At 42.3% G+C, this 72,089-nt stretch overlaps 2 protein-coding genes and 1 long non-coding RNA gene across 6 annotated transcripts in view; 1 reads left to right on the top strand and 2 right to left on the bottom strand.

Annotated features, from left to right (window-relative positions):
- Positions 1-3,756, bottom strand: part of LOC125011577 — a 5,996-nt gene extending 2,240 nt beyond the window's left edge. Inside the window, exons 1-2 of the long non-coding RNA XR_007113207.1 lie at positions 3,670-3,756; positions 1-2,916 (exon numbers count right to left, since the gene is read on the bottom strand). The exon at positions 1-2,916 is cut by the window's left edge and continues 2,240 nt beyond it. This is a non-coding gene — a long non-coding RNA (uncharacterized LOC125011577). The remainder of the gene's footprint in view (positions 2,917-3,669) is intronic.
- The window catches only part of ak6 (adenylate kinase 6), a 17,435-nt gene extending 9,603 nt beyond the window's left edge, over positions 1-7,832 (top strand). Inside the window, exons 2-5 of the mRNA XM_047590775.1 lie at positions 3,333-3,425; positions 3,722-3,780; positions 4,069-4,214; positions 7,562-7,832. Coding sequence (XP_047446731.1) covers positions 3,333-3,425; positions 3,722-3,780; positions 4,069-4,214; positions 7,562-7,751 — 488 coding nt within the window. The 3' untranslated portion in view covers positions 7,752-7,832. The remainder of the gene's footprint in view (positions 1-3,332; positions 3,426-3,721; positions 3,781-4,068; positions 4,215-7,561) is intronic.
- A 5,504-nt stretch (positions 7,833-13,336) lies between these two features.
- On the bottom strand, positions 13,337-65,699 carry ydjc (YdjC chitooligosaccharide deacetylase homolog). 4 transcript variants are annotated; one of them, XM_047592194.1, is made up of 7 exons: positions 65,580-65,699; positions 47,568-47,745; positions 38,679-38,838; positions 37,134-37,241; positions 28,605-28,704; positions 22,743-22,920; positions 13,337-14,648 (listed from the first exon to the last, which is right to left on the bottom strand). In XM_047592194.1, exons 1-7 carry the CDS (start codon positions 65,611-65,613, stop codon positions 14,324-14,326), a joined length of 1,083 nt encoding a protein of 360 aa, XP_047448150.1. In that variant the 5' UTR covers positions 65,614-65,699; the 3' UTR covers positions 13,337-14,323. The 4 variants fall into 4 exon arrangements, with proteins under 4 accessions (XP_047448150.1, XP_047448153.1, XP_047448152.1 ...); XM_047592197.1 differs by lacking the exon at positions 22,743-22,920; XM_047592196.1 differs by lacking the exon at positions 37,134-37,241 and having other exon boundaries at positions 13,915-14,648.
- Between the last annotated feature and the right edge of the window lie 6,390 nt (positions 65,700-72,089).

Genomic DNA, 72,089 nt, shown 5'->3' with positions numbered 1-72,089 from the left:
CAATATGCAATATTGCACATCTTCTTGTAACCGTTTCAACGTCTACACTCTATAATACAATCATGAACCAATTCAATTGCAAAATTAAACAAAATAATTCATTAAGACCAATAATGCTCACCGATCTCTGTGTTCGGCGGGGCACAGGCACAAAACGGCTCTGGCACCGGTACCGCAACAGGGGTTCTACACAAAAAATAAACTAATAAACAAATGTACTTTTGGTGACATTACAAGAGAATGTCACCATAGTTCTTGGATTGTGCCTTGGGAGCAACAGCACTAGCAGGTGAGCTAACAGTAGTTAAGTGCTAACAGCACTAACGGCCACAAACGTTAGCCGGCGAGTTAACGGTAGGCGAGAGCCAATAGCCGTTACCACATCTACCATATCATTAACTCACTTTCTGTTGCTATTCAATGACAGCTCGCTTTCCTTCAGTAGACTCCATTTTCAGTGAATTGATCTCGTTTTTCTTGCTTTCTTTCACTTTGCTCACTTTAAAATACTCTGCTCTGACTTGATGTTCTCTGTCTCTGAATAGACTGACACTCATTCAAGTAGTGATGTGTCGGTGGCGAACGATCCAGCTCAAAGAGTCGGCTCTTTGAAATGAACGACGGATTTGTTTTTTTTTTTGTTTTTTTTTTTTTGTTTTTTTTCCTTTTTTCTGTTAAAGCCGCACGTGATTGGCCAACATGTGTGGTAAGCAGAAGGGGAAGGGGTTTACAGAAACTTAAAAGTTTTTTGGCTAATTTTTGAATTAATGTAAAAATAATAATGATAATAATAATAATAATAATAACAATAATACTATGAATATTATTATTATTATTATTAATATTGTTATAACCGAAAAAAGGGGACTTACCAGTAATCTCAGTGTTGCAAAGCCGTCTTCGGTCAGCTGACCTTCCTTACAGTTTCAGCCTTTTTACAAATTGGGAGGAGTTTGGACTTTGTTTTGTTGGGTTTTTGGTTGGGTTTTTGGTTGGGTTTTGGTTTGGTCAATAATAATTGACCTTTTTGTTCGATTGAGATGTTTTTTTATTTTATATTCAATTTTTTATTGTATATTTATTTTGTACTTTTTGTAGCACTCTGTTCCGGTTTATTTTGAATTTAGAAATAAAGCCATATAAATAATAAACATTCAATATAATGCATGTTTTTTATACAAGTCATTTTACACATAATTTGATATTATTTTTGATAATGAATTAATTAAATCAACAAAAAAATCTGAGGAGCCACTTGGCAGCCGAAAGAGACGGCTCTTTTTAGTAAGCTGAGCCAAAAGAACCGGCTCTCTAAAAAGAGGTGCCCTTTCACATGGCAAAAGTCTGGGGACCTCCCCCTTTGAGAGCTGCAGCCTGTTTTTTCCTCTCTCATATGTCTCTCATCACGTACATTGCAAATAAAGTTGCAGTTTGTTGATGCCCTGAAGAATGGATCGCTTCTGTCATAATTTTGGTAGCAGCTGACTGATGTCAACGTCTTATCCACAGTATTTTACTAATTTCCCTGGATGTATACATAAATTATAGAGACGTGAACATAAAAAGGTCGAGGAAACGACTCACAAACCGGGAGAGGAGAATTTCCGTCACCACATGAATGCATCACAACGTGCATATGTTTGTAAATATACAGTTTACGAAATCATTCTGTTAACACAAAAAAACCCACAATGGTCAGTGAAATAACTTGAAACTTAGAAAAGCAATAATAAATGAAAATTCACCGAACATGACGTAATGATAATCGGACATTGCATTGTGTGTGGTTCAACAGAATCATTTCAAAAACTAAACAAATCGAACTGACCTGGACAAAAATGATGGTACCTTTAACTTAATATTGTTCCAATCTCAGACGATTTCTGTAACTCTCGATGAGACTTCTGCACTTGTTGACAGGTATTTTTGCCCACTCTTCTTGAGTAACCTGCTCCAGCTGTCTCAGGCTTGAAGGGTGCCTTCTCCACACTGCATGGTTCAGCTCTTTCACCAAATATTCAATATGGTTTAGATTATGGCTCATGGGTCGTGGTCTTATGGCCAATACCTTTAACATACTGGTCTATAAGGATAGCGTAGGGATATGAGATGATTCAGACAAATGAAATCAAGATGACTGGACAATGCTGCATAATACAGATGGGCAGAACACACTACAATAGCCACCAGGTGTTTCTTAGCTTATCATAATTTAACTATTTGTCTTTTTTTTTTTTTAAACATTTATTCACATTAATGTGCTGCCTGTCACTACCAGATCAACTGCTTATTTGTGTATGCATGATGATGACTCTAAGGGTCTACCCCAAATGCATTGCCAGAGACCTCCAGTGTGATTTTATGTGGCAGATGGGCTAAATTTTTTTAATCAGATTAATGAAGATGATGGATTAATCCGAGTTAACGCTGTAATTTTTACAGCCCTACTACTTGGAAAAAAATAAATTAAATTAAATAAAAAAAAAAAAAAAAAAAAAAAAAAACAGGATTTTGAAACCACTTTTTTACCAATAATGACCAATTTATGCTAATTGTTTACTTTTTTTTTAAATGTTTACTTTTTCAAAATGCTGCTTTTTACCTCAAAAATTACGTAATTTGTGTGCTGCGTGCATGCTGCTATAGTTTGCTATCTTCATGCTGCTATAGTTTCTTTTATCCCTTCCGTACCAAACACCTGCCAACTCTATTTTGTTGTTTTCCACCAGACAATGGCGATAAAAAGCTTCATATCGCTCTTCTCTAAGTTATTATTTTGGCACAGTTAAAGTTATTGTCGTGAAGAATTAAAAGAGCAGTTCCGCTTTTAATGAACTAAATAATAACAAATAAATAACAACTAAGACACACAAATAAAATATTCTTATCATCATTGGTTATCTGCCCAATCGGCACCTGAGAAAACAGAAAGGAAACACACTCAAATTAATAAGCACAATCACGAGTGAACAGTTAGCTGAACAGTTAACAGCTGTGGCTCGGTAGGACCCTCTCCAACTTCATCAAATTACAATTTGACTTTAACTACTTTTACATGACATTCAATAGTTTCTTTCTTTATCTGAAAGTGTGCAAGTGCAACCAATTAGATGGAAATTCTCCAGGTTAACTGTAAGAACCCATTAATGGCCGATGTCAGGGAGGGGTTTTCCAGTTTTACATTGATGGATTCTTGTACTTGTCTTTCAGACATGCAGGTGGACTGTTCAGACCCACCCATTTCCTTTCTCCTTTTCATCAAGTGGTTTAATTTTGTTTATCTTGTTGTAGGAATTGAACAAATATAAATCCTACAATCCCCTCTCTTGCAGGAACCCCTGGTGTTGGAAAGACCACTCTGGGAAAGGAGTTGGCCCAGCATACAGGGCTAACATATGTTAACATTGGAGACTTGGCCCAGGAAGGTAAAACAACTTTGTCAGCATATAGATTAGATTATAGAAGACTAAAACTAACTGCCTAACATAAGTGGTCCTAAAAGATGGACCATTTTTGATCTTTCTGTTGAATCATAAAAGACTGGAATCATACTGAAATTATATTTATATCACAGGCCAATGGAAAAATAGTTATTTTATCAGTAGTGTATATACTTTTCATAATAACAGGAGAGGCACTGCCTCACCTGCCTCCCCTGACAGTGTATACCTGATTGGTCCTTCTTTGAGTCTTCACCAAGATTTTGATCCTCTTTCCCCAGGGCAACTTTACGATGGCTATGATGAAGAGTACCAGTGTCCTATTTTGGATGAGGACAGGGTAAGATACATTTCTAATTTGTTTTTCACTAATTTGTAGTGCACAAAGTTGGAAACAATTCAGTGCCTACGACACAATCTTGCCTTACTCGTAGATTGACGATGATTCAGCTCTTCCACCCAGGTTTGCCACTCCTGATAGTGATGTCAATAGTGAAATTACCAGTGAAACTGTAGTCTGAATTTTATAACTTGCAGGTCAGCTTAGTCTTTTTGTAAGTCGAGGAGTCTTTATGGAAATGTTGCCAACAACTCTGAACCAAGTTCTGTTTCTTGTGACATCCTGCAGGTGATAGATGAGCTGGAAGAAAAGATGATAGAAGGTGGAATGGTTGTTGACTATCATGGCTGTGACCTGTTTCCTGAACGCTGGTTCCACATTGTCTTTGTCCTTCGCACTGACAATACTGAGCTGTACACACGGCTAGAGGGCAGGTAACTCCCACTTAATTTTCCTGCATATTGAATTTCAACCATGTGCACCTATTAAATAACTGGTCATTGTTCATTATTATTGTCCACTAAGCACAATGTACTACGATGCATAAGGTAAGATCATCCTTTATTCATCCCACAGTGGGGATATTTTCATTGTGACAGCAGCAGACAGTTTAAGGATAGTGCACACAGGAGATAAAAAAAAAACAAAAAACACACACAAACATTTATTACAGACAATAGAATAATTAAATACAATGGAGGTTGTTCATGTTTATATTATTTATGAGAAAAAAAGAAAGATATGTAAGCAAAAGTAATTGCACAGATATTTCTGATGTTACGGTAGCTTTGCGATTGTCCAGTGTCTGCTCTACTAGGAGCTGGTTGTACAACCTCACAGCAGCAGGAAGGCAATACCTGCAGTAACACTTCATGCAGTGTGGGTAGGCTGCTGAAGGCACTCCCCAGTACTGTTATAGTGCCATGAAGGGGGTGGGACTGGTTTTCAATCAGGGACAACAGCTTTACTATCGTCTTACAATCCCTCACTTCTATAGGCTCAAGAGGGCAATCCTTCTACACCAGTCTGTTCAGTCTCTTTTTGTCTGCTGCTGCTGCTGAGATGCTGTTGCTTCAGCAGACCCCTCCTTATTAGATGGCTGATGCAACCACAGAGTTACAGAACAGCCCAGCCATAGAGCAGCAAGGAGGTATTTGACTGCAGGCATAAAGAGAGCAAAAGAGGCACATGCGCAAAATATGCAAGGTCACTTCTCCAGCAACGACCCTAGGGGCATGGGGAGGGGTCACGCGATCACTACTTTAGACACAATTAGCAATACTAATAAACAAGTTAAATAGTATGGTTATGTGGAATTAAACAAATTAAAAAATGACAAAGTATCTGTGTGATTATCAATAGGCAGAGTTGTACTCAATTTCATATTACTGTAAGTGGTTGACTCTTACACACATTCTGCATCGTGTTGAAAATGATGAATGCAAAGGCTAGGTTATTTGTTGAGCAGGACAGCATACTTACTGACTAGTCACAGTTTGGTTCACCACAGTCAGCTCAAACACAGCACACTCAGGTGCATCTGGCAGTAGAAATACTAAATGATGATCTACATACAGTAGCATGCAGAATTTCTGTTAATGTGCACAATTACACAAGGGGAAGATTAAATGATGAAAAGGCATGGAGTTACAGATGATACATTCCCTTTATATTGTAAACAAAATATTTTTTTTATTTTCATCTTTTACAATTTCAAAATAACAGAACAGGGAAAGGGGTCACAGCAAAAGTTTGGGCACCCTGCGTAGTTACGGTTCAATCCCCAGAATGTGCCACATGCCAAAGTGTCTTTGACAAGAAACTGAACCCCCAATTTCTTCCTTTGTGTGTGTGTGTGTGTGTGTGTGTGTGTGTGTGTGTGTGTGTGTGTGTGTGTGTGTGTGTGTGTGTGTGTGTGTGTGTGTGTGTGTGTGCGCAAATTACTTGCATTTCACTTGGTGAAGAGGGGCACGCCCTTGAACTGCAAATGGCTGCATTAAAGAGCCATCGAAGCATAATCGGAAACCCGTTCTTTGAGGAATTCCATGGATTCCAGACTTCACTTTGTAACTGCATGCAAAGCATTTTCCACACAGAATTTAAAAAAGGAAAATCACACTCACAAATTAATTATGATGAGATTAATTTGTCCAATTACCTTTCAGTCCCTGACATTAGGACTGTGGAAAAAAAGATTAGAATTCCTAAACATTTCAAAGGTAACGTGGATGTTGGAACTGAGCCACCGTCATGCAGATATATGACGCTTGTAAGTGAACATTCCATAATACTCGTACTTGACAGATTTTGCCTCCATAATCTTCAACAACCTTAGATTCTTCCACATTGTCTTTATTGCATAATGTAATGGAAACTTACCAGTAATCTATGTAAACAGTGGTGTGAAAAAGTGACCAAAAGATTCTCAAAAGCTAGACATCATGCCGAGATCCAACGAAATTCAGAAACGGGTGGGAAAGAAAGTAATTGGTATCTATCAGTCTGGAAAAGGTTATGAAGCTATTTCTAAAGCTTTGGAATTCCAGCAAACCACAGTGAACATTCCCAGGAGTGGCCAGCCATCCAAAATTATCTCAAGAGCACAGCGTTGTCTCATCAAAGAGGTCAAAAAAGACCCCATTGCAACTTCCAAAGAACTGCAGGCCTCACTTGCCTCAGTTAAGGTCAGTGTTCATGTATCCACCATAAGAAATAGACTGGGGAAAAATTGTCTGCATGGCAGAGATCCAAGACTAAAACCACTGCTGAGCAAAAGAAAGTTTTGACAGAAAACATCTTGACGATCCCCAAGACTTTTGGGAAAATACTCTGTGAACTGACAAGACAAACTTTTTTTTGGAAGGTGTAGGCCCCATTATGTCTAGTGTAACACTGCATTTTGGGAAAAGAACGTAATACCAGCAGTAAAATATGGTGCTGGTAGTGTGATGGTCTGGGGCTATTTTGCTGCATCAGGACATGGAAGACTTGCTGTAATAAATGGAACCATGAATTCTGCTGTCTACCAAAAAAATCCAGAAGGAGAATGTCTGGCCAACTGTTCGTGACCTCTGATGATCCAAAAAACACATTGCAAGACCACCTCTGAATGGTTGAAAAATCAAAGACTTTGGACTGGCCTAATCAAAGTACTGACTTCTGTTGAAAAAGTACTGAATTCTATTGAGATGCTGTGGCACAACCTTAAAAAGATCGACCGATTCCCAAATGGAAATTAGGTCGTCATAGCAGTCCAGTATCTGAATATAATAAAATACAATAGAATAAAATACTGCAATTGTTGTTATGAGATGTTGTAGGCTAGAGGGACGAGGGGTGAGGCAATGACATCATCGTGTTCGTATCAGGCGTCCACACGAATGGGGGAAAAGAGTAACCACACAGGCTCTGTATTTGTCTTTTTCACCCTGGGACCTGCATTCAAAAAGGTGCGGTTCCAGTGGCTAGAAGATCCGGATCCATCATGACGGTCAGCCTACGGTCAACATACAAGACTTATGCGGTTTCCCCCAAAAATTGCATTTGTATAAACATGCTGGGAGTCTCTTACCATCTCTCCCCTTCTCTCTTCCTGCAGTAAGACCATAAAAGACACTGAAGGCATCCATTTCCTGTGTTTCCAACCATAATCTATCTCTGTACTGAAGGAAGCTGAAGACTTAAGTTTCCACAACAATGACTTAAGCTGCAATGTTTCTTCATTATTATAGGAAAACACTTGCAAGCAATCACGTCAAAATGTCTTTTGTTTTACTAACAGGGGCTACATGGGAAAGAAGCTGCAAGACAATGTACAGTGTGAGATCTTCCAGACCATCTATGAGGAGGCCAGGGAGGCCTACAGTGAGGAGATTGTCCACCAACTACCGAGCAACACCCCAGAGGATCTGGAGCGCAATCTGGAGCAGATAGTTCAGTGGATTGAGCAGTGGATGAAGGACCATAACTAGGAGCTGAACTCTGCTGGATCTAGCTATTTAGACATTTTGAATCTGCGTTTCTCTGAATAAATTGTGCCTTGGTTGAATAAATGCCCATCTCTAGACTTCTTATCATGTTATCATGATGGTGTGAATTGTGCATTGCCTTGTCATTTTGCCATCTTTGGATGGGTATGACTACTGGATATTATTTATGAAGTCATGATTTATAAATAGTCATTCTTCTTAGTATACTTTTAGTTAAGTAATGTGAAGTAGTATCAGGTCACTAAGCCCACCAAATATAAAGTCTACACATCCCTGTTAAAACTGCTGGTTCCTTAGGCCCAAGGCTTTGGGGGGGAGGGACAGGCTGAGGGAAACTTGGAGCGTGCGAATAAGCTTAACACGCTCAACAGGTTTAGCTCTTGGACCCCTGTCTCCTCCTGCACTTGCTCCATTCCTGTTCACGTTATACACCACTGAATTTCAGTATAACTCGGAATCATATTGCATACAGAAATTTTCAATTGATTCTGCAGTTGTAGGGTGTATAAGCAGTGGACGGGACGAGGAGGGGTATAAAGGACTGGTGGACAGATTTGTGGGGTGGGCTGGAAGGAATCCAGATGGTGACTGACTTCAATTCAATTCAGTTTTATTTATTTAGCACCCATAACAATACAAATCGTCTCAAGGCGCTTCACAAAAACCAGCCTGCAACCTCCAGATCAAGCCTGAGGGTGGCAAGGAAAAACTACCTTTTAACAGGAAGAAACCTTGAGCACAACCCAGCTCATATGGAGGAACCCATCTGCCAAAGGCCAGCCAGGTAGAAACAGAGAAGATGGAGAGAGAAGAAGAACAGGAGAAACAAGATAAACAAACTTCTGTTATAGATACATACATCAAGCTGAAGGAAACATGTAGGATCTAGTAATATAACACATAGCTGATGATCTGTGAGACAGTTTGTGAGGATAACAGGAATCATGGGCAGGTTGGTGAATTGTTCATCTAGGTAGGAGTGGATAACTGGAGGATGCCATGACGACAAGGAGTACAAATAGCTGGCATTGACTATCGACAACAGACTGAACTGGAGGACCAACAGTACAACTGTGTACAAGAAGGGCTGCAGCAGACTACTATTTTTATTTTAAAGCATAGGCTAATGACATATATTCCAACCGTTTTAAGAACGACACTACAGTTTACATCGCTCCTTTCTATTGCATGCACGGCTCAGCGGAATATATTCATAATTGATTTTATTTTGTATGTTCTCTAATTTAAATTTGAAGTTTACGAAGCAAGTACTCGATTAAACAAATTAAATCGTTAGTTGTATATCTCCAAGAAACCCATTTACTGCCAGATGAAGTGATTAAGATAAAAAGCAGATGGTCAGGAGAAGTAATTTCAGCCTCCTACTTATCACACAATCGAGGGGTAATGATACTGATTCATAAGTCGGTACCCTTTAAAGTGGACAACATAATACGTGATATTGGGGGTAGGTATCTGATTGTCAAAGGTACATTGATAAATGAAAATATAAACATGATTAATATATATGCCCGGAATGATGACAGTGCCAAATTTTTTGAAAATATATTTTTACTTTTTGCTTCTCTCCCAGGAAAGGCTCTCATAGCAGGTGATTTCAACTGCTCTTTAGACCGATTTAAGTTATACTCGCGTATAGATTATTTTCTGATTTCCTGCTCTATGTTTCCCTCTGTGATAGAATGTAACTATAACAGTATACTACTGTCAGACCACTCACCTACTTCACTTATATATAGAGCCCAGGGGGTAACTAAAGGTACTCCTAGATGGAGATTTCATCCCAGATGACTTTCCGATTTGAATTACCTGCAATTCTTGGAGGCACAAATTAAGACGTTCTTTAATACAAATACGGATGAGACCTCTGCTATTGTCAGACGGGAAGCCTTTAAGGCGTACATTAGAGGCATGATCATATCTTATACCAGTTCAAAAACAAATAAACTCAAGTTGAAAATGAATGAGCTTGACTGCAAAATTAGACAATTGGAAAGAAAGGCCTTTTTGGATGGCTCAACAAAAACAAAACAAGAATTAACGTTAAAGCCCAATATGAGGAATTATCCACATCAAAAGCAGAAAATTGTTTAATCGGGCTCAAACAGAGTTATTAATGATCAAGGTGAAAAACCAGGGAGATTGTTGGCCTGGCAAATAGAGAAATTGGATGCAGACAGGGCAATTACTGCAGTTCAAACTCAGAGTGGAGCAATAACAACAGACCCTAAGGAAATGAATCATACTTTTTTCTATTTACTATAAAATATTATATACTTCTGAATCCTCAGAAATCTTGCAAACACAATCTAAATTCTTGGACAGTCTTTACATACCTTCCATACCAGTCAATTTTAAAGGATATATGGATAGGGAACTAGATGTCTCAGAAATTGCTGACACCATTACCAATATGAGGAGTGGTAAAGCAGGCCCAGATGGCCTTCCGGTTGACATCTATAAGATATTTAAAGATAAATTAACTCAACCTCTTTTAGCTATGTATGAGGAGGCCTTTCATCAGGGTCGTCTTCCAGATTCCCTGTGGATTGTGCTGATAACAGTTATTTTGAAACCCAATAAGTCCTCTACTAATTGCATGTCATATAGTCCTATTTCACTGCTTAACACAGACGCTAAGATTAACGCTAAAGTAATAGCTAGAAGACTGGAACCAGTGCTTCCGACTGTTGTCAGTCTGGATCAGAATGGTTTTGCGAAAAACCATCAAGGCTTTTTATTATTTCAGAAGGGTGTTAAGTACATTCAAGGGAGGAAGCCCTGACACTGCCATTCTATCCCTAGATGCTGAAAAAGCATTCAATAGGGTGGAATGGAGCTATTTATTTTGACTTTGGTAACTACTTTTGAAAATGGATTGAGACACTTTATACTGACCCAGTGGCAGAGGTCTCCACCAACTATTTATTATCATCTCCTTTCAAACTCACAAGAGGTACCCGTCAGGGGTGCCCTCTCTTGCAAATGCTTTTTGTTTTAGCAATGGAAACATTTGCAATGGCAGTGAGATCGCATCCCTCAGTTTCAGGTATAAAAATATCAGACACCGAACATCGCATTGTAGTGATTACTGATGACACCCTTTTACTTCTAACAGATCTAAATAACAAAATTCCTAGTCTGACTAACTTAATTGGCACATTTGGAAATTTTTCAGGCTTTAAAGTAAACAAAATCCTCTATCATGTTTCTGAATAAGCACGAACGAATGAATCCAGTGACAATCCATCCTTTCAATAACGTAGTAAATGGATTTAAATATCTTGGTATCACTATTACCCCAACTATCAAAGATTTAGTACCCTGTAACTACGATCCTACAATTTCCTCAGTAACTGAATCCATGAAAGGTTGGACATCAATTTCAATCTCCCTTTTTTTAGATGTATAAATGTAATCAAGATGAATATACTACCAAAGTTTTTATATTTATTTCAGTCTATCCCTTTACCCCCACCACCACAGTTCTTCTCAAAAATGAAGCAACTGTTTAGAAAGTTTATTTGGAATAACAGAAGGTCAAGGTTGAGACTATCACTGATTTAACTACCATATGAGAGAGGAGGGTTACAATTACCCAACTTACAATGGTATTTCTGGGCTGCTCAAATTAGAGCTGCAATGTACTGGTTTTCGCCTGAACCTTACGTGCCATGGGTACAAATTGAAAGTATATGCACTAAAGGCCTGCGACTTGATACTTATTTACTCTGCACCTGTCAAAAAACTGAAGCGGCTCACTTACAATTAATATCTGGCATAATGTTCAGTCATTTCTTGGTGAATCTGCTCTGTTTTCAGGCTTCTCACCAATAGAGGGGAATGATAGCTACTCTCCTGGTAAAAAGGACCAATGTTTTAAAATGTGGGCAACAAAGGGCATCTGTAAAGTCATGGATATATATAAAGAAAGTAAACTAAGAACTTGAGGTACTTAGAAATCAATATGATATACCTCGAATACACTTGCACATTTACACTCCTATATACAACCCCCTTTGTCCATATATAGAAATACCTAACAGTGAATAAGTGTACTGGTCAGGTCAGATATCTTTACTCTATAACATACTGGTAAAAAATCATAAAGACTCTACTGAGCATAGGAAAGCTCAGTTGTTTGGCGGCATCACCGCCGACAACGATTGGCTAACACCAAAACTTGTCATTAACTATCAATGGGGCACCCTATAGTACGTGTGGATGTCACAAAGTCATTTCAGATACAAACCCATCAAAGCTTTGAGCAAAAAACACGTTTTTCTAATTAAAGCGCCCCCTAGAAGCCAAACAACACCAAATTCATCGTGTCCACTTAAGACTGAGTCAGGACCCATATTCTCAAATGTGATGTCAATATGTCTCATTGTTGCCCAGATATGAGCTCACATTGAAAACGGCACCTTCGCCGCCACATTTGATGGGCTGTGGTGGGCGTACAAATGCGACGCCGAGGACGGCAATTAGTAACTTTTGTGCGGCTTGGTCTAAAGATAGTCTGTGCGGACTTTCGTGACAATCGGACAAAATTTACAACACGTGAAACTTTTTAAAGGTTTTTGACAAAATCCAAGGTGGCGGAAAATTGATCATGACGCATTTTGATGTCATAGGGTAGGCTGAACTCAGCATCATCCAAGGATCACAAAGATACCTTGTTTGAAAATTACGGGCGTACAGTTCAAAAGTTACATGCGCAAATGTACTTCCAACTTTGACCCATTGATGGCGCTAGAGCGTACTTACTGGCAACATGTAACTCAGGCAAATTAAAGATGCTACTGTCCTTAATCAATGTGCAAAATTTCACAACTTTTTACCATACGGTTCTATGGGCTGCCATAGACTCCAATGGCAGAAGACGGAATAATAATAAGAAGAAGAAAACGTAGAAACACAATGGGTTCCAGCAGCAGAGCTTTACATGCATGTGAAAACAAAGGAGTTATTGCCTTAATCAGACTATAACATGTAAACACGTTACTCCGATTAAAATCGGAGTTCTCATTATCTGATTGAGACACCCAGATAATGCGATTGGAATTCGGTTTTCTACGGCATGTATACAGTGAATCCAATTCCATTGGATAATGCGTGTGCGCATGCTCCACAACCGCTGCGCTGGCGTGTGACCCCGCAACAAAAACTTCCAAGAAAGCCGTTGCAGCAGAAGAAGAACCGTATGAGGGATAGCGCATATCTTACATGCACAACTGGGACAAGGACTGTAGTCAGAAAGACGAATTTTAAGCAAAGCTCGATTAAGCTCTGCATGTAAACGCACTGACTGGTGAAGGGAGGTGCCCCCTTACAAACCCCAATGATGTGGTGCATAGTGCTTACTGCTGTTGGCTAGGTTAATTAGCTGGTGTCTTCTTGTTGGTTGCCAGCTGGTAGCTGACTGCTAGCCTGCTGGTCAGTTTTTCAGTTGGACTGGACTTCTAAATGCGTTTTGCCTCAGAGCTTGGCACAAGGGATTGTAACATCTTTTCCTGTGTAATAATGAATGCATAAAACTCTTTTAGTTGTGCTCATTTTGTTTTATTATAATCCCTTAACCTATGTCTTTCAAGTTTTCCCACAAATGTAAATGTTACTCCACAACTGACGGAATGGTTTTAGCAGGCTAGCTAACTAAGTAAATTCATTCATGTAAAATTTAAGAGCTAGTACTAGTTTTCCTTATCAGGTAAGATTAAACCTGCACCAAGTGAAAATAATTAAGATCTAGATTCCATTAAGATGGGACTCTCAAGATCACATTATAATTCAGCTTAAAACAAGAGCATTTTCTTCCATGTAGTTTCATTCATCACTAACATTGGTAATATGTAACATCACTGAAAAGGAAGTCAGGGTGAAAATTGACCAAAAGTACATCTATATTATATAAGAACGGTCTTCACACATTCTCCTGCAAAAGAAAAGACTGTGCACACAGCCAACACCATAGGTCAAATCTGGGAAAAGTAGTGGCTATAAATTCAGATGGATGCTGATAATAATAATTTTACACCTGTAGTAGATGCAGGTAGGGCAATACAATAGTTAGTTTCAAAGAACCATACAGTTGCAGTCAAATGGTGTACATGAGCTTCCATCATTTAGAAATAAACCAATTTCAACATGATTTATTAGTTTTAATTTCAACAAATACAGTTTTAATAAATTTTATTGATGTGGCAGTGAACACTTTTGACTGAGAGTGAAGACAACTCCACACATATTATATGGCTTTTATTAAGTTGCAGACACTTAAATTATGACTGATTTGGACAATGGAAATTATGTTTCAACATCTCCCATGGTAAACTGGTGTAAATATATAACATTTCTTTCATGACATACAGAATGACCCGAATCACATAATATTAACTGAGATAATTATCTAGGTCAGTATAGCCTGTGTACTATTATAATGTGACTCTTGTCATCCCAGAACAGACTGTGGAGAATTGAGCTTCACATGAGCTCTCCACATTAGCTATAAAGAAGTATTTTGAAAGCAGTCGTCATAGGTCTTTGAAGGCACACAGCTGCACTCTCTCTTGGCTGTAGTGGGCCAACAAAGATGGATCTCTGAGCACACTCAACTCATGCTGTCTGTCAGCTGACTGGGAAAAGTCATCAGGGCCCTCTCCACAGCCTCCTTCCTGGGGATGGCTAGGATAACCAGGATGAACCATGAGCTCTGCTGTGACCACAGGCTGGTTCCCTGCACTGCTGCAGGTATCAGCTGTAGTAAATGCAGCCAAGGCGTGACCGAGGGCCATTTGCAACCTCGAAACAGACATGTCTTGGCCCATGGTGGTAAGTCCCAGATATACATCTGGCCACCTGTGGAAAAAATGAAAATTTGTGGTTTTATGTGCTGATGAATCCTTTCATAAACTACAAGGGGATGACAAGCATTATGTTAAAAGGTCTTTCACATAACACATACCAACATTAACACATACTTTCATGTGAAATGATTGTGACATTGTAATTTGTATAAATAGGAATGAATCAAAGAATGTGTCTGAAAACAAAATTATGTAAATAACTATGTGTATATATACACTACCGGTCAAAAGTTTTACAACACCACACTTTTTCCATTATTCACTTTGTGTCATTGCACTCTGAAATAAGCATAGAACAAATAGGCATTAGAGTTGAAAAAGAAATTATGGAATCAATTTATAGACCAAAATGTATTCTAAACTTTTGACTCATCAAAGTAGCCACCTGTGGAGGGAGCATGGTGCATCAGCTGCAGGGGAGAGGTGTGGGGAGGGCTCAAGAGAGCAGTGCAGGCACACCTGTAGCTAGTTGACTAATCACTGTCTCCTTTTAAATGCAGTAGTGTGCTGGACCTGGAGGCACAGTTGAACAGAGATGAGGAAGCTGACACCCAGACGGCAGCCCAGAGAAGAGATAGCCTGCGATCGGCTGAGTGTTCCTCTGAGTTGGAATAAAGAGCCCGCAAACGGCTAAACTGTCTATGTCTGTGTGAAGCTGGGGAATCCACGGTGGTAGCAGATGTGCTACACTGGCGTGCACCCAGTGTGGGGCTCAGCTAAGGTTAAGACACACAGAGCATGACAGAACCACAGCAAGTCCAGCCGGTGACGACGCTGGCGCAGATGTTGGCAGAAATTTCGGCGATGAACCGCGACTAGGGGTTGGCGAACCGGCAACAATTGGTGGCGCTCCGGACACCCAGACGGAGAAGCAGACACAGCTGCTGGAGGCGATGCTGTCGCGGGCTGGAGCTGCATCACCGGCCCCTTCGCTCTCTGGTGTGTCCCTACACCAGATAACCAAGAACAATGATCCCCAGTCGTTCCTCGAAATGTTTGAACTGTGGCGCTGTGTGGTTGGCCAGGGGCAGAGTGGGCTGTGCGCCTGCTGCCCCTATTATCGATTGACGTGCAAACACTTGGTCTGCCTGCCACCTCTCGGAGAGAATATTGTAAATGGTCTTGCTCTTATATAGCGCTTTTCTACCTACTCAAAGGTACTCAAAGCGCTTTTACAGTCAGAGACACATTCACCCATTTGCTCACACAAGCACACACACATTCACACACCAGTGCCAGTTGCATTGAGAGCAAATGGGGGTTCAGTGTCTTGCTCAAGGACACTTGGGCATATGGCACACTCGGGGGATCGAACCGCTAACCGCTTCATGGACAACCCATTCTACCTACTGAGCAAAAGCCGCTGGGGAGATCAAGTGGGCCGTCCTGGACCGATTAGGATACTCAGCCGAGGACCACCTCCGGAGGTTCAGAGTGATCAAGCTGGAGCCCACCGACCGGCCATTCATTTATGCACAGCAGCAGTGGGACGCAGCGAGAAGATGGTTGCAGCCGGGGGAGTCCACGGGTGAGGAGCAGCTGCTGGAGACGATCGTTCTGGAGAAGATCGTGTTGGAACAGTTCGTGGAGGGGCTCCCAGCTGCCACCGACCCGGGGACCTGGTGGCGGCCATTGCCCTCACAGAGAATCACCTAGCCGTCCTTTCCCTCCCGACCAAACTCCAGAGACTCAGCTGCATCTTCCGGCCGTCCAACACCAGCCCCCCACAGGAGGCCCACTCTGGCGCCCGGTCCCTTGCACCATACCCCTAACAGCCCGGTCCCTCATCCGCGCAATGACTCTCCCCTTCTTCTGTTTCACCGCAGGTTCCAGCCGCTATGGGCGCTGCTCTCAACCTACAGGGGGTTTCTCAGGCTTCAGGGCAGGAGTGCTTGAGGTGCGAACAACCCAGACACTTCCACCAGGAGTGCGCGCTTATGGAGGTCGGTCAAGTGGTTCAGATTGTTGGTCCTCCAGCACCCTCCCCCGGTCCAGGAGGGACGTACAGTGTTCTGGTAAGGATTCAGGGGGTGCACATCAGGCAATGGTGGATTTAGGTTGCACGCAGTCCGTAGTTCACCAGAACCTGATTCGACCCGGGGCTTTGTTGGAGGCAGGGTGGGTCGATGGGGATATTCACAGATACCCTGTAGCACCAGTGGAAATTCAATATAAGGGCGATGTAAAGGCAGCGGTTAGTTCCCGCCTGGTGCACCCCTTTATTCTGGGTACTGATTGGCCGGGATTTAATAAACTGGTGGGGCAGTGTGTGGAGGTACGTTCATGGCCGACAGAGATATGTGATATGTACGCTGTGCTCAGTGGTGACGCAAGGTTGTCCGACACTGTGGACGGGTTCCTGTGTTTGACTCCATGGAAAATTTTCCTATGGATTCCTGGTTTCCTCTATGCTTTACCTTTGACCAAGTGATAAAAATTGATGGTCACATGGTGCACCCTGACGCAGCGTTAACATATCCACATTGCACAGGGACAAATTATATCGAGTGAGTCGTGATTACCCAGTTGTTGGTATCAAAAAGCCGCGGGAAATGCTTTTCCAGGCCGCTCATTATAACCCATTGGCTGGACATATGGGGTGTAATAAGACACTGAACCATGTTATGGCCCGATTCTATTGGCCAGGCATCCTTGTAGATGTACGCCACTGGTGTGCGTCCTGCCCTGATTGCCAGTTGGTTAACTAACTAGCCATCACTCTTGTGGATTACGCAACCCGATATCCAGAGGCAGTGCCGCTGTGCACCATCTCTGCAAAGAGTGTAGCGCAGGCACCGTTTCAAGTCATCTCCCGAGTCGGGATCCCGAAAGAGATCTTGACTGATCAAGGCACCCAATTTATGTCGCGAACACCGAGAGAACTATACGGATTATTAGGCATCAAGTCTATTCGAACCAGTGTTTACCACCCCCAAACTGACGGCTTCGTTGAGCGCCTGAATAAAACTTTGAAGTCCATGATCCGTAAGTTTGTGCACGATGATAGTCGTAATTGGGATAAGTGGCTACATCCTCTGTTGTTTGCAGTACGCAAGGTACCCCAGGCCTCCATGGGATTTTCTCCCTTTGAACTGCTGTTTGGCAGGAAACCACGCAGGGTTTTGGACCTGGTTAGAGAAGCTGGGAGGAAGGTCCAAACTCCAGTAAGTTGAATACGTGAGAATTTTTTCCGGGTCCGGGAACGTCAACAGTAGATGTACAACAGAGGATCTAAATTAAGTTTTCCCCGGGAGATAAAGTGCTTGTATTGCTCCCATCTTCATACTCCAAATTACTCGCCTAGTTGCAAGGTCCCTTTGTGGTGACGTGACGTTGATTATGAGCTTGTGTGATCTGACAGGGGAGCGGCTAGACAGATTTATCACCTCAACCTCCTTAAAGCTTGGAGAGAGGCCGAGTCCTCCCTGGTGACGGCGATTGCAGAGAGATATGAGTTCGAAAATCGGCCAATCCTGCCTCGCTCCTTTGTGAAAACCATCTCTCCCCGTCCAAGAGAGCAGATATAGCCAAGTTACAGCAGCGTTATGCTGAGTGTTGGTATTCCTCTGTGTTGGAATAAAGACCTCGCAAATGGCTAAACTGTCTGTGTGTGTGAAACCCACAGTGGTAGCAGATGTGCTACACCACCTTTGGCAGATATAACAGCTGAACACACTCATGGCATTCTTTCTACAATAGAATATTCTTCAGAAATTCCCAAATCTTATTCCCAAATCTGTTGCAGAAGTTCCCATAAATGTGTGGCACTTGTAGGTTGCTTGGCTTTCACTCTTCTGTCCATTTCATCCCAAACCAGCTCAATGGGTCTGGAGACTGTGCTGGCCACTCCATGTTTTCAAGCTTACCATCTTCTTTTTTCCTGAGGTAGTTTTGGCGTAGCTTGGACTTGTGTTTCGGGTCCTTATCTTGCTGTAGGATGAACCTCTGACCAACTAGGCGCATACCAGAGGGTATTGCATGGTGCTGCAGAATGCTGTGGTAGCCATTTTGGTTCAGGGTGCCGCTCACTCTGTACAAGTCACCGAACCTGGATCCAGCAAAACAGCCCCAGACCATCACACTTCCTCCTCCATGTTTGACAGTTGATGTCACACACTGTGGAACCATCCTCTCGCCTACTCGATGGCATACAAAGATCCTGCGTAATGAACTGAATTTCGATTCATCAGTCCAAAATACCTTCTTCCAGTCTCCGGTACTCCAATGGTGGTGTTTCGTGGCCCAGGAGAGCCTCTTTATCTTAAACTTATACATTATTTTTTAGTTTTGGGTAACCAAACCTTTTTTTTTAACCTCTGGCTGTTCAGTACTTGCCGTACCATTTCAAGCTCTTCATTGGGCTTGCATGACTTGAATTGCAATAAATAACTGGAAAAATTAGGGTGTTCTAAAACGGTAGTGTAGGTGTGGACAAAACTGAGAATGCTTTCAAAAATATAAATAATGATTGCCTTCAGCATCAATCTTTATAGGTACACTTGCAGTCAAGGAGTCAGGGATTTTGTAGGATCGTAGATGCAGTGGTCAGCCAAGGAAACTTGGCAGCAGATGAAGAACACATCAAGCTTATTTCCCTCAGAAGAAATCAGAAGGTGTCCAGCAGTGCTGTCAATGATGTCAGCTCAGAACTGGCAGAAACCAGTGGGACCCAGGTACACCCATCTAATATCCGGACAAGTCTGCCCAGAAGTGGTTTTCATGGAAGAGTTGCAAACAAAAATCCATACCTTTGACATGGAAACAAGGCCAAGCGACTCAACTATGCACGAAAACATAGAAACTGGGATGCAGAAGAATGGCAACAGCTGCTCTGGACAGATGAGTCAAAAGTTGAAATATCTGGTTCTAGCAGAAGGGTTGGTAGTGGCACAATAATGATGAGATCCAGGCAGATAATTAGCCATCATGCAATACCATCAGGGAGGTGTATGATTGGCCCCAAATTTATTCTGTATCATGACAAAGCCCCAAGCATACAGTCAAGGTCATTAAGATGTATCTTCAGAGTAAAAAACAAGAAGTCCTGGAAGCGATGGCATGGCCTTCACAGAGTCTAGATGTCAACATTGTTGAGGGTGTCTGGGATTACATGAAGAGACAGAAGGATTTGAGAAAGCCTACACCCACAGAAGATCTGTGGTAAGTTCTCTAAAATGTTTGGAATGACCTACCAGCCGAGTTAATACAAAAACTGTGTGCAAATGTACCTAGAAGAATTGATGCTTCCCGAAGGAAAAGGCTGGTCACACCAAATATTGATTTAATTTAGATCTCCCAAGGCAGACTGGACCTAGGCGAAGGTAACTCAAGTCCTATAGAGGGACTGGACTATCTACTTTGCTGGATTTGCTCCAGTTGAGAGGGCTGGGGTGGGTTTTTTGCTTACCCCCAGACTCTCTGCCTGCATGTTAGAGTTCTTTTTGGAAGTCCTAGGACGGATGCTGGACTGCACCTGACTGGGGACTCCATTTTCCACTGGGGGACTTCAGCAGTCACGTGGGCAATGGCAGCGTGACCTGGAGGGGTGTAAAAGAGCCTGCCTGATCTGAACCTGAGTGTTCAGTTATTGGACTTATGTGCAAGTCACAGTCTGTCCATAGCTAACACCATGTTCAAACATAAGGCACCCTTGGTGCCATGACAGCCTAGGTCACTGGTCGATAATTGACTTTATAGTTGTATCATCTGACCTGCGACCATATGTTCTGGACACTCAGGTGAAGGGAGGAGCAGAGCTGTCAACTGATTCACCCGCTGGTGGTGGGTTGGATCAGATGGTAGGTGAAGATGCCGTGCAGACATGGTAGGCCCAAACAAATAGTGAGGGTCCGCTGGGAATGCCTGGCAGAAGAATCTGTCACAATGATCTTCAACTCCCACCAGAGTTCCCTGAACCAAAGGTGCAGGGAAGCAACACTTTCATCCACCCTGGAGAGCTCCTACATACAGGCAGAGAGTATGGGGGTATGCAAACACCACACTCTGGCCCTCTGCCTCTCACGTGCTGCAACTCCAGCAAAGAAGAGGGTCCAACCTCTCTCAAGGACTCAAGGGGAGATTCCATGTTCCAAGAGCCAGCTTCTATAACCCAGGATCAGATCGCCAAGGCCCCCGCCTTAGTCTGCTGCCCGATCCACAATGCACCAGAACCTTCTGTGTGTTTATCTTTGCTTGCATTTTTATACCTCAGTATTTTATTCTATTGTATTTTATTGTATTCAATTACTGGACTGCTATGACAACCTAATTTCCCTTCGGGGATCGATCGGGCCACTAGTCCATTGCAAGACAAACAATTTAGAATCACCAATCAAACTAGCAAGCATGTCTTTGGAAGGTGAGTGTAAACTGTGGTACCCGGAGGAGAGAAACTTATATAAAAAATAAATAAATAAATAAAAAAAAAATATCCCATTCACTCTTTGAGCTTTGACAAATGGAGTCTCCTAGACTTGGTTTTTATTGGTCATGTATTATTTATGCTTACTATTTAGATAAATGTATTTGGACTTATGTATTTACTTGGGTGTCCTGACAGGCTGCAATTGTGTTTTTAATGTAAGTAGTAGGAAAACAATACTTAAAAGTCTTTATTAAATTGGCATTGATACCAAAAATAAAATAACAGCAACTGGAAGGTCTTCTTAAGGTGTCATGGAAACAGAGTTCACTTATTTTTGTGTCCTGCATTTACTTGTAGCAACAGTTGCTAAATGAAGCTAAATGAACTGCAGTCCCCCTCCTTCCCCAATTTACCCTCTTCTCCAGGGTTGGTTGAGTTGGTTACTGTCATGCCACCTATGTACAAGTCATATTCAAACACAGACCTTTTCACCTAGTGCATTTTCATTGTCAGAGGTTGGCCATTTTTCCACTACATTTTGCAGTAATTGTTTGACCCTGAGTGACAGAGGTGAAAGCATTTCCTTCCACCGTTGCGAGAGTGACACAGGTAAATGATGATAATACAACACTTTTCTCACGATATTAGCTGTTATTACATTATGAATTGTTAATACTTTATTATATTATGCACAAAGCCGTTATCACATTATGCTCTAACGATTATATTACATCATGAGCTAATTATTACAATATGAACTTTTCTTAAATTTAAGTTATTACATTATGAGCTTTTGCTACAGGGTCGTCCAATCACTGGGGCAGAAGTCGCCAAGGTAGTTTAACAACCCCTCTGCAGCAAATGGGGGTAAGCATATTGTAACAAATTTTAGACCTCTGTATTTGTTACCTCAGTTTTCCAAAATACTTGAAAAAGTATTTGTTAACAGACTTGATGCATTCGCTGAAACATAAAGTACTAAGTGACCATCAATATGGGTTTAGGAGCAAGAGATCAACATCTCCAGCTGTCATAGATTTTGTAGAAAATATAACAACAGCAGTAGATAAGAAACAACACTCTACATTTTATTTATTGAGTATTGCGTTTGACAGAATTAATTATTCATTACTTCTGCAGAAACTGGAATGTTATGGAATAAGAGGCGTCACTCTACAGTGTTATTTAGAAAAAAGGTTTCAGTATGTAAAAATTAATATGTTTTTTCAGAAGAGTAACCTGTGGAGTACCACAAGGTTCAGTTTTAGGACCTAAGTATGTAAAATGTATGGTGTTTGGCGGTGTTTGCAATAACTGTGAAATTAAACTTTTTAATTAAGCTTAAATGGGGTTGAAATTGAGAAAGGGTATGAAACTGTTTTGGAAGCATTATTTGCGTATATAAAGCGGAAACTATCCAAATCTGTTGCTATTATTTATAAAACAAGTCATCTGTTAAACAAAAAAATGTCTACACATATTTTTTGCTTATAATGCCATATATGTGCTCTTTTTCCTGTTAAGGCTTACATACAGACACGTTTGTAGGAGTGAGCCAATGACTAAAACCTGTTTTTGGTGTGCAGAGATAATGTGCCTGCCAGTCACTGACATGTGTAAACTAAAATATGTGTGAAGTCACATTCTCCCCGCACACTCTGTTTATGTGGTGATAATTGTATATGCATGCCATTTGAATAGTGAAGATTCATCAAAACAGACCTTATTCCATAACGTTTGAAGATAGGGATAGAATCTTTAGCGTCCTTTTCCACCTGTGTGTAGAAACTTTGGAGATGTGCTGGCAGCCAGGGGCAGTTGTGTAAACCTGGCTCCACTGGAAGACGAGTGTATGGAATCCTGAGATCTGACAGGACCTGTGCAAACACCTTGCACACCTCTGCAGAGTATACACACAGTACAATGACATCAGCACTATTGCCTCTCACAGCCAACAGCCTAGTCATCATGACCAAAATTTAATGACGATGTAGTCATAATATATATATATGTATATATATGTATATATATATATATATATATATATATATATATATATATATATATATATATATAAGGATCTAATTTATGGACAAGTCTGGAAACACTGTGTTTTGATAACCAATTGAAATTCTAATAAATGTCAGTCATTCTTCTCTTCCAGCACTAGTCCTCAATCTTTCTCTTTCTTTTCCTGTCTCAGATATCCTTGGAGTGGTTTCAAGAATTTCTCCGTGAATATCAATCCATTGCAAAACCGTATCTAGTTGTAGAAAAGCTGTAGTACATATCCCTGGCCAATGCGTGGTGGTGTTTCTGTCACAAACATACAGTCCAGAATATAGTTCATAATCCTGGGGGGGCTAGAGGGGAGAACGGTAAGGTGATGACACCATCATGTTTGTATTCAAGTGTTCATGTAAGAAAAACTATGCACTACTGCATACGTTTTTTTTTTCACCCTGGGACTGGGATTCAAAAAGGTGCAGTTCTAGTCACTGAAAAATCGGACCCGTTATGATGGTCGCAGAAACGTGCAAGATCTTTGCAGTTTTGCCCAAAATAACTTCAGCCATAACTTATTCACTCAACTGCCCACTCAAATGCAAAACCACAGTTCACGGTGCACGGTGCAGATTTGATAGTGATAAAAATAGCATTAAAAAAAAAAAAAACAGAAAAGGACATTATGATATAGTGTCAACAGGTACTTCCTGGATCTCTAGTAAGACGGTTGCCAACATCTGTAGAATTTGTCTGTTGAACCATGAATAGTGTATTTGATTTTTTCCAGTTGATAACAGGTCTTGCAGCCAGGATGTGTTTGAAGGAGGTAAGTGACTCTTCCAGAGGAGGAGAATTCGACGACGGGCAATTAGTGAAGCAAAAGATAGAACATTAAGTTGTTTAGCAGTCATTTTAGCCCCCTCCTCAGGTACTACATATTTAGCAATTTGAGGTGATGGGACTAATGTCAGCTATAGTACCTCTGACATAAAATTAAAGAAGGTCTTCAGTACTCCACCAAGCTTGGGCACGACCAAAACATAGGGGCTAAGTCTGCTGGCACGTGAGAGCATCTATCACAAATGTCAGAAAGGTTCGGGTAAATTCATGATAACGGGTCTTGCTATAATGAACCCTATGAAGAACCTTAAACTGATCTGAGGAAGATGAATTTCTTGTGTGTAGAGCGTGTAGTGCATTGTCCCACCACCTGACAGTCAAGGTGATGCCCAGTTTAGTGTGCCTTTGACAAGCTACCAACCGGGAGAAGATGGTCAACACCCAAGGCTGGCGAAGTTGGATTTGACAAAGTTGCAAATTTGAAAATATCTGAACAAATCGGACTGCTGAAGGTTAAATGTGGAGCATAACTGTGAAAAGCTAGCAAAAAGACCATTAACATATAGGTCACCGAGACAGGACAGCCCTTGTCTGCTCCAGGAAGCAAACCTTGAATTGATCCTGGCTGGATGAAAAAGGTGATTGTTCCAAATAGGTGTAGCTAATGGTAAAGAGGTCCAGCAAAATTGGTGTCTCACCTGCTGCCAGATTTTCAGAGTGTTAATAACTATGGGGTTGGTTGAATGCAGTTTATTCTTAAAGTGTCAGAGATCATTCCGTCATTTTCTTTTCATTGGCTCCCTGTTAAATCCAAAAGTCGACTACTGTGTGGCATTGTACTTGAAGCTTGAACATGGACTGCTGTCAGCCGTAGCCCATGTCAACATCGCAAACACAGTCAGTCTGACATTTCTAGTATGCGGTTCTTGCTCGGTAAAAAAAATAATAAAAAATATAACTGCAAGCAGCAATGAGGGGTCCAAGCAGTTATGGACACCATACAGCAAGATAACGCCATGGGGAGATGCAAAAAAAAAAAAAAACAGCTGTCAGCGGTTCATATGAAGAGAAATTAGAAAACAGCCGAGATGTGCGGCCCTTGCGGGAGAGACGTGAAAAAACTGGACCAGCAGTGGTTCATATGAAGAGACAGTTGAAAATATGTGGTCTTTGAGCTCCCCCTAGTGGGAAATGAAAAGCAGTTCAGGCCTACATGCAAACACATCAAGTGAAAAGACGCAACGTATAATTTTTGCTGACTGCAGTGCCCCCTAGTGGCCTAATGACACCAAATTTGGCATGTGTCCTTGGGATGGGGTCTGGAGACGTATTGCTAAATTTCATTTCGATACATCAAAGCGCTCCCGAGATATGACCTCACATCCCATCTGGAACCTTCGCCGTCAATTTTGATTGGCTGTAGCGGGCAAACGGATTGGACAATGAAAGTGCCACTAAGTAACTTTTGTGCAGCTCAGTCTGAAGATAGGCTGTGCCCATTTTCGTGAGAATCAGACAAAATTTGCGACCCGTGAAAGTTTTTAAAGGTTTTTGACAAAATCCAATATGGCGGCCAAATTCTTGCGATTGCGTGAAAAGTTTTGCCAGATCGTGAGAGACCAAGTTTGGTCTTCGGAAGTCAAAGCATCGCCGAGATAAGAGCAAACTTCCTGTTTTGTGGCGTCGCCGCCAACAACGATTGGCTAACACAAAAAGTTGGTATTAACTATCAATGGGGCACCCCACAGTACGTGTGAATGTCACAAAGTCATTTCAAATACTAACCCATCAAGAGATATGAGCAAAAACCATGTTTTTCTAATTACAGCACCCCCTAGAGGCCAAACGACACCAAATTCATGGTGTTCACTTGGGACCAGCTCAGGATCCATAATACCGAATGTGATGTCAATATGTCACACCGTTGCCCAGATATGAGCTCACATCCAAAAGGGCGCCTTCACCGCCATATTTGATTGGATGTGGCGGGCGTACAAATGTGACACCGAGAACAGGAATAAGTAACTTTTGTGCAGCTTGGTCTAAAGATAGTCTGTGCCGATTTTCGTGAGAATCAGACAAAATTTGAGACCCGTGAAACTTTTTATAGGTTTTTGACAAAATCCAAGATGGCGGAAAATCTATCATGACTCATCATGACGTCATAGGGCAGGCTGAACTCAGCATGATCCAAGGATCACAAAGATACCTTGTTTGTAAATTTCGGGCGTACGGTTCAAAAGTTACGTGCACTAATGTACTTCCAACTTTGACCCATTGGTGGCGCTAGAGCATACTTTCTGGCAACATGTGACTCAGGCAAATTAAAGATACGAATGTCCTTAATCGATGTGCAAAATTTCACAACTTTTTACCATACGGTTCTATGGACTGACATGGACTCCAATGGCATAGGACGGAATAATAATAATAAATATAGCTGCATGCAGCAATGAGGGGGTCCAAGCACATGGGCCAATCAGCCATAAGGCTAGACAAGAAGTTTCGAGCGAATCGGCGAAGGATTGGCGGCAATTTTGATTGGCTGTAGCGGGCAAACGGATTGGACATTGAAAATGCCACTAAGTGACTTTTGTGTGGCTCGGTCTAAAGATAGTCTGTGGTAATTTCCGTGAGAATCGAACAAAATGTACGACCCGTGAAAGTTTTTAAAGGTTTTTAACAAAATCCAATATGGCAGACAAATTCTTGCAATTGCGTGCAAGGTTTTGCCAGATCCTGAAAAGAGACATTCCACAGTATCAGTAGACATGAAAATTTACTCTGAAATCCTAACACATTGAGAAAAAACGCAATGTGTTAGTGACAGCGCCCCCTAGTGGCCAAATGACACCAAATTTTTATTGCGCATTTTGAAGTCTCGAAGCATCTGACCAACTTTGGTCTCCGGAAGTCAATGCGTCGCTGAGATAAGAGCAAACTTCCTGTTTGGCGCCGCCACCGCCGACAACCATTGGCTAACACGAAAAGTTGGCATGAACGATCAATGGGGCACCCCACAGTACCTGTGGATGTCACAATGTCATTTCAAATATAAACCCATCAAGAGATATGAGCAAAAACCATGTTTTTCTAATTACAACGCCCCTTAGTGGCCAGCAGCTTCGCTGCTTGGACCCCCAATAATAATAATAATAATGATAATAACACTAACAAAAACAATGGGGTTTCTGCAGCTTCGCTGCTTGGACCCCCAATAAGAAAACATAGAAAAACAATGGGTTCCAGCAGCTTCGCTGCTTGGACCCCAATAACGCTAACAATAACAATGGGGTTCATGCAGCTTCGCTGCTTGGACCCCCAATAATAATAACACTAACAAAAACAATGGGGTTCCTGCAACTTCGCTGCTTGGTCCCCAATAATAATAACACTAACAAAAACAATGGGGTTCCTGCAGCTTCGCTGCTTGGACCCCCAATAATAAGAAAACATAAAAACACAATGGGTTCCTGCAACTTCGCTGCTTGGTCCCCAATAATAATAACACTAACAAAAACAATGGGGTTCCTGCAGCTTCGCTGCTTGGACCCCCAATAATAAGAAAACATAAAAACACAATGGGTTCCTGCAGCTTCGGTGCTTGGACCCCAATTAGAAAACGTAGAAAAACAATGGGGCAGCTTCACTGCTTGGACCCCAATAACACTAACAATAACAATTGGGTTCCAGCAGCTTCGCTGTTTGGACCCCCAATAATAATAACACTCACAAAAACAATGGGGTTCCAGCTGCTGGGATCCCTAATTATGCATTGGTTTTATATTGCGCTTTTCCATTTTTAGATGCTCAAAACACTTACAATTGTATGCATCATTCATTTGCTCACACATTCACATCCTGGTGGTGGTAACCTACCTCAGTAGTCACAGTTGCCCTGGGGCAGGCTGATGGAAACATGGCAGCCAATGTGCGCCTATGGCCTCTTCGACCACCACCAACATGACTCACTCGCAATCATACACCAGGGAGCATATATCTGGGGGCAAGGTGGGTTAAGTGTCTTGTCCAAGGACACAACGTACAGACTAGGGATAGGGCCAAATCGAAGCGCCAACCTTTTGGTTATTGGACTGTCATTATTACACATAACCTAATTTCTGAACTTATTTGTTTCGGTTTAAAATATTATTTTTCAAAAGATTCCCTATTCTCCTAATTTTACTTGCAGTGCTTAATACCTCTGAACAAGACTGAATGTGCTGTACATTAATTTTTTTTTTGTGTGTGTGTACAGACAAAATAAAAGAAGTTCTTTTCAGTATATTGCTTCTCTAATTAAAACTCCAAACTGAGGACATATTTTTCTAAAGACTCCTTATTATTTTTCCAACAAATTCCCAGAGCTGCTTCACCATAATCCTAATTTGCTTCATGTCTCTAGCTCAAAAAATGTCTGTGTTCTTCAACAGCAAAGACAAAATCAAGATTTTTTTTTTCATTTCAACAATGTTCTTTTAATTTCTGAAGTTTATCTAAGGTTGGAGTTAACTCAGTTTTGTCATAGGTTTTAGTATGAACTCCATGCAATATATTAGGGTAGGGCTTAATTTGTAATTGACTTTCTACATATAAACTTGATATGGCAGCACCTTTCATCTTAATTAACATTTGTTGCGACTTATTTTGACATTTCAACAATAAACAATAAAACAAAAAAACAATAAAAAGTTAAGTAGCTTTGTTTTCCTATTTCCACGATCTGCTTTGCATTACCTGGCAGTACATGAATGTGTTGGTGTCCATCCATGTGGTGGGGAAGGTGACCTGTCAGTTCCACAAACAATGTGACCTGGGCCTTCAATTCCAGCTCCACCTTAAAACAACAAAAAATAACCATAACAATGTCTGAGCTGGAAAGATGACAATGGAAAAGTTGTCGTTTCTGAATGACTAAACATTTCTCAACACTGGTTGTAACATTTTATAACAAGAAAAGCAACCAGGACTTCAACCCCCCAAAATCCCTTCCTCAGGTGCCAGTACTTCTTGAATGTTGAGGACGGTCAGTATCTCCAGATGACACAGATTTCCACAACGGTAAGATTTTGTTACAGTTGGTGTCATTTTAACTTGTGGTACACAAAACAAGCAAAAAGTTGTTTCTTTTTGAAAATTCAGTCGCATTACTGACATCATTAAGGCAAGTAACTACTACTATGGATGGGTTTAGTTAAGGTTTTATCTGATACTGGTGCTCAACTGGTACTTCTGAAATGGTGCTGGTGCTTAAAGGGTGCCCGAACAAGTGCTTAAACAATGGAAAACGTTTTTCAAAAACTATGAACAAAAACGCCTTTACGTTTTTATGGGGGCCATGGGTGGCTCTTGCTGGGTTATCATCTCTGTCAACATGGGAATCAAACCCAGGACCAGAGCTAATCAGACAGACATATGATAATTTTTCAGAGATATCAGAGGAGTCCCTGATTAATGAATTGGTCTCAGCTGTGGCTCTGGCCTGCAGGTCAGAGGTTGCCATGGCAACTTGAGGTGGTTGTCAATGACGACAGAAGTGCCCCGGGTGACGGAGAGAAAAGGGTGATTTTCTCCCTCTGCACTGGTCTCACATTTGGGCTTACTGTGACAAAACAGTAGCTTCTATCAGAAAAACCTGCAGACCGTGGGTGTCAATATGTTTTTTGTCTTTCTAAATATTTTGGAGACGTGCGAAAATTCTGTAAGCCTCACTGCTTTGATGAGCACATTGTGAGTGACAGAACAAGTTTATCTACAACTGTGGAAAACTTCAGACAATTTCAGACAGCTTCCTCCACTCTGGCTGATGATGTCACCCATTCTAGCATGAACATTCCATGCAATACACACCCATTATAAACTTATTTCAGCATTATAAATTTCAACAAAAATGATCATGGTCATTGAACAGTGATTGATCAAAAACTATATGATCTATCAAAACATAGATTAATAAACCAATACACAAGGGAAGTGTCTACAGTTTAAAGTTGAAATGAAGTCTCTAGGTGAAAGTATTCCTGCGCAGTAGACTTTTGAAAAACTCTCTTTTCCGCTTTTTTTTCCCACTAGTCCCATTCATTTCTATGGGAACTTTTATTTTTTTTCGCGACTTACATCGCAAATAACTGCTGTGCTAAGAGTTTTGAAGACTTTAGACCAGAATGTGGCAAGCCTCAGACAGAACCAAAATTTATGGGAATGGTCAGCTGCAGATTGTCTGCACCTATTACAAGAGTCAGTGACACTGGGGTAGATCCAATAAAGCCTCAAATTCTTGCAGTGACCTTTGTGTACAACTTTACACTGTAAGAGGCTGTGCCTCCAACAGTAGAGGAGTGATTAACCATCTTACTAACCATAAGACTTGTTGCCAATAATCATCAGGCAGTGATTCCAAGCTCTTGCTCCCAAGAGCCCTTGGGACAGGATGCTGGGACAACAATATTACAATAATTTCTGTAAATGCTAGAAATTAGCTACTTTTATTCAGGATCAAGAGCCAAGAACAAATCAACCAGAGATTCTGGGGGCTGACTAGGAAATTTAGGGTTCTAATTCTGAATAAAATGCCTCATCTGGAACAAACCCCCCAAAAAATGTGGGACTTAGGCAAGTTAAATTTCTTTGAGACCTCAGAAAAGGACATTAACGTCCCTTGATTGTAAAGGTCTTTAAATTTAGTTTTCTCTTTGTCAAATCAGGTTTGAAAAGTCAAATCCATGCAAGAAGGCAGAAATAGATGACTGTTTACAAAGAGTTAGTAAGATTATGCTAAAAGTCACAGTCATAGAATTGTGTTTTGTACTTGAAGGATTTTTTTGCAAACCACACAGAGTTTGTTTGTGAATCATTGTGACTAAAACATGTTTTGTGTGTTTGTGACATTTTGGCTTGATTTTAACTCCATACACTGGCGCTTATTTGGGCGCTGAAGCATTTTGATGTGTATGTGGGTTCTGGAGTGGTACCTGTAGTGTTCTATCCTTAACGTTTCTTAATTATCTGCAATATAAACCAGAGATTGGTTAGGTGGTCTCTATTGTCATAGTCCTACTGGCTAGAAATTCGGTTTATTAAGGGTTCAGAAATTGAAGAGGCAGATACACTGTCCAGAGCTCCTTACTAGCCTAGCCTGTGCATAATAGACTAGACTCTGTTTGTCTCATGCATGACATCTTTTCTTTTCCCTCTTAAATTGCTTCTTACTGGATACCCCTTGGGGTATGGTGGATGATGATTTTTTTTTCTTTTGAAGAATATTTGTTATGATATTAATGTAATATAATGTAGGATTTATTTTGGTTCATTTTAGTTCTGTGGTTAAAACCCCGCTCTTATAAAGGTAAGTTTGATCACCTCCGACCTAGCAGGACCTGTTTTGCTTGTTTCCTTAGTTTGTTGTGTGTCTTACCTGGCTGGTATTGGACTTCCTGCTCACCACTTGAGCACTGTGTACGAGCAGCAGGCTAGCGGCCTGGCTCAACTCATGCTCTGTTCCCGGCATTTCAGCTGCTGCCATCTGGTCGCAGGTTCCACTGTCCGGCCCGTAAGACCCAGAGGAGGAGAGTAACCTTTGTTCCCAACGTTATTCTCCTCTTGAACTCTAACAACTCTAAGACAGTTACAATAACTTAAGTCTTTATGTGCTACACTCAAGTGCAATATCAATTGTCCTCATGTGCAATATTACAATGTCATTTTAACTACAATGTCACTTTTAATTTTATCCACTCCTCACTTTATTTGTCATACTTCATCTGCTGTTTTACAGTTTTTGTACACATTCGCCTTGATATTATTTCCATAATTCATCTCTCTCTACGGTTACTGGCGACATTGTACATAATATGGTGCTTTTGCCCACTTTTGTGATTTTATTCTTTTTGTTATTTTATTCTTCTGCTCTTATTTTAATGTACCGCTCTTCACCCTCCTAATTGCCCTTCAGGGATAAATAAAGTTTTTTCTGATTTTAATTCTCTCCACCCAGACTCTAGCTGCCTGACCTGCCTGCCACTTTCATCTGGCCTTCTTCAAACCCATCATCTGCCTTATTATCTGCCCCTTCATCTACTACCCTCTTTTACTGCAATAAACTCTTTCTATTACCATCTGTCTCCTGTCTCTACCTCCAGAGTCCACCTACCTTGCCCATAACAGTTTTTGGTCGTTTTTTGTCTTCTTGTGCTGTTTTTATGTTGTTTTTTCTGGACTTTTTTTTGTTGTTTGTTTTTGGCTGTGGCGTTTGGCGGAGCAGCCGTTGTGGTGTGTTCCTGTGATCAGCTGCTAATGCTGTCTGTGTCCCCTGAGCTGCCTGAAGTGAGGCCTGAGATTCCCGCTGAACTTCAGAAGAAGTGCTGGGGATGCCAGGCTGAAATTGGTGGAGGTGGAGCCGACCTCCACTAGGCGCACACGGGGTGGAGGTGGAGGGTTCCCTGCGTTCCTCTACCAAGCACTTTTTCCTCGCTTGATGGATTCTGAGGGCCTTTACTGTTGTAGCTTTCTGCCAGCCACACACACAAACCTGCTGCTTCTTTCCATTTCCATATGAACCACTAGCTTCTATTAAAAAGTTTTGCCTATCTGTAGTCAGTTCCGTTCCAGAGTCAATAACCGTATTAGCCAATGGTGAGTCATCTTCTGCCCCTGCTCTCACTGATTCTAGGGGTATTTTATCATCATTCGAATCTGTAGCTACACAGGGTGCAGTCAACGGCTTAGGAAAGCCTTGGCTACTGCCACAGTGACGTGCTAACCCACTGTAGCCCTAGTGGGGACTGTTCCCTCCTGTCAGGATCCTCTCCATGTTCACTTTAGCTTTTTCATTGCATGTATGCTGCCCACCTTCCTTCCCGCTAGCATTAGCCTCTGCTCCTTGCGGTTCCTGATCATTTTCATTCAGTTCAAACACGCCTCTCTTACTTTTCTCTCTCGTTTCCATCTTTGTCCTGATTATCTTACTGTTTAAATATATTCTGGGGGTTTATTCTCCAGTTAGCAGGAGTTACAAGGGTTTGTCGGAGGAGATCGTGGTGCTGCCATTACTGCCGAAGCGGAACCAGAAGCCCACATTTTTTAAATGATGACTGGAAATGTAATGGCGTTCTGGACCAACCCGGAGGTGAAGGCTTTTCTGTCCTTGTTGGGAGAAGAGAGTATACAGCGGGAGTTGGGCGGGATATCTCGGAACAACAAAGTTTTCCAGCGGATCGTGGCTAAGATGGCCAAACTTGGCTTATCATTTATTATGTTCATTGTTTTCTACTTGAAAGCTCATAACTGCATAACGGCTGTTTTCTTTTGTTCACTGGTTGTTGGAACATAACTTTAATGTGCAGCCCGCACATTAAAGTTGCTGGTAGCAACAAGCGTGTATGTGGGTAAAGCCCGTAAAACCAGGGGGAGCGGGGGTCACTCCTAAGCGATGAAAAAGGTAGTTACAAAAAAAACTGGTGAGGTGTGGGGCGGTGTAGAGGTAGGGCATCAATGGTAATCCGGCTTAAACGCCTGCTTAGGGCCCCCCAAGAGCAATTAACAAAGAATTGTATTTAATTAATTAATTAACTTTTGCAAATAGGAGTGATGATTTCTCTATGATCACCGCTATATTATTGTACAAAACACAATTTTATTTCAACAAAGTGCTGCTGCTGATGTAGGCCTACTGAATTATTATTATTATTAAATATCAAAGCGCCAGTGCACCAGTAATGTTCTGCTCTACAGTAGGCCTGGACGATTAATTGAATTTTGATCGCGATTTCGATTTTGGCTTCTCATGATCATAAAAACGCTGTAATCGATGAAAAACTATTAATGTGCCGTGCAGCCTGTATGCAAGTTGCTGCGCTGTAAAAGCACCGTGAACACACCTCTGTCGCATGCAGCTGCAGCAAGCATGTGAGGTGTGTGGCTCAATTGTGCAACGAGCTATTGACAACATGGCAGAAAGCCAGCCTGAGCCTTTAGTTAAAAGAAAGGTAAGAAAACTTCGGTCATTGGGAGACATTTTGGATTCAAATTGTCAGACGTGGAGCAGAAGGAGATTGTTTGCAAAGATTGTCGTGCCATCATGTCTGCACCCCAAAGCAACCCGACAAATTTATTTAACCATTTAAAATTCTGCCATAAAGTGGTCTATGACAAAGTATTGAAGGTGCAAAAGACCCAAAAAAGCACGTCAACTTCAGCCACCATCACCGCAACACAGTCCTCCATTGAGGGCACTCTTTACAATGCCACTCCATATCCCACTGACTCCTGGCCACAGCAAGAGATTACGGAGGCTGTGACATTTATGCTACAAAAAAATTATATCTAAAGTTGAGTTTTGGTGGTTCAATAAATACTTTTTTTCAAATCAATTAATATTTGTGTTTATCAATCGTGATTTCAATATCAATTAAAATAATCATAATTATTATTTTTTCCATAATTGTCCACTCTTGTAAAAATACATGTTATTGACACGACACATACAGCAACAGAGCAACATGTGTTTCTGCTGTGTACCAATGCTACCACTTAATTATTGTAAACATTATTATGTTTGTAATAATTCCACCCTGGCGCTACACTAGCTCTGCTCCACTTCAAATATTAATATCAGAATATGCTTCAAATGAGGATCCTTAAAATAATCAATAAACAAACAGGAAGTCAGACAAAGATCGAGAAGATTTTGAGAAAAAAACGTTCTGTTTTAAAAACTAATCTTAAAGAAAACATTGAAACGTGTATTGTTTTTACAGGAGTAACTTTAAATAATAATAATAGTACATTTGCTATTCCATCATTTACAGAGTGGGCGTGCAACAGGCAAATCCAGTGATGCTATGGCATGGCTATACGAACATCATTCTAATTTTTTTTTTCAATTTTTTTTTTCAAAATTAAATTTGGTTAAATGATTTCAGTGTGTGCATAAGTACATTTTGAAAATATGAAGTAGATTTCAACAATATCATGATAATAATGATAACCATAATAATTTTGGTACACAATAGTTGTGATATGAAATTTTCATATCATTACATCTCTAATTTAGAGTCAGCTGTGACAAGGTCCTTGCTTTCTTTTACCAAGTGACAAAGTCCCCAAGAGCAATGACGAAGATAGTAAACACTGAGCTCGCAGGTCCAAGTTTCAAGTCATATAACAGCGAACCAGAAGTGATCAAACTGAGCCATCGTGAGACCTTGAGAAGTACAGCAGGTTCTTGTTGTTTGGTTCCAATACAATGTGGGGAATACAGTTGCACCAATAAGTTTGATTATCACTCGTTCCTTCTTCTTTGTGAACTGCACTATGTTCATTAAATGTATCATTTTGAGGAAAGTCCATTTTTGTCATCATTAACATTAATGCTACGGTAGAGAGGGTGTCACACAGGACTAAAGGAACTGCATCTGTCTGTTTTGAAAATTATTTACGGTTCCAGCCAAAAGTAGAAAGAAGGGTTTCAATGAAGGTTTTATGAAGGAAAACATCCGTATATGTTTACTAAACATCTAAAGAAAGCTCCAACAGCAAGGCAAAGCCTACCTCTGCAGCGTACAGCTGATATTGTCAAATACATAAAGAAAGCAAGCAACGTCACAAATTCACTTTAAACTAGGCACAGAATGCCAAGAGTGTAGAAAGATATAGATGTCATCTAAGCAAAAGCTGAATATGAATATAGCTGCATGCAGCAATGAGGGGGTCCAAGCACATTGGCCAATCGGCCCTAAGGCTGGACGGGAAGTTTCGAGCGAATCGGCGAAGGATTGGCGGTAATACTCTTCTTGCTTTAGCTCTCAACGAAGGCGGTCGCATTTTCTCCTCCCTCTCCTCTCCCTTATTTTCCCTGCTTTGCTGCTCTCGTCTTGTCTGTCTACTGTCTATACTTTTGAGAGACTCTCTCTGCACTGCTCTCCAAACTACAAAAAACATAGATTTGATCAACTGGTCTCTCAACTCTATTGACACAATTTTTTCGACGATAAGCCTGGGTTCGGGGGAGCCGGACTGCCCTGCCGGAACGTTCGCAGCTGGCTACACGATGGACGCGTGGGAGAGGTTGTGTGTCTGACGGCTCTTTCCGTGGAGGACATTGAAGACATCTACCTATTCGGAACAATGATTTCAGGTCTTTTGCTGATTGGATTAGGCCAGGGCTGGCCAACCCGCGGCTCCCGAGCCACATGCGGCTCTTTGCCCGCTTCCATGCAGCTCTTACGTTCATATCGAAGTTTCGTTTCGCTTTGCTTGAGTTCAATACGGTATAATACCTCAAAGTTTCCCAGTAGGAGCAAGATCATTTGAGTAAACAATTTGTTTCAAGTTCGCTCTCAAAAATGCACAGCAAAAAGAAAATACAAAGATGAACACAGGACATTTTTAACAAAGAGGGAGAGTTTATATCTTTTTTTTAAACGTAATGGCAAGCCATTCTACCTTATGTCAGGTGTCATTAGCGCATTTCAAAGATTCAAATCTTCAGCGCCACTTCAGCTCACTAAGTAAGTAGTAAGTAACATGCATAGTAAAAGAAAAAAGCTATTGTAAATTATAATATTTTTGTTTGTGAACTGGGTTGAACTGAGAGTTTGTCTGTGTGAGACAGTGCACACAGTGTTCATGGTTGGAAATGACTGGCCTCTCTTTGTACTGTAGGAGTCAATTTCTGTCATTATCATGTTGGTGTGTGACATTTACAATAAATCTGGCCGAGCAAAGGTGTGTGTGTGTGTGTGTGTGTGTGTGTGTGTGTGTATGTAAGGAAGGGATGGGGTGATGTTCATGTGTACCCATGTGTATGATGTGGCTCTTTGCCGTAACACAGTAATAAATGTGGCTCTTGGTCTCTGCCTGGTTGGCCACCTCTGGCCACCCCTGGCCACCCCTGGATTAGGCAATGCCCTGATGTATCATTCAAAAAATGGTGACAGCTGTCCAAAGCCCCATAAAGCTGCCCGAAATGATTGGACTGATGGGCAGAGCTGTTAGCGCTCAGACTGTGGCTATTCAGAACTTGAACCGCAACATGGATAACATCTTTGAGAAGCTTTCGGCTTTTCAAAGGGAAATGGAACGATTCAGAGGCCAGAATAGACAAATAGTGTAGTCGTGCAAAAGAATGCGTCTACTCGCACCAAGACCAAACAAGCCCAATCTTATCTGGTTTTGGCGCCCTCACACAGCACTGGCCTCGGCCAAGGCTGCTGCTGGAACAACAACTCCCCTGAAGATCATTGCAGTAAACACTCTTGTATTCCTCACCGCAACTCCCACAGACCCCTGCTGATAGTTGACTCCGCTTGGGACACGATCAAGGTAGCACCAAGGAGGCACCAAGATTGTGATTCTAGGCGAAGTGGCTCTCCAGGCCTACACAGACACACACATATAGACAGATATGCAATCACACCACCTACCCCCACATCCAACGCCTTTGTGATTTTATCCCCTGGTGTGACAAGCGGGTCCACGTACAGCGCCCGATGGGCTGCAGGAACGGATGGCTGCTTGGTTGCACTGGGTTTTACCTCTACCCCTACCCCGCTCCCTGATGCAAGTCCTGAGTTTTTCATGTTTGTAAAGTGTACTTATTATATGCTTATGTTGCTGAGGTTTTTTTCATGTCCCCACACTCACAGGAGCATAGTATGGGGGTTGTTGTTTTTTCTCCTCCCCTCTCCTCACATGACTCTGTATTTCTATTTACCATCTCTGTCTTCCTGTCCTGTCTACCCCCATTTTGTCAAAGTGTATGTATGTTTTGTATATGTATGGACGGGTTGATGGCTAATTTCGCTGGTACTTGTACTAGTGACAATAAAAGGATCATATCATATCATATCATATCATATCATATCATATCATATCATATCATATATCAAATACGAGCTGGTTGGCCGCTCCTGGTTGGGTTTGATTGGCTGTAGCGGGCAAGCGGATTGGACATTGAAAATGCCACTAAGTAACTTTTGTGCGGCTTGGTCTAAAGATAGTCTGTGCCGATTTTCGTGACAATCGGACAAAATTTGCAAAATCCTAACACATTGAGAGAAAAGAGAAAAAACGCAATGTGTTAGTTACAGTGCCCCCTAGTGTCCGAATGACACCACATTTTTATTGCGCATTTCAGAGGGAGTCTCGAAGCGTCCGATCAAGTTTGGTCTCCGGAAGTCAAATCGTCGCCGAGATAAGACCAAACTTCCTGTTTGGCACCGCCGCCAACAACGATAGGCTAACACGAAAACCCAAATAAAAACAAAAACGTAGAAAAACAACGGGTTTATTATTGTTAGTGCTACCCCAAAAACAATGGGGTTCCTGCAGCTTCGCTACTTGGACCCCCAATAAGAAAACATAGAAAAACAATGGGTTCCACCAGCTTCGCTGCTTGGACCCCAATAATAAGAAAACGTAGAAAAACAATGGGTTCCAGCAGCTTCGCTGCTTGGACCCCAATAACACTAACAAAAACAATGGGGTTCCTGCAGCTTCACTGCTTGGACCCCTAATAATAATAACACTAACAAAAACAATAGGGTTCCAGCAGCGAAGCTGCTTGGACCCCCAAATATAAAATATAAAAGGCTATATTAACACTTTTGATTATCACATAATATCATATGCGTTCCTTGGTAGTTGTGATGTCTTCAGCATTAAGCTACAATGCAGAAAATAACAGAAAAAAGGAAAAACATGATAAGTGACTAAGAAGGTGTGTCCAAGCATTTGACTAGCCCTGTCTGTAAAGATTTTAGTTCCACCTTCTGCCGTTGTACTGACACAAAATTGAATGGAAATTTAATATACCTGTTTCATGCTGAGTTGACCTCTCTCCAAAGCGTGACGAAAACCCATCTTCCCAAGGAAGAAACCATGTTCGTTTACAAGTGTCGAGGCCCGCTGTAGGCTCAGACACACTGGAATGCCCTCTGACAGGTTTGCATGGAGGCCAACGGGGATGTTGTATCTGGCAAGAAAGAAATGCCTGTCACATTATGTGATGCTGGATGCAATGTTCAAAGCTCCTTACTTTAACAACTCTTTTTTTAAAATGCAAAACTACCTAAGTAATTTGTATATATTTGTACATACCCTGGCATTAGAATATGAATGAATGGAAAACAAACTACAAAATGATTGGTAGGGAAAAAATATTAATAGTAAATCAGTAATAATGTAAAATTATTAATAATTATACAATTCTTATCATCTTTGATGTATTCATATTTAGTCATGCTACAATTTTGTAGTGGATTGCTGCCAGAAGCATTATATAAATGTTCCTCTCAATATTCATGTTTAAATCAAAGCAGAATATACTTAATGTGTATGCTCTTTGAACCCTCTTTGCTTCAACTTGTTAACATCATACAGAAATAATGACATTCTTGGTTTGTATTGAAATACATGTAAGTGAATAATGCTTCATACATAATGATAATAAGATATGGAATAATCTGCATTATTGGTTCAGTATTGTTTTTTAAATGACACAGATATTAGTTTAGAGGGCTACAGCTATAGTATTTTTTTTCTATCCGTCTATATCTGTCTAAAAGCTGTAAATTAAAAGCCCCATTAAAAGCTGCAATTAGGATAAAGGCGACACAACATAGCCCTCACAAGGTGGAACAACTTAGCTACCCACATCAGTGAAATGGCACCAGCTTCCAATTTCACCGTCCAATACAAAAAGGAATTGGATGATAAAGGAAGATGCTAAACCCTCATGACCAGTTTTTCTCAGTGACAGTGAGGTGGGGTCCTAACAAGTCAAACAGATGGAGCAACTGTTGTTACCCCCTCTGCCCCCCACCTGACAATTCTCTGGATCCGCCCCTGGACATGGACCTTCTGAGGGTGTCCTGTAGTGTCTGGCAATAGATTGTTGTTAGTGGCAGTCTACTGCAGGACCCTCATCTCTGACAGAAATGCCTTCCTCTTACTAGGTCTACTGCCAAAATAGCCATACTCCCATCTTCCCTGACAGTAAAACAAGATGGTGGGACAACATGCATAGGTCAGTCTCTCAGAAAAAGACAGGACCATGAGAACTGGTATTTTTAAAAACATGTTGCAAATCCAATTTAATTGCCAAATGATGGTGTATGTCACCTTTCTTTCTTTCAAGGAGGCTTAGCCAGCTGCTGCAACTTAAAAGTAGATGGGGGGAGTTCCTTATCTACCAAAGGCGAGTGCAGCCTAGGGGGCTGCACCTATCGCCATTAGAACTACATATGTCTTTTATAACATCCTCAAAACACATTGTTATTGCTGTATCTCCACTGGCCTTTACAATGGCAATGGCGGTGATTATTAGGGCCTCAAAATAGGTGGTAGGTGGAGAAAAGCTGCATGGAGGGCTTCGTCTTCCCCCAATTAGGGCCTACATGGATGACATGACGACTGTGACGTCAACGGCTCCATGTACTAGCAGACTGTTGGATAAGTTAAACAGCAACTTGCAGTGGGGTAGGATGAAGGTGAAGCCGAGTAATTCTAGGAGTATCTCAGTTGTTAAAGGAAAGGTAGTAGAAATTTGTCATAAATGAGCAGGTGATTCCCACAGTGCTAGAGAAGCCAATGAAGAGTCTGGGAAGGTGGTATGACGCAAGTCTCAGCAATGTAGCACAGTTTGAGGGACCAGACAAGAAATGATTCAAGGCATTTCAAGCATAAACCGGTCAGGGCTCCCAGGAAAGCTGAGATTATGGTGCATGCAACTTGGGTTATTGCCCCAACTAATGTAGCCACTAACAGTGTGGCCAAAGGTGGTCTGAAAAAGGTTGAGAAGATTGAGAGGAGCTCCCAGTAACTAGTCTAACAGAGGAGTTTAAGTGTGCTAAGGCTAGACTGAAGACGACTCTTACTCAGTCAAAAGATCCAGAAGTCAGGCGGACAGCCTCCACGGTTAAAACAGGGAGGAAGTGGAACCCGAGAGATGCGGTTTAGGAGGCACAGGCTGCCCTCAGGCTTAGGGATATCATGGGGCATGTGCAGCAAGGGTGTGGTGGCCTGGGACTGTGTGCAGGGAAACCTCTGTAGAGGAAGGCATCCGCAGTGGAAAAGAGGAAGATGCTAGTGGAGGAAATTCATAGGCAAGAGGAAGTAATAAGATGCACTAAGGCAGTGTCACAGGCTAAGCAAGGACAGTGGGTGAACTGGGAGAGTGTAGAGAAAAGGAAGGTGTCGTGGAGAGAGCTGTGGAGCATGGAGGCTAGCAGGATTAGATTTATGATAGGGGCAGTTAATGATGTGCTGCTATCTCCCCAGAACCTAAACCAGCGGCTAGGGGAGGATGCTGCCTGCCCACTTTTTTCTTGTGTATGTATGCTTAGCCACATTTTGACAGGTTGCAGGGTTAGTCTTTCCCAAGGGAGATACACCTGGCGTCACAACCAGGTTCTGAAATGCTTAGCAGCTGCAATTGAGGAAGAATGGGTTGAGGCAAATTCCTCATCTGCTAGAAAGGAGAATAAGCATATTATGTTTGTTCGTCAGGGAGATAAGGCCAGACCGGCAAGATTCAGGTATAGGGCAGGACAGCTAAGTGTGGGCAGAGCATGGGAGCTGAGGACCGACTTAGAAGGCGGTTTGAGTGTTAAACAACAGATAGCCGTGACCCTCAAAAGACCGTACTTGCTGTTGTGACCTGAGAAAGAAAGGATAGTGTATTTTGTGGAATTAACTGTCCCGTGGAAAGACAGAGTTGAAGAGGCAAATGAGCGCAAGAGAGATAGATACGCGGAGTTGGCATCGGAAGCGGAGCAGCGAGGCTGGGGCACCCGGGTGCGCCCAGTGGAGGTCGGCTGCCGTGGATTTGTTGCGAAAACCGCCATTGCTCTCCTGCGTGAGTTGGGCATTCGCGGAAAAGAACAGCTGTAAAGAATATGTCCCTGGCAGCGGATTTTGTAAGTCAGTGGTTGTGGCTACAGAGGAGCATGCTAAAGGCAAGGCTAGCTATGTACTGTCAATAGGTAGCAGCTGTAGTAAGATTAACCTAATCTGTCGGTTGAAAGCCACACGGTGACGTGGTGGCTGCATTGGGGGGGGTGACTCCGGGATGCTGGAGCTCACTGTTACGCCTTCTTGAGCCTTCTTGTCATGGGCCTGACTTAACAAAACATCGGTGAAGGGAGGTGACCACTTGAAAACCCCAATGATATGCTGTACACTGCACACTGCCTACTTTTGCTAGTTAGGCTTGTTTACTGGCGTTTTCTTGTGTGTAACTTCTGATCTTGGCAGAGGGGAGGAATGTTAGGCTAGGCTAATTATATCTCATTTCTGACAGGCAGAAGGAAGAAATGTCTGGTCCGAGTGCAGTCGCATTCCCATCATCTCTATTGCCTACTACTGGTGGCTAGGCTAATTAGCTGATATTTATTTCTATGGCTAGGCTATTTGTATCTTCTTTCTGACATAGGCAGAAGGAAGAGATGTCTGGTCTGAGTGTAGTCGCATTCTCATCATCTCTATTACCTACTGCTGGTGGCTAGGCTAATTAGCTGTTTTTTTTATTTCTGTGGCTAGACTATTTGTATCTCATTTCTGACATAGGCAGAAGGAAGAGATGTATGGTTCGAATGTAGTCGCATTCCCATTATCTCTATAACCTACTGCTGTTGGCTAGGTTAGTTAGTAGCTGACCACTGGTCTGCTGGTTAGTTGTCCAGTTGGACCGGGGTTCTAAAGGAGTTTTGCCTTAGATCATGGCACAAGGGATTGTAATATCTCTAGTATTAATGAATATGCTGCTTATTGTACAAGCTATTAGACTACCTCTATCCTCTTTTTAAAATGATGTCATGAGCTTCAGATCATGAGCCATTCCAAGGCTCCATATATTTTTCTTGTCAGTATTAAGCTGATCTTAGTTTCATCCATCCAAAGATGCGGTGTATGGAAGTGTAGTCTTTACTTAATGGAATGTTTGGACGATGATGTCTACCTCGTGGAGTGTTGTCTTCAGTTGACTGGACATTGTAAAGGAGTTTTTTCTTTCCATGGAAAGGATCTTGCGATGATCTCAATGTTGCCTTTTGTGGTCATCTTTGCTTTTTTCCTCAGGGTGTAATGAAACTGTTTAATTGGTCACTTTTAGTGTCAGTACTTTTTCTTTCTAATAAAACAGCATTGTTTTTGAATCCTGAAGTATGGCCTGTTTCACCGGCACCAAAAGCTCCAACAGCTACCCAGGAGTTGCTTCAAACTCAAACTTTATTTATTTATACAGCACTTTTCATACTAAAAAGCAACACAACGTGCTTTACATTACAAAAAAACAACAAACAAAACAAAAACAAGAAATAATATAGCTGCATGCAGCAATGTGGGGGTCCAAGCACATCGGCCATAAGCCTTGAGGAGAAGTTTCGAGTGAATAGGCGAAGGATTGGCGGAAATACCAGCTGACATCCTGGTTGGCAGCGAATCTGATTGGCGGTTGCGTGAGAATCAGACAAAATTTGCAACCAGTGAAACTTTTTAAAAGTTTTGACGAAATACAATATGTTGGCCAAATTCTTGTGATTGCGTGAAAAGCTTTGCCAGATCCTGAAAACAGACATTCCACAGTATCAGCAGACATAAAAATGTACTCTGAAATCCCTAGTGGCTGAATGGCGCCAAATTCGTTGTGCCTACTTCAGACAGAGTCCTGAAGTGTCCAGCTAAATTTGGTCCTCAGAAATCAAAGCGCTGCCGAGATATGAGAAAACTTCCCGTTTGGCGGCTTCACCACTGATAGTACTGGGTTAACATCAAAAGTTAGCCTGAAGTATACATGGGGTACCCCATAGTACCTGTGGATATCACAAAGTCATTTCAAATATATAAATATATATATATATAAGTCATCAAGAGGTTGGAGCAAAAAATATAATTTTCTAATTACAGTGCCCTCTAGAGGCCAAAGGACCAAATTTATGGTGTCCACTTGGGACCGGGTCAGGACCCATACTGCAAAATGTGATGTAAATATGTCACACCATTGCCCAGATATGAGCTCACATCGAAAACGGCGCCTTTGCCACCACATTTGATTGGCTGTGGTGGGCGTACAAATGCGACACCAAGAACGTCAATTAGTAACTTGCGGCTTGGTCTAAAGATAGTCTGTGCCGATTTTCGTGAGAATCGGACAAAATTTGCGACGCATGAAACTTTTTAAAGGTTTTTGACAAAATCCAAGATGGCGGAAAATCTATCATGACGCATTTTGATGTCATAGGGCAGGCTGAACTCAGCATCATCCAAGGATCGCAAAGTTACCTTGTTTGTAAATTTCGGGCGTACAGTTGAAAAGTTACGTGCGCTAATGTAATGTGTGTTCATTTTTTTCAACACTCTTAGGTAGTGTTAGCAATTAACTCTCTCACGGAACTATTTCTTAACTACACAAGTGTTACCCCCATAACACTTAAAACGTGTCAATATAATTCTTATATAATCCTACAAAAAAGACTTGGAAAATAAACTTTACTAGAATAAAAAGGTAGTCATGTATGGTAGTTCAAAAACATTCATTTTCAAACTTGCACCACAAATATTAGAACATGCAACAGTAAGGCACAATGTATGTATGTAGTGTTAGCACCACTTTAGCATGCTAGCTAGCATCTCCGAACCATTAGCATCATCTTATCACGTTTTATATCCATGGCTACAAAGTGCATGACTTGTCTCACTCAGCCAAAACGTCAAGCCAAACGTACCGGTTACTGCCGCTACTCACTTTCTATGTTACAGTGAGGCCAGGCATGCATACTAACCTGTAGCTCATTAAGCAGGTGTTTGGGTGGTTAGTAACAGCACAACGAGTAAAGTTTCTGTGGCTCACCACTGCAAAATGATTTAGGACAGTAGTGTGGGGGGCTCTAGTCCTCGTCAGCACACGAGCAGCTGAATTTTGTAAAAGCTGTAAATTGTAAGTGTTCTTTTTAGGAAGTGCTATCCTGAGAGAGAAACAGGCGGACTCTGGCTATATTCTTGAGATGGTAAAAACTTATCTTTGTAATATTTTTGATATGGAGGCGGGATTTATGTTGGTTATAAGATCTGTTGTGGGGAAAAGGAACTTAGGGTCGTTTTTGTGTTCTGTGATTAGTTTGTGGAGGTGGAAAATTCTGGCCTGTTTGACTGAGTTATTGTAAGTTTTGAGGAGTTCCTGTAATATTTCATAATGAACTGTAAGCTTCTCACAGGGGCCTCCCGGTGATTAAAACTGGTTATGTTAAAAAAACACACAGAAATGGTCAGACACAGCCAGATTCACGACAGAGGACACAACCACGGCCATAAGATATGACCAGGTCCAGGGTGTGCCCCCTGCCGTGGGTCGGCTGCGTGACATGTTGATAAAAATCAAAGCATTGTAAAATGTTTAAAAGTTCTCTGGACATAGAGTCCGAGAAGACATCCACGTGTATATTAAAATCACCAGTTTTACAATTCTGTTATATGATGTGTGGATAATTGATAACAGATCAGAGAAGTCTCTGATAAAAGAGGAGGAATAGCCGGGTGGTCTGTATATTGTGAGACAGAGGATAGGTGGGCTGCTAAAAACAAAGGCATGATACTCAAATGATGTGTGACTGTTAAAAAGAGTTGCATTTGAGTACATGTTGTTTTTTATAATTGATGCAGTCCCTCCTCCTCTTTTGTCCCCCCTGGTGGAAAATAAAAAGTTAAAATTTGGTGGGGAAGCCTCAGTGAGAACAGCAGGTGCATCAGTGCCAAGCCATGTCTCTGTAAGAAGAATGCAGTCCAGGTTATTATCTAAAATTACATCATTAATGATGAAAGATTTGTTTCCTAGAGAGTGCACGTTCAGCACAGTCATTTTAACGTCTGTGCTGAACGTGCGCTCCTCATGTCGTTTTAGCGGAATATTAAAAACACTATATGGTCTAAAAACAGTCCTGGGTCTAGTTCGTCTGTGTGTAATAATTGTTGGGATTGTGTGAATATTGTCCGGTGCTTCTAAGGGCAGTGAGGAGGGGTTGTGTATAGTGCAATGGGGGAAGGCGTGTCAGTGTAGGTGAGTCAGGAGGTGGTGTGGATGGTCAGGTCTATGTTAATAGATAATAGCCTTAAATCCTCCTGGTTTGGGTGGAGGCCATCCCGTTTAAAAAGGCTAGGCCTGTTTAAAAACACAGTAAAATTGTCCACAAAGGGTATACGTTTAATCAGACCATAGGCCTTCAGCCAGGTGTGGAGTTCACGTACCCGGCTGGTGGTGATGTCACCGTAACGAGGTGGGGGAAGCGGACCGGAGATAATCAGCCGCTTCCCCGTATCCAGCAGATGGTCAATAAGTTCAATAAAATCTTGCTTGAGGACCTCTGATTGCTGGCTCTTGAGGTCATTAACGCCAGCCTCAATGACCACCGTGGAGGCCGAGCTGTTTCATGTGGTCTGTTGTAGAGCGGACGATGCTACGTCCTTAACGCAGGCGCCAGGATGGCAGACGGTCTGGCCGTGATGTACTGCCACGTGGCGGACCATGGAGGTCCTGACCACCAGCACGGCTGCTCCTGAGTGCGGGCCTCTGGCTCCCTGGAGGTGCGTGGGGCACGGGACTGAGCCGGACGGTCGGTGCACTGCTGTGGGAGATGAGGATGAGTCCCGGGTTTCAAAGGCATTAGGAGAGCGGGATCCCACATGACTCGAGAGATACCCATTCCCAGAAACGGAAGCAGCCCCAGCCGCACTGAGGGCCCCCGGATCCTGGCTGCCGGAACCCACCGTGGTCCTCGGGCACGGTGGAACAGGCGCACTCGGAGGTGGTGGGTTTGCAGAACTACAGCAATCCTCCGTCGGATTCTGGCAAGTGTGGCCTGGGGCATGTAGGAGGACGGCTTCTTTGAGGTTGACGACTGGGTGGATGGACGATCAGGAGGACGAGATGGTGCAGTGGAGGCGACCATCCCGGCGCTGTCAGGGACCAGAGGCGGAAAATTTGCAGGGTTCATGGGTGCTGTGTTCTGATACCGGCTAGCAGTGTGTCCTGACACGGGATCGTCTGTCAAATAGGCTCGGGGGTTAGCCGACACCTGTGCCTCAAAGCAGTTGGAGGTGTCCAGAAGCCGAGGAGGGGGATCATTGCCCATGGTCTTCCTGCGTCCACGTACTACCACCTCGGTCCAGGACTCCTTGCGGACAGGCGTTGTGGGGGCCAGTAGTAGGATCCCACTGCACTGTGTCCTGGAGAGTCGGCGGATATCTTCTTTGAGGTCAGCTATTTTTTTGTTTGCTTTCCCAAGCAGGATATCTGGGGGCAGGTGGTGGGGCAGCAAGGTGGTCGTACACGTAGTCATTTCTGCTACCCCGCTGACAATCTCTGCTTAAAGCAATAATTAAAATCGGATCTCAAAAGCAGATAAAAATGCTAATAAAATCGGATTTTAAAATCGCTCATTAAAAATTGTATAAGACCTTTAAAAGTTTCTTAAAAAGTTGCGAACTAAGAGGACGCGAGGAACAACGACCAGAAGCCGGAAGTTCACAACAATGCCTTCAGTGTTACATTATGCAGAAGATGTTAGTGGTTAGGCGGTGAAGTTATAAAAATATACCAACATATATACCAACAAGCTACAGTATATTATCACTTGCTTCAGTTGTTTTAAGTAGATCTGAAATCTCAGAGGATCTCTAGGATTTTACAAATGCAATATAATACTGCCCTACCTTTTGGCCAGATGCGCTGCCTCTTTAGTAGCACAGGCATTAACCAGCAGTGACACATTGGAAATGCCTCCAGCCTGAAAGCAGTCCACAATACCCTGGTTCCTCCTGGGGCAGTAGCCAAAATCATCTCCCGTCACAACTAGCATCATTCTGGGTGGTGGCATTATTGCTATTGCTGCTGTGGTGGACACAGAGGAGACAAATTAACACTCATTACTAGTGCAAAAAACTAGGGGTGCACAATAATTATCGGCCCGATATCAGGAAATAATGACATAATTCCAATAAGCCCGATATCATGACTTATCGGCCTGATGACGCATATATTTTTGTCAGCACTGTGGTGTGAGTCGTCGTTTAAATCTGACGCTCCCTCTCCTACATGAGACCTGCACGGCCTGCAGTGAATGCTGCATTCAAATGGCGTAAGTATAACCGAAAAACCACCTTCTGACTGAAAAATGCATGTCTCCTTCATGACGGAAAACAACTCATCAACTCTGTCATAATTTTGGTAGTAGCTGACTGATATCAATGTCTTATCCACAGTATTTTACACATAAATTATAGAAACATGAACATAAAAAGGTTGGGGAAACCATAGACATATATACATAAATGCCACATTGAGCGGGTTGGTCCGTTGCTGTGATACGTCAACAGGTCTGCCATATTGGATGTGGCAGATCTGCCACATAAACTAATAAAAGGAAATGGACTGAACTTCAAAAAGCGCCTTTCTACGAAGTGCTTTAAGTTAATACCTCTTATTCACCCAAACAAATAGGCACCAAAAACAATATGTAACTGTTAAAGTGATGATTATAAATGTTTACTCCTTATGGTCAGGATATATGTAAGCACCTAGAAAGTAATTTCAGCACCATTACACACATACAGAGCTAAGCAAAAACATGTGTTTGGACAATTGTGCTGCCATATTCTCCAAGCTATCACTCTCCCTTTGATGAACAAAGAAAGTCACATTTATCCATTTTCCATCAAGTTTGGTAGACTGGTACTTCAAGCCATGTAATGGAGGTACTTAAAGCAGTTCAGGTCTCTGTGACCTTATATATCTGATGCATTTTGACCACCAACTCTTAAATTTCTCCAACTGCAATTTTAGAGTGAATGTCAGTCTCTCGATGATGTAGATTTCGTGAACAGTCCCTTGCCAGTCTTCCAGTGTTGGTACGTTGGGTTGTAGCCATTTCCTTGTTATAGCTTTCTTTCCTCCAATCAATAATATCTTCATTAGGTATTTGTCAACTATTGATTGCACATGTAATACCGTGGTACAAAAATACATTGAGCTGACATCAAAATTGTATAGTCATTTGAAACATATATTCCAGACAATCAAAAATGACATGCCAGAAAGATGAAAGTTTTGGACAATCCCAAAATAGATGATAATGGTTGGCCACATCTACTCCACACTTCCTCCAACAACTTCCAAACTCTCGCTAGGTGTGTGAAGTTGTGGTTTTCCATTGTAATTTACAAATGTTTTCCCATTCATCCCCCGTTATGACCAAATCTCCCTCCCCTTCCCATTTACATTTAATATGCAGGCTGTTTGAATTTGGGGAGTCTTGGGAGACCTTTGTATAATCTAGATATTCATTTCTTTCCACTCCCAGATTTATAAATTGAAACAAAATCCTTCAGGATATCACTACTCTTGTCTTCTGTCAAAATTGTATTTAATCACCTCCCTACTTGGAGGTAAAAATCCCGCCTCTCAACCCCTCACAGACCCATTGTGTATAAAACAGCAGTAAGCTGTAAGGTCCCTTTCTGTCCACATTTTAAATATATTGTCTGTCCTTTTTGGAATAAAATCCATGTCATAAGCACATCAACACACCTTTAAATTGTATTTCCTTACTACCTATGTATATGTGTATGTGTCCAACCCCCAAGACACAAGTGCCTTTATAAAATGTAACAGGTCTATAGATATTTTTTAAAGCCTATTCATACAAATATTTATTTGTCTTTTATGTCTTTTTTTCTTTTGTCCCAACAGATTCTGGTGGTACCGCTCAAAAACTGTCTGGAAAGGCTAAAACATCTATGCGCAGTCTGATAACCATCTCCTGACAAATATTTAATTCTCTGCGCAGCAATGCTGCACCTTCATCTACAGGATCATTGTCAAAAGGACATGCCATGCTCGTGAAAAAAGTTGCCTCCTAATCTGCCTAATGGACTTCTGATATAGCTACTGACTGATTTTTTTTAACATAATTTTTGACAGACGGCAGAACAAGGCTACGCCAAAACTCCCCAACTGGCTGAATGAATGAAAGAGGAAATCAAATGGTGTGGCAGAAAGCAGGCATGGCAGAAAGCAGACTCTATGAGTCTCTATGAACTCCATGAGTCTCTATGAACCTAACCTGGTTGGGACCAGGTTAGGTTCATAAAAAAAACTAAACTGATTGTTGTAGTTGTAGACCGGTGGGAGCTCAGTGTGATGAAATTTAGGTGACCCTACTTTGAATACATCTCTACATCAGCCAGGACGTGACTTGGACCACCAACACCAAACCGATGGCCAGTAGAGGGCTCCAGAGACTACACTTCCTCAGGTGCATGAAAAGAGCGCAGCTTCCACATCTGCTGGTGAACTTCTACAGGTTAGCCATCGAGTCAGTGAGCACCTACTGCATCACAATGTGGTACTCTGGCTGCACCACAGAAAACAGGAAGTCACTCATGCGCATCATCAAGACAGCAGAGAGGATTATCGGCTCCTGGCTCCCAGCTCCCTAGTCTGGAGGAGACCTTCATGAAACACTGCTCCTGGAAAACCACCACTATCGTCAGAGACACTTCACACCCAGCTCATAACTTTTTCATTCCCCTACCATCTGGCAGGCGCTACGGGGCATTGTATGCACACAAAACTCAACGAAAGAAAAGCTTCCACCACCAAGCTATCTCCCTCATTAAAAAATACAGCAGCAAACCCCTTCCCCACACTAAATATCTGACCACAAAGAAGCATTACATTACACTACATTTTCCTGGATGGCACAATAACTGAAAACAGTAAAGTTATTAAGTGATATTGTGACATAGTGCAGCTTTAATGTATTTGCACCCAGAGCCGTTTCTTACTATATGCGGATTATGCAAAGGCAGAGGGACCCAAAGGCACCTGGGAGCTACAAAGCTGCAATTTCTGCCCATGGTTCAGCATCTTCTGATGAGACTTAAAATGACCTGTCCTTATCTGTACCTATCTCATGTGTTTTATTATTTCCCTTGCTGCAGCTAGCATTTTTGTGGCTTAATTAAGTCAAAGTCGTGGACTGCACTGTCACGTAGAGAGTTATGTGTGGACCACTGAGGTACAATAGGTATGACAGGTTTGATTGGTAACTAACCATTACTCTCCTGTTAGTGAGTATATATGTACCTATGACAGAAGTTTGTTTATCTTGTTTCTCCTGCTCTTCCTTTCTCTCTATCTTCTCTGTTTCTACCCAGTCGGCCTTCGGTATATGGGCCCCTCCATATGAGCTGGGTTGTGCTCAAGGTTTCTTCCTGTTAAAAGGGAGTTCGGGGCAGCTTTGGCTCAGTAGGTAGTGTTGGGTTGAAAGGGGTTAATAAGGCCTTCAGCCTATGTATAACCTTGGGAAGAATCAAGTAAAATGTTACTTACGCTATCTCACCATATCAATCGTTGTCTTTCACTACAGCTTGCTCACAGACTAGGACATATTACACCCTAATATCTCACATGCTGGAGACCAGATAAAGCTAATAGGCTACACATAGAAACTCACTGACACATGAAAGGCAGTACTCCTCCCCATTGTCTTACGGGTGGGGTCTAGGTAGAATAAGATCACTGTACGTCCCTGAAGTGGGGCTTTTGGTTCTTTTTACCCCCAAGGTGAACTGACCAAAGCCTCAGCATTGAAATCAATATCTATTCTCTGTGTACCAAATAAATATCCAAAACATGAGAAATTGTCGCGTGATCTGTGCGTAGGTGAACTACCCTTTCCAAACGGTACAAAGATCCTGGGCTGAAGGAGAGGAAGATATCCTCCTTCATAAATTGGGGGCTCGTCTGGGATGCCAGGAAAGGAATGTAGTCACACTGGAGGAGCATCTCTTACAGTCAGCGGCCGCAACTAAGTAAAAGGTGAGCAGAAAACCTCTTAACCACATTTCGTGGCTGTGAGAGTATGATTCAACAGCAGTACTGTTTGTAAGAATAAAACACAGAGAATACGTACAGATTAGTCGTATAAAAGACCAGAGAAGGGTTTACAAGGTCCCCTCTTCCAGATAGTCAGGCTGGATATTGCCTGATTGGCTGGATGTAAAAGCTGCCCTCTGAGTTTATGAGAAAAGAAGAGAAGAGAAGATAAGAAAAAGAGCCGACTAGCACGGTTTAAAGGCCGGAGGGGTCTGATCAGCTCCCAAAACCCCACAGTCCAGGGAGTTTAGGGTTTAGAAGGTCCCCTTTGTCTAAATATTTAGGCTTGTAGATCACCTATGTATTCAGGGAATAGAAGCTGCCACTGCGAACGCCCTGTAGATCAGACTAGGAGTTAGGGTTTAAAAGGTCCCCCTTTGTCTAAATATTTAGGCTTGTAGATCGCCTGGGTATTCAGACAATAAGAGCTACCACTCTGAATGTCTGAGTAGATAGATGGATTACTTCATTCATCCCCGAAGGGAAATGAGGTAAGGGAGTAGGAGTAGGAGAAGAATTTAGAGGTCTCTCATTCAGACAATTCGGGTCCGATATGGCCTGACTGTCTGAGTGTAAAAGACACCCTCTGAGGTAATAGAATAAAAATAAGAAATCATTATAAAATAGTAGAAATAGAGAAATATAAAAGAGGCTAGGAGGTTTATGTAGGTATTAATAAGGTGTCTTTTGTTTTTACTGTTGTGAGTGAGATCTGCAGAGCACGCCGAAGCAGCGGGTGGACAGAAACCTAACGGTGATAACATAAGTCCACTGTCCGTTGAAGTAAGCTGTTCAAGGGTCTAAATAAGTTCTGGTGCCGTGACCGGGTCCTTACGTGAGCGGTCAATTGGGCTGAGAACTCGGGACATAGCGTGCCATACCTCTCAGCTGGCCAGAGTGTGTGAATGAGAACACAGTATGTGTGATTCAGACACAGCTGAACCAGGGACATTAGGAGCCCATTGAAAGGAAAGGAGGGACAGAATAAAACGATCTTTCCAGGAGAAGAGAGCAAAAACAGAGCTAAAAGATTTTGAAAAATTGTGCAGAGACGTAACAACAGATGGTCTGTTCAGTGGCTTGGGGGGGCCCCCCCACCGACAATCACTCTATATGGGAACTCTCTAAAATATAAAAACCAAACAAAAACAATTGACTCAACTGTTTCTCAGGAGGTCGTCCTATGTTCGTCACGTGAGTAAGCGTATTGCGTCACTTCCCGATTCCGCACCGCAGCTGTGTGTGCTCACACTGTTTTAGCTCCGTTAAACATTTTCTGTATAAGTGGTGAAACTCGTGTTTTGAGTTTACCCAACCACCTGTCCTCTGTAGCACCCTGTTAATCTCACGTTTCTTCTCAGTTTAATCAACCTTGGTGTATTTAGCGGTTAACTATGGCTACTTTCTCTCCCTCTGCTCCTCCTTCTCTCTCCTGCTCGTCGTGCCACATGTTTAGCTACTCCTCTGCCTCCTTTAGTGTTAATGGTACCTGTAATAAATGTAGTTTATTTGTAGCTTTGGAGGCGAGGCTCTCTGAATTGGAAGCACAGCTCCGCATCATGCAAAACCCAATAGCTAGCCAGCGCCCTGTAGCCAGTGCAAGCCGGTGCGAGCCGACCGAGCGCAGCTCCTGTTAGCATAGCTCCTGCTAGCTGTCCCCCTGCAGCTCCCGAGCAGCCGGGAAACCAGGGCGGCTGGGTGACGGTACGAAGGAAGCATAGTCTTACCCGGCCCACGGAGCACCACCAACCGCTTCAAGTTTCAAACAGATATTCCCCACTCGGCGACACACCCGCTGAGAAGCCAACTCTGGTAATTGGCGACTCGATTTTGCGGAACATGAAGTTAGCGAAACCAGCGACCATAGTTAGATGCATTCCAGGGGCCAGAGCGGGCGACACCAAATTTTACCTGAAACTGCTGGCTAAGGCTAAGGCTAAGTATACGAGTGTTATTCACGTCGGCAGTAATGACCAACGGTTACGTCAATTGGAGGTCACTAAACTTAATGTTGAATCGTTGTGTAAGTTTGCTAAAACTATGTCGGACTCCGTAGTTTTCTCTGGTGCCCTGCCCAATCTGACCAGTGTCGATATGTATAGTCGCATGTCGTCATTCCACCACTGGTTATCTAGGTGGTGTCCAGCCAACGACGTGGCCTATGTTGGTAATTGGAACTCTTTCTGGGGAAAGCCTGGGCTGATTAGACGAGATGGAGTTCATCCCACCTTGGCGGGTGCTCCTCTTATCTCTAGGAATTTGGCCGATTTTATTAACACCCCAAAACCATGACAACCCAGAGTTCAACCCAGGAGGCAGAGTTGCAGTCTTACACGCCTCTCTGTTGCTTCTCTAGTGCTGTCTCACACCCATAACTCCACAAACTCCATAGATGTGCTGTCTGCTCCCAGATTTTTTAAATGGAAAAATAACAATAGAGGAGTTATTCATAGGAACCTTATCCAAATCAACACAAATTCACTAGTACAACAGAGCAATAAGAAAATGAAATGTGGTCTTTTGAATGTCAGGTCTCTCTCATCTAAATCTCTTTTACTGACCGATTTGATAACTGATCATCAGATTGATCTATTTAGTTTGACTGAACTGTGGCTGCAGGATGATGAGTATGTCAGTTTAAATGAGTCCACGCCACCCAGTCATAGTAACTATCACATTCCTCGAGGGACAGGCCGAGGAGGAGGAGTGGCAGCAATCTTCCACTCTGATTTATGTATTAATCCTAGACCTAAGCAAAGCTTTAATTCGTTTGAAAGCCTCACTCTTAGTCTTGCGCACCCAGACTGGAAAACACAAAAACAAATTCTCTTTGTTGTGGTGTATCGCCCACCTGCTCCTTACTCTGAATTTTTAGCTGAATTCTCTGAGTTTCTATGTGATTTAGTGCTTAGAACAGATAAAGTCATTGTAGTAGGTGACTTTAACATCCATGTTGATGTCGGCAGTGACAGTCTTAGCTCTTCATTTATGTCATTATTAGACTCAATTGGCTTTTCTCAGAATGTAAATGGTTCAACTCACTATTTCAATCACACCTTAGATCTTGTACTAACTTATGGCATAGAAACTGAAGGTCTAACCGTATATTCTCACAACCCCTATTGTCTGATCATTTTCTTGTAACATTTGAATTTACTATAAGTAATTACACATAAATTGGAAAGACATTTCTTTATGGTAGACACTTATCTGATGATGCTGTGACTAGATATAAGGAATTAATACCTTCAGTATTTACCTAAGTGCCTTATGTTAGTGATGTGGATGTCAGCAACCACAATCTAACTCGATCACAAATACATTATTTTGTTGACAGCACAACAGCATCGCTTAGTACAACTCTAAATCTAGTTCCTCCTCTTAAAAAGAAGGTGGTAAATCGAAGGAGGGTAGCTCCATGGTATAATTCACAGTTGCGTAGTTCAAAGCAGAAAGTTCGAAAGCTGGAAAGAATTTGGCATTCCACTAGTTCTGAAGAAGCTCACATAGCCTGGAAAGATAGTTTAACAACTTATAAAAACAACTCTCCGTAAGATTAGGACTGCATATTATTCTTCATTAATAGAAGAAAACAAGAACAACCCCAGATTTCTTTTCAGCACTGTAGCCAGGCTGACAAAGAGTCACAGCTCTGTTGAGCTATCTATTCCTTCAGACCTCAGCAGTAATGATTTCATGAGCTTCTTCATTGATAAAATTGTTGGCATTAGAGATAAAATTCATAGCACCCTTCCACCTGTCAAAGATGTAAGTACAGTGGCATTAGAAACCTCTGTAGGACCTAGTCAATATTTGGATTCTTTCTCCCTAATTGATCTTTTGAGCTCACTTCAGTTATTACAGCATCTAAACCAGGCATGTCAAACTCAGTTTGGCTCTGGGGCCGGATCCAGACTTTCTGTTCTCAGGTGGGCCGGATCAGCAAAAGAATGTCAACTCCAAATATTTAGCTTTGTTTTCAGTACTATGCTTTATCATTCAGCCTACATTTGTAGCCTACCCTACATATTATAATCACGGATGACAAGGGATCTTTTCTAAGCACAACACATTTATTCAAAAACAATGGGAAAAAAATTATTTTTCATGTTTGGCCATGAATGTGTTAACAACTGGTTTATTTTAACAGTTGAGTGAATGCAGTTTTACACCAACTCACCACACTAAACAAACTCAAGTGGGAGCTATGAAAAAAAACATTTTCGCCTTAATTGTCATACTGCTTTGAAATAAATGAAAAAAGAAATACAAAATAAATTAAAATAAATAAATAAATAAAAAAGTTATAGCAGTGCATGGGCAGTAGGATTAGACTACATCAGATCAAACTACTAGGCTGGGCCTACTGAAGTTGAGAATATACTGCACAATATTAATTGTCTTTAATATGACCTACTTGTCTTTATGATGAGTGGCGCCGAATATTAAACTCTTTGAACACTGCAACTTGCTGATTACATACCACACTGGTTTTGCATTCACTTCTGTGAATAAATACTTCTCGGTCCATTTCTCCTGGAAAACTCTGCACTCCGTGTCCACTCTTCTTTTATTGACAGTGCCATTTTGGGAAGGGTGTGTTGACCGATAACTTGTTTAGTAGTGGTGAATGGTGAAGCAAGATTGCCGGTTTATTTTTACTTGGACACATCACGTTGCGAATGTTTATTTCCTGTGACTAACTCGTGTCAGTGCCGCATGCTTGACGTGAGCGCTTTTACACATTTACTGCCCTCTAGCGGCCGGAGGGAGCATTTGGTTTGTATTTATTTTAAAAAATCACAACTTTTAATAGAAATTAGCTAGAGACTCGCTTCTTTTTTTGACATACTCAGAAATCTATGCCGGGCCGGATTAAATGACCCAACGGGCCGGGTCCGGCCCGCGGGCCGTATGTTTGACATGCCTGATCTAAACCATCAACTTGTCTTCTAGACCCCATCCCAACTAAGTTGCTCAAGGAGGTTTATCCATTAATTAATACCTCCATATTAAATCAGATAAACTTATCTTTATTAACAGGATATGTGCCCCAGTCTTTTAAAACTGCTGTAATTAAACCATTACTTAAAAACCCACTCTTGACCCAGATGTTTTAGCAAACTATAGGCCAATTTCCAACCTTCCTTTTATCTCTAAAGTTTTGGAAAGGGTTGTTGTCAATCAGTTGCTTGATCATTTAAACAGGAATGGTTTATTTGAAGAGTTTCAGTCAGGTTTTAGAGCTCATCATAGCACAGAAACAGCTCTGGTTAAAGTTACCAATGATCTCCTCATGGCTTCAGATAATGGACTTGTCTCTATACTTATCCTGCTAGATCTCAGTGCTGCATTTGACACTATTGATCACAATATTCTACTACAGAGACTTGAAAGTGTGATCAAGATTACAGGAACTGCATTAGACTGGTTTGAATCATATCTGTCAGACAGATTCCAGTTTGTCCATGTAAACAACAATTCTTCTATATATACCAAAGGACTTGCTCAGAGTTCTGTGCTAGAACCAATATTATTCACATTATACATGCTTCCCTTAGGCAATATTATTAGAAAGCACAGCATAAACTTCCATTGCTACACAGATGATACCCAGCTATATTTATCCATGAAACCAGATAAAACTAATCCGCTGGTTAAACTCCAAGCATGCCTTAAAGACATAAAGGCTTGGATGACCTGTAATTTTCTATTTTAAACTCAGACAAAACTGAAGTTATCGTATTTGGCTCTAAACATGTCAGAGATTCATTATCTGCTTTTGTTGGATGGCATTACCTTGGCCTCCAGTACTACTGTGAAAAACCTTGGTGTTATATTTGACCAGGATATGTCCTTTAATTCTCACATAAAGCAGGTGACCAGGACTGCTTTCTTTCACCCTTCGTAATATCATCAAAATTAGGAGCATCCTTTCTCAGAGTGATGCGGATAAACTAGTTCATGCATTTGTGTCTTCCACGCTGGATTATTGTAACTCGTTACTGTCTGGCTGTCCAAGTTGCTCTTTAAAAAGCCTGAATTTTTGAATTGATTCAAAACGCTGCAGCAAGAGCACTGACAGGAATTAGCAAGAGAGATCATATTACTCCAGTATTAGCTTCTCTTCATTGGCTCCCTTTAAAATCTAGAATTGAATTTAAAATCCTCCTCCTTACATACAAGGCCTTGAAAGGCCTAGCTCCAACATATATGAAAGACCTCATAGTACCATACTGTCCCAACAGATCACTATGATCTCTAAGTGCAGGTCTGCTTGTGGTTCCTAGAGTTTCTAAAAGTAGAATGGGAGGTAGAGCCTTCAGCTATCAGGCTCCTCTCCTATGGAACCAGCTCCCAGTTTGGGTTCGGGAGGCAGACACAGTCTCTACGTTTAAGGTCAGGCTTAAGACTTTCCTTTTTGAAAAAGCTTATAGCTAGGGCTGGACTTAACCATCCCTTAGTTATGCTGCTATAGGCCTAGGCTGCAGGGGGACGATGCACTGAGGACATGTCCTCTCCTCTTTCTTCTCCCGCTCCTGTTCTCTAATATCTTATCATTTTATTTTCTATCTCTTATAATTTACTAACCACTGTGTCTTACTCTCTCCCCTTCGCTCCCCTCCCCTTCCGTCATCTTGTGAGGGTCTCTGGCCTGGAGTGCTGAATATCTGACCTGTGGAGTTCTAAGCTACATCTGCTGCCGTGGCCTCATCAACCAGCCCAGTCTTCATGGTCTGGAGTCCTGTGTATCAGACCTGTGGAGCTCCATAAACTGCATCTGCCCCAATCATCATGGCCTCCAGTGGTCCACTCCTACCTAGATGAACAATTCACCAACCTGCCCATGATTCCTGTTATACTCACAAACTGTCACAGATCATCAGCTATGTGTTATATTACTAGACCCTACATGTTTCCTTCCGCTTGATGTATGTATGACAGAAGTTTGTTTATCTTGTTTCTCCTGCTCTTCTTTTCTCTCTATCTTCTCTGTTTCTACCCGGCTGGGTCCCTCCATATGGCTGGGTCCCTCCATATGAGCTGGGTTCTGCTCAATGTATCTTCCTGTTAAAAGGGAGTTTTTCCTTGCCACCGTCGCCCTCAGGCTTGCTCTGGAGGTTGCAGGCTGGTTTTTGTGAAGCGTCTTGAGACAATTTGTATTGTTATTGGCGCTATATAAATAAAACTGAATTGAATTGAATTGAATCAACTGATGACACAATTTGAAAAATCGGGAAGGTTGTCAAAGGGAAAGAAAGAAATAGAAATGGTAAAGATTGAAGATCATATAAAATTTACAAGGATACATTTTAGCAGTTGCTTTTCTAGCCACAATAACATTCCAGTGCAAGCAGTCCAGACCGGAGAAAAGCAGGAAGATAAGGACGGACTAACAAGGACAACCGCCGCAACAACTGGTGAGATACGCCTTCCATACACACCACGGGAAGCACAGGCTAATGCACCAACACTAGGACTATAATGGAGAGAGCAGGACAGGAGAACTCTAATGAACAGTATAGCCCAAATAATTTGTTTGTACAGATGCCACAAATGATTGTAACCAAAGGCATGCTTTCATGTGAATTAAAAACCCACGCCGGAGGAGGCTGTTGAGCAGGCATATAAAGAAGAGGTAAGAGAGGAGCAGTTAAAAGAAATGAAAAGTACACGGAATGAAGTAAAAGATGAAATGGCCAAATTAACAGTTAAAGCCAGTGAAGTGGAGTCAAAGTCAGAGTATGGAGACACAGGAGAGAGTGACAAAGGGAGTGAAGGAGATAGAGCATGGGGGTTAAGAAAGTGGATGACAGGGACTTGATAATATACCTGGAAGAACAAACAACAAAACCACATGATACAAAACAACTAACAAAGGTCCAGAAACATTTGGGAGAGAACACTGCAAAACAGATTGAGGCATTGGAAAGATAAGAACACGGACTGCAAAACACTTAAGAGAACACCGTGTCCCAAACATACCATTACAGAAAGAATCAGAATCAGACAGTGAAGTAGGACTGAGGCAGGCATCATCAACATACATGCCGTATCCATGTGACTTGACCCAAGATACAGAATGGGTATATGGACAAAAAGGGACATATAATTTTCAGCTGAGGTCTGGACTGAAGAATGAGGCTCCTGGTCAGTTCCCCCAATAGAAACTAGGACCAGTATGGGACAGTACAACCCCTATCCTATGCAGACCAAGCACTGCTAAACACTACACTGCCAGACCCCAAAGAGGGAGGAAATAACTGGATCAAAGAATTTCTAAAAACTTTTAGTGGGCAGGTGCTGGCCATGGGAGACATAAGAGCGTGTTTTGCCGCACACTTAGAACCCCATGAACTAGCCCGGTTGGAAACAGCCGCTGGGACTGTATAGGTCGCTGCAGCGGAACCTCTTGAATGCCTGGCCCCTAGGCTCTGGGTGGTTTTGAGAACTCAATACCCAGTAAAAACTGACTCTTATCAAATGAATGATACCTACAGAAAGCCAGGAGAAGCAGGGAAGGAGTACAAAAACCGCTTGTTAAAACTATGGGAGGGTCACACGGGGTCTAGCCCATTAACAGCTCGCTACAGAGACTGTTTAAGCAAGCTGTGATAAAAGGAAAAACAGGTGCGATTAGAGAAGAAATGGAGAAATTGGTAGCAGGAGACAGCATGCCCTTAGAAATGTGGATTGCTACTTTGATTCACCACTTAGATCGGGAAGATGAGAGTAAAAAGTGACATGACAGGGAGTTTGAAAAACTTAACGTGCAGCGAGAACAGTTGAAGGAGCTGAAAGACAAGGTCACTGATAAAAAGAAAGAAAACAAAGAGGTTAAAGCCCAATTGCCTGCTGTGTCTACAGCTCCGCTTAGTAGCCAAATTCAAACACCCTTGCCTGAAGATGAAGGGCCGGTACCCATATATCAAATGTATCAACAATATCCCCCAGGTGGCCAATACGGGGGAAGAGCCAGAGGGTTCCAATACAGGAGAAGAGGCAGACAAGGCCCGGGAATGCACTTCAGCCTGGGTCAAGAGCAGAGAGGGGTAGCGGGACATTTTCTGTGCTGGATATGTGGGGAGACAGGACACAGATCTCGTCAGTGCCCCCATAGATACATGACACAGGGAGCTACTGGAATGACACGAACACAGTTTCAAACACAGCCACCCCAATATACAGGCCAGGGTGGTAATCCACTGTACGTGGCCCCAAATCCAAACCAAATGCCACAATACTAGGGGTCCCGGGGTCCCATCGTAGGAGAGGTGCAGCTAGAAGAATTCCCAGCACCAGTGTTAGACGTTATGATCGGCGGTAAGCTTTATCCGTTCATGGCAGACGCAGGAGCCAGGTATAGTACTCTAACTGCTGATCTCCCCAGCTCTCCAAAATACACCAACGTGATGGGATTTTCCGGAGAAAAACAAAAATGCTATTTCACCAACCCATTAGACTGCAAACTCGACTTAGGTAATGAAACTGTCAGGTTCACCCATGAATACCTGATACAAAAACAATGTCCAGTAAATTTGTTTGCTAGAGATTTGATCGCAGAAGTTGGAGCTACAGTTGTCTGTTCTCACCACTCCACCAATATAATGTTCCCAAATTGTAAAATCATAAGAACACATGCCACGACAGATATACAAATGCTTCAGATCCCACACGTTGAACGGAGTAATGCTCTAGTATGGTGGGGGAAGGTATGTGAACCAGAACAGAGTGAATTATTTGAAGTAATGGACCGATGGCCAGTCTGGATACAACATCTACGCTCTTACCAAGAGTCCGAGGATCCAGCTCATGTCACACTGAACTATTTACCTTGTCCCGAACAGGGGGAAGAAGTTGAGAACTATGAGGAATTGTGGGAAACAATACTACCTATTCTAAAAGCCAAATACACCTGCAAAGACCCAAAACCAGTCATAAAATGGAACAATGTCTACATTGGAGAACAGGGGGTGGCTGCAGCTGTTGAACTAGAGGCGGAACTAGACATTCTATGAGCTGTTGACAGGAAGAAAAATGCCCTGTCCACTTACAAATAACCTGCATAGTGGTGAAGCTCCTGACCTGGCCAGTCAGGAGAAAGAGATGCAGGAAGCTGTTTAGTTTTTGTCTCCCTAGGTACAGAAAATCCTTAAAAAAGGAGCCCACTGGAGCTCCACCGGAGGAGATAAAAGGAGGAGAGTGGATTTACAGAAGAGTGTTCCACAGCAGGTGGGAAGAGCCAAGGTAGAACGGCCCGTTAAGGTAGTATCATCAACCACATATGGTGTGAGAGTCTGGCTGGATGAGGAGCAGACTAAGCAATATGTAAATATTGGCACAAAACACACTGTAGAAAAGGACAGCCGTCCCCAGAGAGAAAGCTTAGAGAAATCAGAAAGCACCTAAGGGACATAGGCGAAGAGACAGAGGGAGAATAAGATGATGACCTACAGGTCATGGCTTACACTGGCCTGTTTGGCAGTGGTAAGTCTGATAGCGGCCATGCTGTTAGTATGGCTGAGTGCAGAGGAGAGTTCACAGATTAAGGAAAAGGATGCTGTAAGTATCCCCCACAAAATAATTATTCCAACAGGGGAACCTAAAATTCGAACACGACGAGAAACTCACCAAGATCAATATATACAGAAGTACGAGGGCTTGAGCTTTATTATGAACAGGGTACCAGATAAGTATAAATTAGCTGATCAGATCGTAGCCGGGTGGGGATCCATATTCCTCTGGATTATCCCAAACAAAAATGTGGATGGAATAAATTATTTACATTATAATATCTAGAGATTGGCAAACTATACAAGAGATGGGTCTCTTACTGCACACCAGAATAGACTTGCTATTGCTCTGATCCTAACTGAAAAGGGAGGTGTCTGTAGCATGTTTGGAGAAGTGTGCTGTACATTCATCCCCAATAATACTGCCCCTGATGGATCCCTGACCAAAACCTTGAGAGGACTTAGAGCCCTCTCGAATGAATTAAAAGAACATTCTGGGGTCACTGACCCCTTATCTGGCCTGTTTGACAAATTCTTTGGTAAGTGGGGAAAGTTGGTAGCTAGCGTAGCTACCTCACTGGCTATTGCATTTGTGGTGTTTGCTCTGTGTGGTTGTTGTTGCATCCCATGTATTAGGGCTCTCATCGTCCGGTGTATCGACAAGGTGCTGGGGAATGTGGAATCCAAGGGAGCGACCCCAGCGTACCAGATGAACCAAGCAGAGGGCGTGCCTCTGCTCGATCCAAATGCTGAGATACAGGAGAGGCCATTCCAATATTCAGATGGGGACTCTGACAACGAGCCTGACCTGGATGATGTAGTATGAGCTCAGGGTCTACAATAACTGATCTTACTATGTTAGAATAGCATTTTGCTTTGTGGCTTGCTTTTAGGCTTTGGCTTTTGATATATACGTATATATGCATTTTATACACATATAGTGAATGTTAGTTAATTTTCCAAAGATGTTGCACACACAACCTGAGCCTACCGGAGAGATGGCAACGTGAAGGAACGAAGGAGATCCAGGTTACAAATATAGTTTAGATTGCATCCATACACCCATTTTAGATAGGATTTTTACATTACATGATGATTTAGGGGGTATTTGTTTGGTTTAAAGGGGTTAGTAAGGCCTTCAGCCTATGTATAACCTTGGGAAGAATCAAGTAGAATGTTACTTACGCTATCTCACCATATCAATCGTTGGTTTTCGCTTCGCTACAGCTTGCTCACAGACTAGGACACATTACACCCTAATATCTCACATGCTGGAGACCAGATAAAGCTAATTGGCTACACATAGAAATTCACTGACACATGAGAGGCAGTACTCTTCCCCATTGTCTTACGGGCGGGATCTAGGTAGAATAAGATCACTGTACGTCCGTGAAGTGGGGCTTTTGGTTTGTTTTTATTTATTTATTTTTTCTGGACTTTTTGTTTTTGGCTGTGCCTGTCGTTGGCTGTGGCGTTCGGCGGAGCAGCCGTTGTGTCTGGTGGTGCATTCCTACAATCAGCTGCTAGCGCTGTTCGTGTCCCCTGAGCTTCCTGGAGTGAGGCCTGAGATTCCCACTGAACTTCAGGAGAAGTGCTGGGAATACCAGGCTGGAGTTGGAGGTACCGGAGTGGAGAAAGAGGTTCGGGTCGGCGGTGCCGTCTGTACTCATGGGGAACATAAGGACGGAGAAGTGCTTTGGAGACCTGGTTCATAGGACCACAGTACGTCTGGGGCCGGCTTCATGACTCTTCGGGCAGACATGTTGGCGTTTGCATCCCTCCCTCCCTCAACACCATGAGATGACACGATCCATGCCATTATGCTATGCTATGCTACTGGCCAAACAATCACATCACCTTGGACACTGTTTTGCCAACTACTTTTGTACATATGTTAATGTTTAATCTCATTTTATCTTTATGACTGTTTACTTTTATAAGCAACAAAGCTACTGTGACAAAGTAATTTCCTTCGTGGATCATTAAAGTCTGTCTAAGTTTATATCTGTGAGGTGCAAAAGTAAGAGCACGTCTAGAATTACAAGTTGAAAGTCAGGTGTTGTTCGGTAGAACGTCTTGTTTAAAAAAAAACAGGATTTGTTACAATCTGATCTTCACAACACGTGTTTGTGGAAGTGTATAATGGCATGAACAAAGAATCTTTCTGATGACCTCAGAAAAAGTCATTGTTGCTCATCAGGCAGGAAAAAATTACACAACCATCTCTAATTTCTTTGGAATCCATAAATCCACAGTCAGAGGGACTGTGAGCAAATGGAGCAGATGACAACTGTTACCCTCCACAGGAGTGGTTGACCAAAAAGATCACTCCAAAAGAAAGACACAAAGGAAACCAGGGTAACTTATAAACAACTATAAGTCTGTCTTTTATTAGCTGATGCTAATAAGTCATCTTCAAGTTGCTAAACATCATGTGGACAAGACAGAAAACTATTAGGAAATGTTGTGTGGATCAGACAAACTTGGAATTATTTGGTATGAATGAAAGGCTTATATTAGGAGACAAAGCAACACTGCATTCCAGGACCAAAAATCCTATTGCATTCTGGGAGTGGTAATGTCATTGTTTGGGTCTGTTTTGATGCATCAGGGCTGGGGTGGCTTGCCATCATTGATGAAAGTTATTGATCAAAATCCCAAATCCAAGTCCTGAAATTTAGGAAAAAGCTAAATTCACAAAACTGAGTCTACCTACAGAATATTTTGGAAGTATTGGAAGTATATAGTCATTCTGATAACCCTACACTGATAATGAGTGATTATAAAACGACATTCCAAAAAAACAGGTATTACTTTTTAAAACAAGCATTGCAGTATAAGGAGCTGGAACGTATTGGTTTATATGGTGATACGAAAATAAATATTAGTGATGTTACTGAATATTTCTAAGATTTCTTTCGGCATTACAATTTGTAGACGGTCCCTCCACTTTCAGCCGCATACACAGACCAATGTTTTTACCAAGCTCAGGAGAGACTAGATACAATCCAAATTAAATTGTATCTCAGCGTGTATCTTACAACAGAAATAGTCACTGCCTGTCTAAACTTCTTTTTCGTTTGTGCGTTATTGATCCCTCAGAATCTATCAATACATTTTTCCAAGTTTACCGAAGTAATACAACGAACATAAACAAACAACATTCTAACAAGTCACTATATTTTTTCGACAGCTTGAGACGTCCTCTTCACTGTTCATGGCTACAGACAATCTTGATTTACATTTTTTAAATAAAAACAACCTCAAACTTACCCACAGTGTTACACACGTTCGTCCATAGCCACATAGACAAGGTGGAAATGAGTTGTACTTCCGACTAGTAATCCGTGCAGCCTGGATTTGGTTACTAGACTACGACGCCCTCTCCTGGAGAAAATGCGTAGTTGCCTGCGGGAAGATGAACGACGACCTGGCAATAAGCAACTAAGATAGTGTGCAGACATTAGAGTGCCGTGAGAGACCATCAGGTGTGCCAATTTCACGTAATTGGTCAGACAAACAGTACTTTATTTATTACAAATAATTGTAATAATAATAATCGCCTCTCGCCCGGTGTAGGGCCGGACGATTATGGAAAAAATAATAATCACGATTATTTTGATTGATATTGAAGTCACTATTGATAAACACAATTAATCAATGATTTAAAAAAAAAAAAAAAAGTATTTACTTAACCACCAAAACTCAACTTTAAATATAACTTTTTATAGCATAAATGTCACAGCCTCCGTTATGAGTACAAGCGCAACACCCCGAGGTAATTATTGTGCTTTCCGGGGACTTAAAGCCTATTGAGGCTAAGAATGGCGATTTGGACATATTTTGTTATTATGGCTGTAAAATTGTCAGGAAATGCCCTAAGTCTGAGAGCTTTGGTCCCATTTCCCAGGAGTACTTGAACTTTACTTTTTAACATTTGGTTAATAATTATTGCACATTCCATGGAATTATTAACCATACCAGCCTCACCTCTAGTCTACCCAGCTTTGTGCAACACACACACACACACACACACACACACACACATACACACACACACACACACACAAGGAAAAATACAGGGACTGTACTGTAATCTGTAATGCTTATAAACATACATACACACACATGCATAAAGCATGCATGCATGCATACCCTCACGGACACACACGCACACACACATCTGTCACTGTAATCTGAGGAAAAATACCGCCAGTTGTATTTTTTATTTATATATGTCATAAGTTAAAAATGAAATCACGGCCTGAGTTTCTTCTATTTTTTTATTTTTTATTTTTTGACAGAGTTTCAGACAGAACTTTTGATGGCTGTATGAGTAACGTTATGTCTATTCCTCCTTCTGCGACAGTAAAAGGAAAATTTACACTTTTCCAGACATGACGACATAAACAAGGCCTATTCGTTTTTTTTCGAGTGTTAATGAATTCATTTGAATATTGAATCTGTATGTCTTCTGTTCTAAGTATTTAATAACAGCCTGATCCCAGCCAACAGAGTAACGTAGGCTACGGTAGGTCAATGTGTGGATAGCTGAGCTCTCTCTCACGAAATGATTCCCATTAACATCTGGCTCAGTGCAAAAAAAAAAGCTAAACCTACCTCTCTCCCTCTCATTCACATTTCTCCTTCTCCCTGCTTCCTTGTCTCGATCCTCTCTGTTTTTAAAGAACTGTCTGATATCCATGACGCCAGCCAGGCTGTCCGCTGACAGCGCATCCGTATCTATGATCCACAGCAGTGTTTGTAGACTATTTCAATTTTGCGCGCTACTTGTCGCCCGTTCCATTCAGTATCTCCTGAGTTCGGATGTTATTCTGTGATCATAAACTCTCTGTGATAAAAAACAGACTCATTCATTTCATCTGGAATTTTACAGGGGGGCACAGCGCGTGTTTAGCGGGGCACGTGCCCTGGTAAAAAGTGTTTGGCGACGCGTATGCTTACAGTGCTGCAGCCCTACCACCTGGATATATCAGACCACAACCTGGTCTACCTTCAGCCCTCCTACATCCCCTCCATACGGAGGCTGCATGCGTCTCACCGCATATTCAGGAAGTGGACACGTGAGCCCTGAAGGACTGTCTTGGCTGCACAGATTAGAGTATACGGTTGGGGGCTTCTAGTGTTGATGGAGAAGATGTAGACTGTGGAATTGTGTAAACTGTCTGAGACAAGCAAAGCAGGACTGTTATGGCCCAGGTCTAGGGGCACCTGGGTCACACATGATAAAGTGCCCCTTCCCACTCCCAAGGAGGACAGCCACGTATGCGATCTGATTTTGTTTAGAGTAGCAGTTTATTAGTCATTTTAGTCTTCAGAGTGGAGCAATGCCAAAACAATAAACAACAAGAGCTAAATGAGGACCCTATCTGACCTGCTCCAAAATAAAGGTGAAAACAAAAGACAGTCAAAATGCTCCTATAGGCATAACCAGGAGAAAAGGAATCAACTTAAAAAGGCTTCTCCCTCCTACTGAAATCAGCTACTCTAAAGAATTATATATACCTATTTACAGTATTAACAATAATCACAAAATGCTAATAGTTAGCAACACAAGTTGAGCCTCAGTCTAAATAATGGACAGAATGTAGTCCCACTTAGTTGAGCTCTCTCTCATGGTCACACTCACGCACACACACACACTGGCTGCAGTCTGATGAGAAAGGGGAGAGTAGGGAGGATGTCGGCAGCTTCAGCTGGAGCTTTAACTGCAGAGTCAGCCAATCTGTAGGTGGTAACCGGTCACGTGGTAATCAGGAGTTGATGAGCACCTGGAATTCCCTCACACACACACACACACCTGAATTATTCTCTATGTAAAGGGGAGGAGGAGAGAGAGAGCTGTCAGCACAAAAAAAAAACAAGATTATGACCCCCAGTCATAACAGGACTACAGACGGAAAGTGGAGAGCAAGCTGAGGAACAATGACACCAGAGAGGTGTGGAGGGGGATGAGGACAATCACAGGCTATGGAAGGAAGAGTAGTCAGGTGATGGAAGGAGGTGTGGAAAAGGCCAACCAGCTCAACTTGTTTTTCAACAGGTTTGACACCCCCCCGAGCACCTCCACCTCTTGGTCATCTGACAAGACAGGCAGCGGAACATCCGGAGCTCAGGAGGCTACAACCACACAAAGCAGTTGGACCAGATGGTGTGTGCCCCAGGCTGCTGAAGGACTGTTCAAATGGCTGTGCCCCTCCAGCACATCTTCAACAGAAGTCTCCAGCTGGGGAGGGTACCGGAGCATGACAGAAAAAGACAGGAGGTGTGGTCAAGCTCATCTGTAGGGCTGGCCCGGTTCTGGGAGGAGTATTGACTCTGTGGGGACTGTCACTGATAGGTGCTACATTAGGAATATTTAGAGCATCCTGAACTGTGACAGTCACTCCCTTCACCCCACCCTGGCTGGACAGGAAAGCAGCCGCAGTCAGCGGCACCTCTAACTGTTAGCAGGCTTATGGTCAATGGCTTGGGTAATAGCACGTCTATATATCTCATGTCTATGTATGTAGTTTGGACTGTATATTTTCGGAATATTACTTGTAACTACTACCTCATTCTTACACTATTTTTAAGATTTTTTTATTTCTATCTTTTATCCTTGACTCGTATTCTTATGTCTATGTCTGGTCACATTTATGTTCTCTGTTATCTTGAGACTCTTGGACAAAAAAAAAATGAACCACTGCATACACTGTACTGGGGAACACTCTGTTATACAGGTTAAGGGGTCAGGGGCCAGAAGGTTACACTGTTAGGTGCCACCTGCCTGTATGTTGTCTTATTGTATCCTCATCATGTTGGTTAATAAAACAGGTTGTGAGTAATAAGTCTGCATTGGGTTTCGGCGTCCCGACCCTCTCGTCTTTGATAGCATCATCAGCAACATCAGTGAAAACTGCCGGATCTTCAAACAGGATTTTGACATTTTTGTCGCGGCGGCACACTCTGACAAGCCAGCCCGGACCCGAGCATACATTCTCCTCAACTTGGCAGGACCAGATGCCATTGAACGGGAATGGTCTTTTGTGTATGCAACAGAAGTGAGAGCACCTGGCAAGGGAGGACAAGTCCTCATTCGTGCTGCATCCAAGGAGGATCAGAAATGCCTGAAAATAAAGTTTTGTGAGATATCCAACCTACGGTCCAACATCACAATGGAAAGACTCAATTTCAACATATGTAAGGCAGTTGGGTATTTCAGCATCCTAACGTTGAGGCAGGTATGAGCACGGAGGCAGAACAAGAGCGCAGCCAGCCAAGGAGGGAGAAGTTCAGTGGTCAGAAACCAAGGGTGAAGTGGCCAGGCTCAGCTGAAACTAGAAAGTGGGAGGACATCAATAATGATTTGGTCAGTGCTCTAGGTAAACTAAAGGGGACGGTAGATAATAAGTTGGAGAGGATGGGAGATATAATCTACAATTATGGTAAGGAAAGATTTGGCATTAGTGAGAAGTGGAAGAAACCAGAGGGAGAAGTAGTTAGGTCTAAGCGTCAGCAGGAAATCGATAGACTAATACAGGAGAGGAGAATGCTTAAGAGGCAGTGGAAAAGGCTACAGAGGAGGAGAAGAAAGGCATTCATTGCTTACAGGCAGGTGTGAAGGAGCGGCTGGCAGCTTTAAGAAGGGTGGAGAGCAGGAACTTGAGGAGTACTGGGTGAAGGTACACAAAGATAAGGAAAGGTTTAGGAAATGGCACTCCCCTCTGATATTCCACCAATCTGAGAAATAGGCAAGCAGTGTGATGTTAGCCCATCAAGGTGGAAAGAGGTCCCATATCGGCTGGGACCTCGGAAGTGGAACCCAAGAGACGCGGTTCAGGAGGCACAGGCTGCCCTCAGGCTCAGGGATATTATGGGGCATGTGCAGCAAGAGCGTAGTGGCCTGTGACTGTGTACAGGGAAACCTCTGTGGAGCAAGGCATCCACAGCAGAAAAGAAGAGGATGGTAGTGGAAGAAATTCATAGGCAAGAGGAAGCAATGAGATGCACTAAATCAGTGTTACAGGCTAAGCAAGGACAGTGAGTGAACTGGGAGAGTGTAGAGAAAAGAAGGTGTCGTGGAGAGAGCTGTGGAGCATGGAGGCTAGCAGGATTAGATTTATGATAGGGGCAATTTATAATGTGCTGCCATCTCCCCAAAACTTAAACCAGTGGTTAGGGGAGGACGCTGCCTGCCCACTTTGTTCTTGTGAATGTACACTTAGCCACATTTTGACAGGTTTCAGCGTTAGCCTCTTCCAAGGGAGGTACACCTGGTGCCACAGCGGTTCTGAAATGCTTAGCAGCTGCAACTGAGAAAAAACGGATTGTAGCAAATTCCTCATCTGCTAGAAAGGAGAATGAGCATATTATGTTTGTTGGGGAGGGAGATAAGGCCAGACCAGCGAGATACAGGCAGAGAGTGGGGCAGTTAAGTGTGGCCGGAGCCTGGGAGCTGAGGACCGATTTAGATGGCCGTTTGAGTGTTCCACAGCAGATAGCCGTGACCCTCAAAAGACCAGACTTGCTGTTGTGGTCTGAGAAATAAAGGATAGTGTATTTTGTGGAATTAACTGTCCCGTGGGAAGACAGAGTTGAAGAGGCGAATGAGCGCAAGAGAGATAGATACGCAGAGTGGGCATCAGAAGTGGAGCAGCGAGGCTGTGGAGGCCAGTGGAAATGCGCCATTGCTCTCCTGTGTGAGTTAGGCATTTGCGGAAAAGAACAGAGGGTTGCTGTAAAGAACATGTCCCTGGCAGCGGAGCGAGCAAGTCAGTGGTTGTGGCTACGGAGGAAGCATGCAAACTGGGGAGCATGCTAAAGGTAAGGCTGGCTATGTACTGTCAATAGGTAGCAGTTGTAGTAAGATTAACCTAAACTGTCGGTTGAAAGGCACACAGTGACGTGGTGGCTGCATTGAGGGGGTTGACTCCGGGACACTGGAGCTCACTGTTAAGCCTTCTTGAGGTGTCGTGGGCCTAGCTTAACGAAACATCGGCGAAGGGAGGTGCCCACTTGAAAATCCCAATGATGTGCAGCACACTGCCCACTGTTGCTAGTTAGGCTTGTTTGCTGGCGTTTTCTTGTGTGTAACTGCTGATCTTGGCAGAGGGGAGGAATGTTGTTTGAAGCATAGTCGCATGTCCCATCATTTTTTACCTACTGCTGGTGGTTAGGCTAATTAGCTGGTGTGTGATAGTGTTATTTTGACATAGGCAGAAGGAAGAGATGCCTGGTCCGAGGCAGAAGGAAGAGATGCCTTGTTTGAGTGTAGTCGCATACCCATCATCTCTATTACCTACTGCTGGTGGCTAGGCTAATTAGCCGGTGTTTTATTTCTGTGGCTAGGCTAATTGTATCTTGATTCTGACATAGGCAGACGGAAGAGATGCCTTGTTCGAGTGTAGTCGCATACCCATCATCTCTATTACCTACTGCTGGTGGCTAGGCTAATTAGCCGGTGTTTTATTTCTGTGGCTAGGCTAATTGTATCTCGTTTCTGACATAGGCAGACGGAAGAGATGTCTGGTCCGAGTGTAGTCGCATTCCCATCATCTCTATTACCTACTGCTGGTGGCTAGGCTAATTAGCTTGTGTTTTATTTCTGTGGCTAGGCTAATTGTATCCCATTTCTGACATAGGCAGAAGGTAGAGATGTCTGGTTCGAGGGTAGTCGCATTCCCATCATCTCTATTACCTACTGCTGCTGGCTAGGTTAGTTAGTAGCTGACCACTGGTCTGCTGGTTGGTTGTCCAGTTGGACTGGGCTTCTAAAGGAGT

This window comes from Mugil cephalus, chromosome 8, assembly GCF_022458985.1.
Source record: "Mugil cephalus isolate CIBA_MC_2020 chromosome 8, CIBA_Mcephalus_1.1, whole genome shotgun sequence".
NCBI classification, from domain to species: Eukaryota; Metazoa; Chordata; class Actinopteri; order Mugiliformes; family Mugilidae; genus Mugil; species Mugil cephalus.
The sequence above is the reverse complement of the archived record's forward strand: the minus strand, read 5'-3'. Positions and strand labels throughout refer to the sequence as shown.

Coding starts and splice junctions, on each gene's coding strand:
- ydjc (XM_047592194.1), bottom strand. CDS start 65,613: ATGTGGCTATGGACGAACGTGTGTAACACTGTGG. Junction 47,746..65,579: donor GAACGTGTGTAACACTGTGG/GTAAGTTTGAGG, acceptor TGTCCACCACAG/CAGCAATAGCAATAATGCCA. Junction 28,705..37,133: donor AGGGGTCTGTGGGAGTTGCG/GTGAGGAATACA, acceptor TGTTGTTTTAAG/GTGGAGCTGGAATTGAAGGC.